At 39.8% G+C, this 60,948-nt stretch overlaps 1 protein-coding gene across 1 annotated transcript; it reads right to left on the reverse strand.

Annotated features, from left to right (window-relative positions):
• Window positions 1-9,858: 9,858 nt before the first annotated feature.
• On the reverse strand, window positions 9,859-56,224 carry LOC136872720 (protein LLP homolog). Its single transcript, XM_067146547.2, has 3 exons — window positions 56,080-56,224; window positions 46,547-46,717; window positions 9,859-10,277 (listed from the first exon to the last, which is right to left on the reverse strand). Exons 2-3 carry the CDS (start codon window positions 46,701-46,703, stop codon window positions 10,051-10,053), a joined length of 384 nt encoding a protein of 127 aa, XP_067002648.1. The 5' UTR covers window positions 46,704-46,717; window positions 56,080-56,224; the 3' UTR covers window positions 9,859-10,050.
• Window positions 56,225-60,948: the final 4,724 nt, after the last annotated feature.

The raw sequence follows: 60,948 nt of genomic DNA on the forward strand, positions 1-60,948 counted from the left end.
AATTCTCGCCGCTTATTCATTACAGACCGCTCCTCTGGCAGACGATTTCTGATCGATTCAGGAGCGGGTTTGTCCGTTTTTCCTCCCACAGCACAAGATAAAAAGCGTGCTTGCAAACGCCTGCTATATGTAGCTAACGGGACACCAATCAAAATTATGGCGAGCGCTTAATTCCACTTGACTTCGGTTTGAGATGATCACTTTTGTGGCCATTCACAATAGCTGATGTTCAGCAATCTCTCCTCGGTGCTGACTTTCTTAATAAATATGGGTTGTTAGTTGATATCAAACACAAACGTCTCATAGATGGCACAACTAATTTATCAACCCACGGACTACCAGTATCGTCCCCTGTCTCAGAAAATGTTCATTTACTTGACCCTTACAACAAATACTCTGTTCTACTCCAAGACTACCCAGGCCTACTTCGGAACAATCCAGCATTTACTGCAACCGACATACAGTTTTCCACACCATCTCTACAATCGGCCCACCAGTCGCTGCCAAAGCGAGAAGACTGCCTCCCGATAAACTTGCCCAAGCGAAGACGGAGTTCCAGAAAATGATCGACTTGGGTATCTGCAGACCTTCGAAGAGTCCTTGGTCCAGTCCTCTCCACATGGTACAGAAAGAATATGGTTCATGGCGACCCTGTGGGGACTACAGGGCCCTCAATGCCATCACAGTTCCAGACAGGTATCCTATACCTCATCTCCAAGACTTCAGTACCAAACTATCATGTAAAACAATTTTCTCAGAGATCGACCTAATCAGAGGTTTCCACCACATCCCAGTCACAGAAGATGATGTGGCCAAGACAGCTATTATAACCCCGTTTGGTTTATTTGAATTTGTCAAACTTCCATTTGGTCTCCGAAATTCTGCCCAATCTTTTCAAAGGTACATGACTCCATTTTGAGAGATTTGGACTTTGTGTTTTGCTATCTCGATGATATCCCGATTTCATCTCAAAATGAAGAAGAGCATGAGCATCACTAAAGAATCCTCCTTGAATGACTGCATAAATACAGTATCAATGTGAATCTTTCAAAATGCATTTTTGGTGCCTCAGAAATTTCCTTCCTAAGCTACAGTGTGTCATCTTCGGGCATTAAACCACTCTCCGACCGTGTTGATGCTATTCGCTCGTTCCCACAACCTCGTACTATTGCTGACTTGAGACGATTTCTTGGATTAGTAAATTTCTATCGCCGATCATTACCAGACACAGCTGCTACTCAACGCTTACTCTTCAGTCTTTGTAAAGAGACACGCAAGCGTGATCGCAGAGAGGTTAACTGGACACCTGAAGCAGTACAATCCTTCACACAACTTAAGGAACAAATAGCAAATGCTACCCTTCTGGCACATCCTTCAGGTGATTTACCGTTAGCATTGCTGGTTGACGCATCTGTCTTCGCAATGGGAGTTTCCTTACATCAAATCCGTGACACAAAGATGGAAGCACTAGGATTCTTCTCACGTATGACCTGAATTATTGGCAGCTTATGCAGCTGTAAAGTACTTTCGACAATTACTAGAAGGCAGAACTTTTACCATCTACACTGAACACAAAACTTTGACATTTGCTTTTCAACAACGCCTTGATAAAGGCGTTGCCCAGACAACTTCGACATCTAGACTCCATTGATCAGTTCACGACTGACTTACGGTACCTACGTGGGAAAGACAATATTCCAGCTGGCTTCTGTTCACGCATCTCATCCATTTTCATTCCATCACAACTATTATTTGATGAAATTGCCCAAGCACAGGCCTCTGATGATGAACTTCGCCAACTACAACAATCCAAAGAGACAACACTCAAGTTCAAGACCATTACTACCATCAGGAGCTGAATTAATTGCTGATGTTTCTACAGGAGAACTCCGACCATTTTTGCCAAGTCAGTTCCGTAAATTTGCATTTGATGCATTACACAATATGGCTCACCCAGGTATTAATGCATCTACCAAACTTGAACAACAACGATATGTATGGCCGTCAATGAGACAGGACATTAAATTGTGGACTAAATCCTGTGTAGCCTGCCTGCGTTCCAAGGTCGCGAGGCACACTACCAGCCCTATAGGCACCTATGAACCAGTGGACCGCCGTTTTTCTCATTTATGTAGACATCGTCGGCCCTCTTCCTCCATCGGAAGGAGACACCTACATACTTACTATAATTGATCGTTTTTCAAGCTGGCCGGAAGCTACGCCCCTGAAGGATATAACAGCTGAAACAGTTGAATTTGCCCTGCTGCACACATGGATAGCTCGATACGGCATACCATCTGTTATCACCACTCACCGAGGCAAACACTTCGACTGTTCTCTTTTCAGTAACCTGATACAACTCCTAGGCATTCACCACATCAAAACAACTGCGTATCACCCTGCTGCTAACGGGTAGATCGAACGTTGGCATCGTCAACTAAAAGCTGCACTGCGTACACAACTCTCCAGCAACTGGATGCCCCAACTTCCACTAGTTCTTCTTGGTCTCCGATCTATCATCATACCTCACTTAGGTTCTACTCCTGCTGTACTTGTCTATGGAAAACCAGTGAGGTTTCCAGCAGACTTCGTGGTGGAGACGCCACCAATGACAGATGTATCCTCCTTTGTCTTGAAACTCAAAGAGCACATCAAGTCCTTACGTCCAGTTCAACCAGTACACCACTCAGTGAGAAAGACATTCATTCCCTCTGACCTTCTAACTTGTTCCCATGTATTTCTTCGTCATGATGCAGTTCGGAAACCTTTACAGCCAATCTACGACGGGCCCTTCAAAGTACTTACTAGAAGAGAAAAACATTTTGTGATTCAATTACCTAACGGTGAACACACTGTATCAATAGACAGACCTGCTTTCCTTCTAGATGACAAAAAAATTCCTTCACAAAATGAAAAACAACAGCCCACCTACCAAGAACTACAGAACAATCCTCCATCTCCTGCAGCAGAAGAGAAGTGTACCCGTTCTGGACGAATTGTTCGGATTCCAGCTAAATAACTCTCCGTTATCACTGGAGAGGGAGTATGTGGTGGCTCCATCTACATTAAAACTATTCCAAATACTTAGTGACCAATATTTACATTCTCTCTTTGCCCCTTTTAAGTTTGTATAATCTTCTTGTGAAATGTATGTTTATGTGGGCTTGTTTATATCTGGTTGTTAATTGTGTGTGGTGCTGTGTTGAAAATAAATTATTGCTTTTTACAGTTTTCATTCTTGAATAGCAATTTAAGAGCATGAATCAAGTTAGCTTACTCTAACAAGATATTGCAATTTTGGGAGCAAGTGCTCTTGAATTAGGGGATTTCTGCCCTTGATTAAATTATTCCTCATTTTGTAAATTTTGTAAACTTAAGCTTGTAAATCAGAAATTATAAATCGAGGACTTGAAGCCCAAAATTGTTAAATGCCCTATTCTGAGATTCTCTATTTCAATCCATAAATTTCTTATTGTTCACTCAGTGAAGAAAATTGTTAAGTTGGGAATTCTAAAAGAAATATAACCTCTAGTTAAACTTTTAATTCGATTTTGATATTGTAGTTAAACCCATTCAAGCCCACACCTTCTTTCACCTCTCTGCGTTCCACAGATACCCCGGAACAAATCAATACTGATCTGTTTTTAGGACAGTCGCCCAGGTGGCAGATTCCCTATCTGTTGTTTTCCTAGCCTTTTCTTAAATGATTTCAAAGAAATTGGAAATTTATTAAACATCTCCCTTGGTAAGTTATTCCAATCCCTAACTCCTCTTCCCATAAATGAATATTTGCCCCAATTTGTCCTCTTGAATTCCAATCTTCATATTGTGATCTTTCTTACTTTTAAAGACGCCACTCAAACTTATTCGTCTACTGATGTCATTCCACGCCATCTCTCCGCTGACAGCTCGGAACATACCACTTAGTCGAGCAGCTCGTCTTCTTTCTCCTAGTTCTTCCCAGCCCAAACTTCGCAACATTTCTGTAACGCTACTCTTTTGTCGGAAAACGCCCAGACCAAATCGAGCTGCTTTTCTTTGGATTTTTTCCATTTCCTGAATCAAGTAATCCTGGTGAGGGTCCCAAACACTGGAACCATACTCTAGTTGGAGTCTTAGAGACCTATATGACCTCTCCTTTACCTCCTTACTACAACCCCTAAACACGCTCAGAATGATGTGCAGAGATTTGTACCCTTTATTTACAATCCCATTTATGTGATTACCCCAACGAAGATCTTTCCTAACATTATTTGTTCACTCCCCCAACCCGAGTGAATGAATTGAACTTTTAAATTGATTTAGACTTTAGGCAGCATGCATGTTTAATAGGACACAGTGTTTTATTACAAAGTGCTTTATGTCGCACCGACGCAGATAGAGCTTATGGCGACGATAGGATAGAAGAGGGCTAGGAGTGGGAAGGAAGGGACCGTGGCTTAATTAACGCACAGCCCCAGCTTTCTCCCGGTATGAAAATGAGAAATCACAGAAAACCGTATTCAGGGCTGCCGATAGCGGAGTTCGAACGCACTATATCCCGAATGCTAGCTGATAGCTACGTGACCGAAAACGCACAGCCAGCTGGTCGGTAGGACATCGTGTAATAATCTCAAAGGTACATAGGTAAAACGTTGCGAATTCTTTCTTTTTCTACCGCTTTTCCCACATCTGTGGGGTCGCGGGTGTAAACTGTGTCGCACATGTGGATTTGGCCTTGTTTTACAGCCAGACGCCCTTCTTGACGCTAACCCTATATGGAGGGATGTAATCACTATTACGAGTTTATGTGGTGGTTGACAGTGTAGTGTGTTATGTGAATATGAAGAGGAAAGTCCTGGGACAAACACAAACACCCAGTCCCCGGGCCAGAAGAATTAATCCGAGGCGATTAAAATCTACGACCCAGCCGGGAATCGAACCCGTGACCCGCTGAACCGAAGGCTCCAACGCTGACCATTCAGCCAATGAGTCGGACAGTAACCTGCTACCATTGTTGTTGATAAATACATAAATATAAATAACGAAGAGAGGTTTAAACATTTCTCGGATATTCATAGTTGATTTACAACGCAGTTCAGCAGTTCAACATAGTTCAGAAATATCAAAATTTAAAAATCACTTGATTCCACATCACTCGTTCATGACAAATATGTATTCCAAACTACCGGTAGTGAGAATGTGAGAAGAGGTTCAGACCTGGTTTAAAATGATCGCTGTACAAGAAAATTCAGCACTTCTTCAAAATAGTCAGTATTATTATTATTATTATTATTATTATTATTATTATTATTATTATTATTATTATTATCGTATGGCATTTACAAGCATAATTTCAAAATAGTCAGTAACTTAAATATTTAAATTTGATCAGTAATTATTTTACCTCTCAAGAAGTTAGAAAGAAAGAAAAATATTTTTCGAAACTTCTGTAAAACTGATATACAAGGTTTGTCACTTCAGCATAAGCAATAAATTTCAAAATGCATATCTCTCTTCACTCGCTCTGATGAAAAGTGCCATCCGAAGAAACCATTAAAACGAACACAGTTTAGGAATACTGTTGGAATGTATAGTTTCACAACAACGTTCACTACTTCAATATCTGCGATTATTTTCTTAAAAATCACTACTGCATAGCCCTTTTCTACTGCGCATTTTCTGTTACAACTTCTGCTGGACTGTAGAAAAGAAGACGTAAAACTGACAGAAACTTTCCAGTTAATATACCAGTGATTTAATATGTAGTAATGAACGAAAATTTCTACTGCCTGGATGATTTAAAAAAAAAGGCAATTTGCACTCTGTATCTTAATTCATAAATAGAATACAAAGCTCGTTTTAATGAAGGACACAAAAATACAAAATACTTTACAAATTGTCAGCAGAGTACCGGTATTCTGTTATCCACAGCGTAATACAAGTATTGTTATGCAAAGAATCCCCCTGTGGGTGGGGGCGGTGGAATAACACCCACGGTATCCCCTGCCTGTCGTAAGAGGCGACTAAAAGGGGCCCCAGGGGTTCTGAACTTTGGAGCGTGGGTTGGCGACAACGGGGCCCTCAGCTGAGTCCTGGCATTGCTTCCACTTACTTGTGCCAGCCTCCTCACTTTCATCTATCCTGTCTGACCTCTCTTGGTCAACTCTTGTTATTTTCCGACCCCGACGCTATTAGGTTTGCGAGGGCTAGGGAGTCTTTCATTTTCACGCCCATCGTGGCCCTTCTGTTTCTCTGTCCGTTATCTTCATTTTTCGAAGTGTCGGACCCCTTCCAATTTTCCCTCTGATTAGTGTTATATAGAGGATGGTTGCCTAGTTGTACTTCCTCTTAAAACAATAATCACCACCACCACCACCTTATGCAAGGAAATGGAGGAAGTAGGCTACATAAAGAGCCTAATATTCACTAATCTTGATTTAAAATGACAACACTTCCCTTGCTGAGTTCACAGAGGTCAGGACTTGTATTTTAAAACTGTTGTGTTCTTAAATTATTCAGTCAACGGACCGTAAAGGCTGCTTTAATTAACAACATTTATCCACACTCTTTAACCTGTCCCTCTAGTGCCAGTCTTCGTTTATAATCTTCGTGGTGGCGAATTCAATCATCCATTTTGCCTGTAACCTGGACGTTTCTTAAAGGTAATTCAATACAAGGTGCAGGAACACTTGTTTCTTAAATTAAAGAAGTGTTAGTTGTTACAAATACAAGTATTGTGAGAATAGGAACCGTAGATCTTCAGTGATTAGTTTCGGCTGCCAGACTCCTAGGCGCTCGAGCGTTATCGAACCACAAGTCTTTGCTCAGACGCCGTCCGCGTGACTTTCCTTCTGTCCTTGTGTCTATTCGTCCCCACTCCTGCACATCGTGTTCGAAAAGCACCGGGAATTTTCCAAAGAATACGCGAAACATTCTTGTGTCGATATACATTGTGCCGCCAAGTCGGAGGGACACATTTCGAACATCTGCTCTGAGGTAGTGTTCGTTTTTCATTGCGTGCAGCTAAAACGTAAATCAAAGGCAAACAATGTGTCAGTTTACAATGTAAACTTTACACTCGACCACCTGGGAGGTAGGTAGCCGAACTGAAATGTCTGAGCACGCGTAGCGCCGACTAATCAGCGCAGATCTGTCGTTCCTATGTTCAAAATACTCGTATTTGTACCAACTCATTTAGGAAAAACGTTTTTCAGCACTCTGTAGGCTCTAGATATAAGTTTGGCTCTTACACATAACTCTCTTAATACAAATGGAAAACAGCGGCAATACAAAGATCTAGACTAATAAGATTAGCGTGGTGTGTTAGATACCTTCTGATTGGATAAAACTAGTATAAGCAAGGAAACAGGAAGGATTGCATCAACTATCAAGGTATCTTATTGATCAGTATACCAGGCAAAGTCACTGGCATCTTGGAAGGGAGGGTGCCAAGAGTGGTTGAGAGGAAATTGGACCAAAACCAGTGTGGTTTCAGACCACAGAAGGACTGTCAAGATCAGATTTTCAGTATGCGGTAGATAATTGGAAATGCTATGATAAGAATAGTTACTGTATGTTCTGTCTTCGTAGATCTAAAGAAAGCATTTGACAGAATACCGAGGGAAAAGATGTTTGCCGTACTGAGGAACTATGGCATTAAGGGTAGATTATTAAAATCAATCAAAGGCATTTATGCTGACAATTGGGCTGCAGTGAGAATTGATGGTAGAATGAGTTTGTGGTTCAAGGTACCGTACTTACAGGGGTTAGACAATGCTGTAATCTTTCACCTTTGTGATTCATAATTTACAGGGATCATCTGCTAAAAGGTATTTAGTGACAGGGAGGGATTCAGTTAGGTGCAAATTTAGTAAGCTGGCTGGCCTATGCTGAGGACTTAGTCTAAATGGCAGATTGTGTCGAATGCCTGTAGTCTAATATCTTGGATCTTGAAAATATGTGCAATAGTATTGTTATTAAAATTAGCCCTTCGAAGACTAAACTGATGTCAGTAGGTAAGAAACCCAAGAGAACTGCATGTCAGATTGGGGATACAAACCTGGAACAGGCAGATAATTTCAAGTATTTAGGATGTTGTTCTCCCAGGATGGTAGTGTAGTAAGCGAGATTGAATCAAGATGCATTAAAGCTAATGCAGTTAGCTCGCAGTTGCGATCAGCAGTATTCTGTAAGAAGGAAGTCAGCTCCCGAATGAAACTATCTTTACATCCATCTGTTTTCAGACCAACAGACATGAAAGTAGTGAGAATGATCGCTGGTACAAACTGGTGGAAACAATGGTAGGAGGTACTCATATGAAGACATAACGGCTAAGTTAGGAATGAACTTGATGGATGAAGCTGTATGCATAAACCAGCTTCTGAGATGTGGTCATGTGAGGTGAATGAAGGAGGATAGGTAATCTGGTAAAATAATAGACTTTGTTATGGAGAAAATCCACTTGATGGTTGACATGTTTAATTTTGAGTTTTACTCAAACACCGCTTAAAACAAATAAATGAAATGTTATTCATATGAGCTGATTAGGAGGCTGATCACTGTTCTTCTACCAGACAAGAACAGCAAAACTGAGGAACCACGCTACAAAATGTAGTGTGTGGCTTCAACCTCCACTCCAAAGTCTGCAAGTGCCAATCTTATTGAGATGTATGGTATGCAGTTAATTTTTTTTAACACAGTTATGTTTTTGGGCTGGGGGTCTATCTGGAATTAGCATCATCAACATAGTGAAGCAATTTTGCATGGGCAGATAAACGACACTGTGGTAGCCAAACAACCAGTGTTCTGTCATTTATCTTCTTCCTCGGGTTATTGCAGAACTTTACCTTCTATATACGGTAGGTACAAATGGCACCACGTTATACACAAGTTTCCACTGTCTTTGACTGGTGTTTCGTCTAGGTCACAGCAATGTCAGCAAAAGCAGCAGAATTTTTCTCATAATATGTACCTTACGAATATTTATGGCCATAAAATTGTGTGCTAAATCAGCTACTATTTGGCTGGATGTAGATTTATATTAGAAAGTTGTTATGATTCAATTTGTAATGGGTTTCTGTTCTGCCAAGTCAGACAAAGCTGTGGTCAACATCGTTATGAGCGCTGCAATTACTGTTTTCATATTCCATACTTATAGATAACCTACACATACCCGTATCTTGTGAAATGGCATGGGAATGTGTGCTGGATCAGCTGCCATATTGTTGGACGTAGATTACGATGCTACATATTTCTTTCAATTTATCAGAACTCTTTATCTCCGTGGATGGAATGAAAGGATGAATTATCTGTACCTCCTGCACGTTGTAAGAGACCACTAAGAGGGGAACAACCAAAGAATCTGTACTCACTCTTGTCTTTGAAGTCCAAAACCACATTCATGATTCTATGCTTTTCCATGTAATGGAGTAATTTACATATATCTTTTCTATCATATTTTGCGAGATGTTCCTATTTCACATATTCAAAAAATTCTTTTGGAAAGTGGCAACTAAAATTTGGGTATAATAAATGACATTTTGAATGTGTTCAGGTTTAAAGCTTATTCCAAAATGTAAATTTATGCCAATAATGAATGAAACTTTTCTTGGAAAGGGCAATTTGAACTCTCCTACAGAATAAGAGATGCAGTAGTAATGTTAAGAAGGTAGAATGACAGACTTTTTTTTAACAAGTTGCTTAACATCATACTGACACAGATAGGTCATAGCGATAATGGGATGGGATGGGATGGGATGGGATAGGACAGGGTTTGGAGTGGGAAGGAAGTGGCCATTGGCTTAATTAAGGTAGTCTCTGCATTTGCCTGGAGTATGACCAACTTTACCAATATTGAATCTACAGTAAAAAATGAAATTTCAACATAAAATGTAGTTTTTATTACATAAAATATAACACTTAAGACATCCTACACTAGCTGTTATTCAAAGGCAACATAAATATGTACAAATAATCAAAAAGATCACTCTAAATCATGCTAACAATGCAACTCCACATCATAAATTTTACAATTTTCGAAACATCTTATGTGCAACAAATAAAGGAAAATTACTTCTTTCTCTTTTGTTTCTTTTTCATCTTTTTCTTTATATCTCTATTCTGTTTAGCTTTTCTCTTAATCTGCCTATGATTCATCCAAACTGGGTAACTCCCAAACTGATCCTTCAAGGTTTTCTTATTATACAACCTCTTCTGATCATGTTCCATCTCTTCTGCTTGACTGTCTGCACTGTCACCTTTCGAACATTCTTGCTGTACAGTTTTGACATCAGTAACTGAAAAAAAATAAAGGAATTTAAAAAATTGTGTAATGCAAGCACTGCAAAAACGAGAAAGAAGATACATTGGTGCAAGCCAGTATACTCTATAAATCTCAGTAATTTTCCACAGTTTGTACCAATGATATCTTAATAACACACAGTTAAAAGTTATCAGTATCAGCATTGAGATATGCACATTATGCTGGGCTAAATGGATATTTTCTTTTTTCTTCCCTTTTTTTTTTTTTTTTTTTTTTTGATAGTTGCTTTACGTCGCACCGACACAGATAGGTCTTATGGCGACGGATGGGACAAGGAAGGGCTAGGAGTGGGAAGGAAGCGCCCGTGGCCTTAATTAAGGTACAGCCCCAGCATTTGCCTGGTGTGAAAATGGGAAACCACAGAAAACCATTTTCAGGGCTGCCGACAGTGGGGTTCGAAATGGATATTTTCAAATGTACAGGATGTCCTGAAGAGCTTCAGTCTTCAGAACAACCTGTAATGAGGGAAGGTTTCTTTCATACAATCTACTTAGGTAAAATAATGAAGTCAACAACCCAATCTGTATAAAAATCCAGACATTTTTAAGACGAATGTTAGTGACTGATTAACACAGTCCAAGTTACAAGGTTTTTGCATAAATGTAAAATCTGTTATGATAAACAATGATAACTCATCAAGCTATACAGTCTACGAACACAATTCGGTGTAGCAAATTGTGAATGCTACCTCTATTAAATTTGAATTTTTGGAATTAAGTTGATGCCTCCATTATCTTGGTCCTTCATGCCATTCTCACTAGTCTGCATTAACTCCAATCCAGAATCTAATATTCATGCATAACCCTTTTATTTGCTGGTGGTTTTAAGTTTGTAGTAATATATACAGGTTTTAAGAAATGTTGGGAAAGGAAAAGGCTAGTTTAGGAAGGAAATGGCTTTATGTTTATACTGCACCATCTATTATTTTATATTGTTGTTCACCTCTCTGAAGAAAAAAAAGGCTTGCCCTACACGTCATAAAGCTGCTAAAAAAGCAGGCAACTCATTATAAAATCACAGGTAATAGGCACATATGAGGAATTTGCACCTGATTATGTTTTAGACAGGCCCGGCAATTGTTTTGGTGTTAAAATTGGAAATCACAGAAAACTATGTTGAGGGCAAGAAATGTGAGCTCACAGCTACACAACCTTTTATCAAATCCACCACCTCGCTGAAGATAGCTGGATGCCATAACTGCTTTAGGCCAACAAAAAATGTTGCATATTGCACCTCTCTTCTTTGTAGGAACATACAAACATAACTGAGTCCTTCGTCATTTCATCCCATTTACTCTGCCATTTTCCTAAGCTCTCATCTCTCAATTCCCTATTCAAAACACTTTTAGGAATTTTGCTGTAACACTCACTAATTTCACTGCTGTGCGCTGCTTCTTTGGCCAATGGTAACAGGTCATGGAAAATTAAGAGCTTATTTTCATCGATTTAAATTTTTAGACAGCCCCATATGTCCATGTAATGCCAGTGATCATTATTTCATTGTGAATTATTTGAGAGAGAAAGAAGCATTTTAATTAAAGATATTTTAGGCACAGAGTCATGGCCATTGAGCAAAAGAAGGTTAGTGAAAATTATTTTAAACATTTCTTACGTTTCACACACTAAATTGTATGTCAAAAAGGGATATAGTTTTGTTTACATTATTATTTTGTTTACTTATATGGACCTACTTCATAACAGCTATTGAATAAAGAATGTATCTCACATGTAATTAGAAAATTAAGTTACATTTGTAATATAACTACAGCATGTAGTATTACTGTCATACAACGGGGCATGCTGTGAATTAACAGTTCAAAAACCACACATACATAATGAACCATATTGTTTCATGGTGATGGAGCTATTATTTAACGTATCACAAACGCAGTACCGGGAGTCGAAACTGGAAAGGCGCGAAAGGAAGCTTGCAGCTCGAAGGAGGACAAAGCGAGCTAGACTGGGCATGGCAAGATGTGTGAAAGAGCGAAGAAGCCAGGGAAAAGGATAGAATGACTAGAATGCTGTCTGGGGATTCACAGATACACTTAGAAGAAGCAGGCCTGGCAAGGTATGATGATAATTACTCATGTGAACAAATTTCGGCAAAGTAAAAATAACAGGAAATTTTGAAGTAATTTACTGAGTGTCTCGAGCTGATCCATTGTACTAAGTGTAACCGCATTTCTTAGTATGATCTGAGCGGGATGAGTGTGGGAACAATGCTTTAGTTTGCACAAAGGAGAAGTAATTGTATCTTGGTTCTTCCCCTGTAAGTGGCGTCTCTTTTGAGAGCATACTTCATTGTGAGAAGCATGTGAACTATAACAGTTACACAGTGCTAAGAAGAATCTATATAAATAAAATCGTAATGACCGTGTGTCTGTACATTGATTATTTTGGCGAAATTTCCGTACAGTTACCCGTTTCAGGTGTAATAATGACCATCTGCATCATTTTTAGCTTTGGTGTCTGTTTGTCCGTTTGTTCTTCTATAACTTGAAAACTACTGGATATATTTCCACCAAACTTCATATTTAGAATGCACCTGTCCTTGGGTAGGTTTTAGTGCAAATATTGTTTCTAAATCCCTGAACTGAGCGGGGATTTTTACTAAACCGAAACCGTGATTTTGCACTCCCTCAAAGTAAACACAACCGAACTTGATGCAAATCTACCTGCCTTAATGAAAATTAATTTCTAAACATTTTTTCTCATGTGTATCATTTTGATAACATGATTTAATAAGGGAGATATCATTAACGGACCGTTTTTCGGTACAAATCCCAGCGGACTTAACGCAAGAGCGGGTGCGTGTAAAGCATATTTCTTACAACTTGAAAACTACTGAAGATATTTGAACCAAACTTTACATATAGCATCCATCTGTACAAGGGTAGGTTTCCTTGGTGTCAGTTAGTTAGTTAGTTTGTTTGTTTCTTTGTTTTTCTGTTGGTCTGTTTGTCTTTCTATAACTTGAAAACTACTGGTAATATTTCCACCAAACTTCATATTTAGAATCCACCTGTCCTTGGGTAGGTTTTAGGGTAAATATTGTTTCTAAATCCCTGAACTAATTGGGGGTTTATACGAAAGCGAATTCGTGATTTTGCACTCCCTCAAAATATACAAAACCAAACTTAATGGAAATCTACCTGCCTTAATGGAAATTAATTTCTAAACTTTTTTTCTCATGTGCATCATTTCGATACCAGGATAAATAACGGAGATATCATTAACGGACCGTTTTTCGGTACAAATCCCAGCGGAATTAACGCAAGAGCGGGTGCGCGTAAAGCGTATTTCTTATAACTTGAAAACTACTGAGATATTTGAACCAAACTTTATATTTAGCATCCACCCCCCACCCCCACCCCCAAGGGTAGGTTTTAAGGTTTATAACATTTCAAATTCCCGGAATGGACTGGGGTTTTATAGGGGACCGAAATGGTGATTTTTACTCTCCACAATACATAAAGTACAAAACCAACCTGACTGGAAATCGATCAAACTGTTTGGAAATCCAATTCTAATTTCTTTTTCTCATGTGCATTTTTCAACGGGAGGATTAATAAGGGAGATAACATGAAAGGTCGGTTTTCAGGCTAAGTCTAGCGGACATAGCCCAAAAGGTGTTATACGTGGAGCAGATTCCTTATCTATCTAGATAAATCATATCGTAACGACCGTGTGTCTGTGAATTGACTATTTTGGCCAAATTTTCGTACAGCTTTCCGTTTAAGGGGTAATAATGACCACCTGCATATTTTTTATCTATAGTTTCCTGGAAGTCCTAAATTTTAACCCCACCCCTCGCCCAAAATCAAGATTGCCTCACAATCTGCCACACGAGCTGAAAAATTGAAATTATACAAATTTATACGTCTTAGCCGCTAGCCTATGGAAAACTTCCAAGATCTTTAAATATTTCACTTTTTATGCCGAATAATATCGAAATATAGGCAATTTAATGACGGTGCAGACCTTCGTTTCGAAGTATTTCGCGGCTAAACGGTAAGTCCTATCACAAAACGGATGGCACGATCTCCGTTCAATTTCGAGTGATCTACAACTTTGGTTCTGTGATATTTTGTCCTATCTCTCTCTCTCTCTCTCCCTTATAGGGTAGATTTGGCTGTATATTTCGATGGTTCGTAAATTTTGTGCTTTTTACACGTGTATTAGTTTGACACACTTATAGGAAAGGTAGAGTCATCGAATTTGGCAAGCACATTGACAGGTCCAATGGCTATATGCGAACCCAATTTCATGATTCTAGCTTCCACATAAGTATGTGAAAAATTATGTAAAAATTATTATAATGTACCCAAATTACACCCCATTCAAATATCGTAACTCAATCGAACACATAAATATGTGAGATACGAGAAAATGTTTTAACACCAAACATGTAGAGCGATGAAAGGGACGTCTGAGGGTTTAAACCGTTTGTTAGAATGATGTACCGTTTAGGAGCAGTAAATCTCGAAATGAGGTTTGCACTTTCAAACGTGCCCATGCTTATCTGTCATCTATATAAATATAATCGCAATGAAATTTTGTCGGAATTTCCGTACAGTTATCCGTTTCAGTTGTATTAATGACCATCTGCATATTTCTTAACTTTGGTGTCTGTCGGTTTGATTGTATGAGTTTGTATAACTTGAAAACTACTGAATATATTTCTACCAAACTTGATATTTAGAATCTACCTGTCCTTGTTTAGGTTTTAGGGCCAATATTATTTCTGAATACCTAAATTTACTGGGGGTTTATCCGAAACCGGAACCATGATTTTGCACTTCCTCAAAATATGCACGTCCGAAATTAATCGAAATCTACAATCCTTAATGGAAATCCATTTCTAAAACTTTTGTTCTCATGTGAATTTTTCGACAGAAGGATTAATAAGAGAGATATCATGAACGGTTGGTTTTGCAGGTTAAGTCCAGCGGACGTAGCCAAAATGTGTTGTACGTGGAGCAGATTCCTTATCTATCTATATAAATAAAATCGTTACGACTGTGTGTGCCTGTACATTGACTATTTTGGTGACATTTTCGTACAGATACCCGTTTGAGGGGTAATAATGATCGTCTGCATATTTTTTGGTTTAATTTCCTGAAAGTCATAATTTTTACCCCCTCACCCAAAATCCAGATTGCAGCATAATCTGCCAGACAAGCAAGAAAATTGAAATTGGCAAAATTATACGTTTCAGCCTGTAACGAACGAAAAACTTCACAGATCTTTAATTTTTTAATTTTTTTTTCCCCGAAGAATATCGAAATATGGAAGCAATTTTAATGATGGTGCAGACCTTCGTTTCGAGGTATTTCGTGGGATAAACGGGAAGTCCTATCACATAAAGGATGGCACAATCTTCATTGAATTAGGAGTGATCTTCAACCTTGGTCTTTTAACTTTTCGTTGTATCTGTATCGATTTTGAGTAAATTTGGACTCTTTACCTATATAATTCATACTTTCAATCACTTACAGGAAAGATAGTATGATCAAACTCTACACGAACATTGGCCCACCCAGTACCCATATGTGAGCCAAATGCTATGTCACATACTTATCCGAAAAGTAACGCAATATAAGATAATCTTACACAAATTTCAACCTATTCAACGTTTCTGACTCAATCTGATCCATGAATAGATGAGATGCGAGAAAATATCATAGGACCAGCCATTTAGATCGCTAAATACTGCGCCTTACGGTACAATCCTTTGTCAATATGACGTACCGTTTAGCAGCAGTTAATCTGTAAATGAAGGTCCGAAATATTGTAAACATGCATATACTTTCGTATGTCCATCTATATATATTCATTGATGTCGATTTGTAGCGACCGAGAAAGGGTGTGTCTGCTATTGTAATCAGTACTCCCTACACTGACTTTGACTGCTGGCAGTAGGAATGGCGTCCATCTTCAACTCCTTTGTAAATGGCATTAGTAAGGAGGGCCTACCATTTTAATGAATAATTCACGTCTCGATTTGTCTTGCAGAAGGCAAGCGATTATGCAGTTTTGTTCGAAAGTCCCCTACCCTATTGTGTTTGGCTCTAGGCAAGGTGCCCGCTATTATAAACAAATGTTCCAATCTAAAATTTGACTACCATTAGGCATAGTGACCTGCTATTTTCACGGAAACTCTCTAATTCTGTGTGACTGGCAGTAAGCTGGCTGGCAGCAGTAAAATGGGCCTGTCATAATAATGATAACTGCACAACTCAATTTTGACTGGTGGTAGGGAAGTTGCCTGCTATTATAATAAAAACTCCTCAACTGTAATCTGTCTGAAAGTAGGAAATGGGTCTGCCAATGTAACTAAAACTCCCCAAATCGATTGTGACCGCGCAGTAGGCAATGGGGCCTGCAATTATAATGTAAACTTGCCAACTCGATTTTGAATGGCAGTAGGCAAGTGAGCCTGCCGTTATCATCACAACTCCGCAACCCTCACTTTTACATTGGAAACAATGTATAGGGACCTCCCCATGCTATTTCTCGGATATGGCTAAGAGACATGCAATTTTAAAACAATCTCATGTACTGCACGCACAGTATTTACGTCGATATCTGTATACAATGTAGAATACCGTAGCGAAGCACGGGTACATTTGCTAGTATTTAAATAAATGTTGATTGAGAAATTAAGTGCGCAGATTTGTGTAGTAGTTCGTAATAACTTCTTCATGTGATGGTAACGTACCAGTAATTAGGAGCTATATGGGACGGAATATAAGCCCGGATAGAGGAAATACTCAATATATTTCGGAGTCCTAACAAGCGAGATATTAAACTAAGAGCGACAGGGTGTACAAACAGTCATATTAATTTTGTGCGTAAATTGCAGCTGCCGGCGGTACACGAATCTAACGACAAGAGCTGATTTTATTCAAGAAAGAATTAGGCATATTAGGCAAGAGATCGTCCTACAATTACCAGTATGAGCAGGTGATCAGCTTTACAAACGAGACCTTCCTACAAGTACCAGTACAGGCAGGCGATGAAGTAGATGAAGTCACAATGGACCATGCCAGGAGCTGAACCGCGGACCAAGATACCGTTAGCGTAAGAATGGGTTAAGTCCATATAACCAGTCCGGATGGAGGAGCCATGAAGTCGCAGTGTCACAGATAATTGTGAATAGTAGTTTTTCTTAGCATGAGAGAGGAATAGGCAACTTCATTTTGTTTCATTGTATAAACATGTTTCACATGCCTACAGGGCGGTAATGTAAATATGTTAGGACCAATGCATGTGTTATGTTGTGTGAATTTATGGGTCACGACGATAAAATATTCAACTAGGGTTGTTTAATGTTATATTATACAGTGATAATCTTGTCTTAGTGTGATGTAGGGTAATTTTGAGATACTAAGGTCTTCCGAACATGAAGGGCCTTCTAGGATGTCGAACGGGGAGCTTTTATTATGAGACAGTGGCAACATAATGAATGTTTGCATGGAATGTTAGGATAAGGCATGTAAATTTCAGCTTCGCAGGGGGGTGATGATGATTCCACCAGACCTTGCATTTATAAGGTTTTCAAAATAATTCCGGCAAGCTAACAGACCTGAGCACGAGGCACGAATCCGGAACTATGGCATATTGAAATGAGAGGCAAAAATGATATTCATTGGGGATTATTTATTGAAAGTACGAGTCAGGGAATCATTAGACCAGGCGCAAGATATATAGTATAACGAGTGATTTTCCTTGCTGGCAAAGTGAGCCCATATAAGAAGTTATCTCTTCGAGCAAAGGGAAAGAGTTTTTTTGTAGGCTCAGCTGAGCGCTGCCATGTATTGTGTCAACCAGACAGGGTTCTGCATGAGAAGATAAACATGCCAGACTTGCAAAGCTTAGCCTTGCAATAGCGAAGGGTTTTGTTTTTGTTTTATATAAGCAATTAGAAGACGTCCTAGCCTTTCCTGCTGGCATATGGAGGTAATTGACGTTGGTGGAGCCAGCTGGTCGAGGGGTCGAAACAATCTCCCCTCAAGATCAGTGTTTATATGTGTTTATTGGGCGAACTGGCCGTGAGGTTAGGAGCGCGCAGCTGTGAGCTTGCATCCGGGAGATAGTGGTTTCAAACCCCACTGTCGGCAGCCCTGAAGATGTTTTTCCGTGGTTTCCCATTTTCACACCAGGCAAATGCTGAGGCTGTACCTTAATTAAGGCCACGGCTGCTTCCTTCCCATTCCTAGGCCTTTCCTATCGTATCGTCGCCATAAGACCTATCTGTGTTGGTGCGACGTAAAACAAATAGCAAAAAAATATGTGTTTATTTTCAGGTCCCATTGGATATTGTGTGAATATATTATTGATGTTGTTTTCAGTGTTTGTTTTTGTTTGTCATTGTCGACTGCACCCTAGCCCGGAAGCTTCTAGGGGAAGAGAGGTTTTATTCCTCATCTATGCTTATGGAACTGTTTCCACAGCAGAGCCAGTGAACTTCTGGGGGTAACAGGAAGGTTCTAAACAAGCCTGTAGTGTATATTTGTGTCCCTAATGATTTGGAGAATAATCTTAACGTTCCTTTTACTTAATGCAAAGTTGTTATATTTTAATCTCACACACATGAACTTTTAATTTAAATGCAAATTCAGGCCTATCTAAATATACAGTGTAGCGTTTATGTAACTGGCACAAGGATACCAAGATTGATGATTTAAGACTTGTTTAGACGGGCATGGTCCTGCTGCTACTTGATGGCAAACAACTGTAAGTGGTATCGGAAATCGGCCGTCATCTATCCCGGGGCCCCAATCAAGAAGGTATTGGAAAACACGGAACAGGCAGCAAGAAATCTCGGAAGTCGTGATGCAGTAGTGATCATCGGCGGGACAAACGACGTAGCTCACACCGACGCTAAGAATGTCATTTCTAAACTTAAATGTACACTAGGTAAGCTGACTCACACTAATATCTTTGTAGTGAACGTGCCCCACAAGCATGATTTGATTAGACTCGTGTGTGAACACTGAAGTGGACAAAGTTAATACAGATATGGTTAAAATTTGTAAATATTTTCATAATACACAGGTAATTGATAGCAGCAGTTTCGAGAGACACTGTTACACAAAGCATGGCCTTCATCTAAACAATTCAGGTAAACAAAAGATAGCAAATATTTTTTAAATTTTATTAATCTTAAGATATGTACTGTAAAACAGGCAACTCCCTTGAATTATAATACTGACCAGGAAAACTAGTAGAAAGAGTCAGCTGTACTTCAAGCTGGCTCAGTCAACTAGAAAATTAAACTCAGGAAAGTAAGGAATTTCAAGTTACCCAATTGCAACAGTCAAGTTTTAGGGAGGAAGGGGGTCTGAGATTGCTCTTGGTAAACTGTCAGAGTGTAGTAAATAAACAATTAAAATTTGGTACATTGATGGAATCTTATGAGACTGATGTGGTGATAGGAGTGGAATCGTGATTGAGAGAAGGGGTGGGTAATAGAGAGGTATTTCCAGAAGGGTTCACAGTCTATCGTAGAGACTGAGAAGATAAAAAGGGAGGGGGGCGGTGTGTGTTTATTCTGGTGAAGGAAACTTATTGTTCACATGAATGGTTTACCGATGAAAGGGATGAAATATTAGGGATAAAACTAGTTTGTGATAATATGAATGAGGTGGGAATTATAGGAACATACAGGCCTGGAAGAGAGGAAAGACACATGGAAATATTTGAGAAAATAATAGATTATACTCGTAAAAACAATAATAATGATATGGTAATAATTGGAGGAGATCTAAACTTGCCTGAAGTTGAATGGAATGGAGCTGCAAGTGAAGCCCATGAACAGAAACTGGCAAATAAGTTAAATTGGGAGGGAGGATTTACACAAGTGGTACAAGAACCGACTCGTCTCAATAACTTACTAGATGTATTCTTGGTTAAAACATGGGAAATTGTTGATAAAACTGAGGTAATTGAAGGAATAGGTGACCATAACGCTGAATGGATGTAGGACTGATACCAAAAAGGCTTAATAAGAGGGACACACAAGACAAGAAATTGTACAGAAAAACTAACGTTGATGAATTTGGGACTTACCTTAAATCACAATTCAGTTGTTGGATAAGTGAAGGGAGTAATGTGGATACACTTTGGGCTAAATTTAAAGGAATCATTTGGGAAGGAGAGAAGAGATTTGTACCTGTTAAGAAGGGTAAAATGACCTCAGACCCTGTTTATTATACAAGAGAAATAAGAAAATTAAAAAGAAAATGTAGAATAGTAAACAGGAAAATTAAAGAGGATAGGCAGAGTAGAGAAACTAGAAAACAGCTAATGAGGGAAATGAATAGAGTGAAAAAGGAAGCAAAAGAGAATTATATGAATGGCATACTTCAAGAGAGTAATGACCACAAAAGGAAATGGAAAAAGCTGTATTCATATATCAGGAATCAAAAAGGAAAAGGAATTCAAATTCCTACAATGGTGGGAGAACGGGGGTGAACACTATTTAACAGATACTGAGAAAGCAAACCTCTTTAGTAGGGAATTCAGAGATTCAGTAGATGATTGTCAGGAGTTGGAAACCGAAACAGAAGATACAGAGGGAGATACACAGAGGGAAACAAGAACCTTCTCCTTTACAAATGAAGATATTTTCAGAGAAATCCAACTGCTTCAGCACGGAAAAGCAGCAGGAAGTGATCAAATTACTGGGGAGGTGAGAAATCCAACTGCTTCAGCACGGAAAAACAGCAGGAAGTGATCAAATTACTGGGGAGGTGTTAAAGACAATGGGGTGGTACATAGTGCCTTATTTAATATTTCTCTTTGACTATGTCATAAATAATAGTGTAATACCAAAGGAATGGAAGGAATCTATAATAATACCAATTTATAAAGGAAAGGGTGATAAAAGGAAAACAGAGAACTACAGACCAATCAGCCTGACCAGTATAGTTTGTAAAATACTGGAGAGTTTAATATCAAAGTACATCAGAGGGATATGTGATGATAAAAACTGGTTCATGAGGAGCCAGTATGGATTTAGAAAGAAATTTTCTTGTGAGGCACAACTGGTGGGATTTCAGCAGGACATATCAGATCAATTGGATTCAGGAGGCCAGTTACATTGCATAGCCATAGATCTTTCCAAAGCCTTTGATAGAGTGGAACATGGAATATTATTAAAGAAATTGGAGGGAATAGGATTGGACGTAAGGGTTACACGTTGGATAAAAACATTTCTAAATTCAAGGGTTCAGAAAGTCAAAGTAGGAAATAATGTATCACAGGAAGAGAAAGTCTGGAAGGGAATTGCACAGGGTAGTATAATCGGTCCGTTACTTTTCTTAATATATGTAAATGATTTAGGGAACAATATAACATCAAAAATAAGATTGTATGCAGATGACATAATTGTTTATAGGAAAATAAATAATATTGAGGATTGTCCAGAATTACAAAGGGACCTTGAGAGTATCCAGCATTGGGTTGAAGAGAATAATATGAAGGTTAAAGGAGGCAAATCAACTGTTACAACATTTACAAACAGGAGTTTTAAAACTGAATTTGAGTATACTTTGGATGAGGTAGTTATCCCAAAAGATGGCAAGTTTTGAAAATAATTTGCACTGGAAGGGTCAAGTGGATGACATCGTTGGGAAAGCATACAGATCGTTACATGTCATAATGAGACTACTTAAAGGATGCAACAAAGAATTAAAAGAGAAAAGATACTTAAGTATGGCTCGTCCATTATTGGAATATGCAAACAGTGTTTGGGATCCTCACCAAGAATACCTAATAAAAGAAATAGATAGTGTGCAAAGGAAAGCAGCAAGATTTGTAACAGGGGATTTCAGGAGAAAGAGCAGTGTATCAGAAATGTTAAAGGAACTTGGGTGGGAAACTTTAAGTAAGAGAAGGAAGAAAACTAGACTTATAGGATTATATAGAGCCTATACAGGAAAAGCAGCATGGGGAGATATCCGTGAGAGGCTTCAGTTGGAAAATAATTATATCGGCAGGACTGACACCAAATATAAAATTAGAAGGAATTTTAGCAGAAGCGATTGGGGTAAATTTTCATTCATTGGGAAGGGTGTGAAGGAGTGGAACAGTTTACCAGGGGTAGTGTTTGATTCTTTTCCAAAATCTGTACAAATATTCAAGAAGAGAATAAACAGCAACAGAAAATAAATGAAATGTGAGAGGGCATTCAACCAGTGCAGGTTACTGTAAATAAAAAATGTGTAGCTGTGAAGGCCCTTCAGGAACTCTGAAAAGTGGTGGCATAAGGGGCTCTGGTTAAGACGCAGCAGGTCGTTATGCTACTTAGGTTCCAGAATGGGTAAAAAAATAAATAAGTAAATGAATGCAATGTAAATACCAGTTGTATAGTATCATTTGAAGTAATTCCACATACTGTATATCAGTTGACTATATTTGTAAGTAGTACAGGAGATATTATAAGAAGAATTCTGTAAACAATATAAATTTATTAAGGATGAGCTGTGTGTTTAATAGAAAAAATTGTTAGCATAAATTGTATAATATTGTATTTTGGGAAAATTTTCTTCTCTTGTTAATTTAATATCTAGTGCTTGACAATAATGTATTTTAGTGTACCATTTGCCACCGAGGCAGACACCTCATTTGAAAATAAACAGATTTTGATTTGATTTGAAATCATGTTGAATTATTTAAGGGAATTTATTTTCTTATCCAATTTTTATATTTTAGCGTATTAAACTATTTCAAACCAATTCATTTCATTTGAATTTTCATTCACTCATACAAATGCAATTTCTATCTCACTTTCATCTTTAAGAGAACTTATTTAGTGGTTCTCGGAGACCAAATTACAGATGTTCCATGGGCGATGCTGTGGAACTAGCCAGGACAAAGGAGAATAGGAAAAATTGTAAACTGAGTTGTGTAAGACTTTGCTGTTATTGATCTGTTTGTTTACCGACCCAATAAAGAACATAATTTGGCGCCCAATGTGGGGGATTTTTTATGGGACTCAGAAGCCCGAGTTCAATGCCATAATTTAGTACGCAACTTAGGGGACGGTGGAGATCATCTGTCTTTATGAGAATGGCGTTATGAAGGCTGGACTCGATATCCACGTTGGATGCTACATAGTTTGAGTGAGGTTAGAAGTGAATGAGTATTTTAAACAGATGGAACCAGTTGATATGGTAATAATCTGTTCAATTTTATTTGTTATTATATTGCCATGTCAATTATCCAGTGCATCCTATCGGCATGCCGGGAGCAGTGAGATGGTTTTCCACTTAAGAGGTGGTGAGGGTGATTATCCTTCAGAAATCATCACCACAGATATAGCCAGAGGTCGCTATTTGGAAACCAGATTTCAAGAGCCAACGGACAGGAGTTCCGTGCATAAACATTAATTATTGGGCGAAATGAGATAGCCTCAGTCTCAGTTAATAGGAAATGGCAAATATTACATTAATAATTGACGGTTTGTGGCTGTATGAACCATTGTTCAGACCATAGTAGCCTCGAGTAGAGAGTAGTGATAGTAATCCTTGGCATATACTGTGTACTATATAGTAAGATTCAAGCCCATTGTTAGGAAGAGACCTGGCGAGTTCATTAATTAAAATTTAAGGGATAATTAAGGCAAATTTTCAAAATTTACGGGTTTTTGTTTTACGAATTTTATTCTGTATAGTACTGAAACATAAAAGGAAGATCCTTAGCGCAGCTTCAAAACGGTCAATTTCTGGACTGAGTTTGATGCTTATGTGTAACGTGAGTAAAAAGAGGCTGCAGGGATTAGTGAACATGTTTTTGAGGATACGGAACCGTGAGTTACATAAACATGTAGACCAAGGCTCCTTACAGAAGGACGGGTATTTCCATAGATAATAAAGTTATGCCGTTAACGTTGGAGGATTAATAGGCGCATATGGAATAGACCACGAAAGACAATAAAGAACAGTTGTTATTGAAAAACGTACTAGTACACGATTAGACCAGTTAGTAGCAGATAACCGGGCTACACAGAGGTCACTAGTAGAATTGAATAATACGATTAAGAATGTGGGTATGTGCTGTATAGCGAGTGCAGATGACCTTAAAAGGCAATTAACCGAAGCCCAGGATAGAGCACGGGATCAGATAGGAGACACTCAGGGAATCAGTCGAAGAAGGTAACTGAAAACAATGTAAACACAGACAGGAAACTGGAATCAGTTACTAATGATCCCACAGGGGAAATAGAAGGAATAAACAAGAATAAATCTGAGAGAGTTGCTAGAAAGGGATATCGAAGTTAGGGAACATAACGTAGCTGATAAAATGGAGCAAATACAAGAGAAGACAAAAGCTAAAGTTGCAGATTTAGAATAAATGGAACAAATACAGGATAAGTTGGAGCTAATAGATTTATACAGCACCGGAGACATGAAGAAAGGCAAGCCAAATGTACAACAGAGTGACTTGGGGAAAATGCCCCGGCAAAAGGCACTTGAGATCAGCCAGATGAGCGAGCCAGTGCTAGTCAGCAAACTCTTGAGTATACTGCAACCAGAGGTCCGCACTTGGACGCCTGAAGTGCAAGGCGGGATATCCCAATATCTAACATAATGTGATCAACTGATAAGCCTAAGAAATTCATGGTGAATGGAGAAATTACACCTAGGTCATTCTTAAGAGAACTCAAAGAGTACATGGACAATTACCGTGTTCCAAAGGAGAGGTGATTACGAACAGTTGAGAAATTCCTTGGGGTACCGTCTCAGTGGATGACCGCATTCAAGTACACGTTTGAGACGTATGAGGAATTCAAGCAAGCGTTCTTGAAGTAATATTGGGATTTATCTGTGCAGCAAAATTTAAGAATGGAGTTATATTCTCGCCGTTATATGACATCATTACCTACTCGTTTCTTGGAATACATCACAGGGCAATTAATCAAAATGCGTGAATGAGGCCATCCGCCGCTATTGCGAAGCAACTACCAGTTGAAGTGCAGCGCACACTTATAGCCACAAAAGTAAAGACTGCAGTTGAAGTTGAAGCAAAATTGCTTGAATTAGATCAGACTACAGCCCAGAACCATCCACGAATCCGTCATGCAGAAGCTATACATACAGTAGATTTAATGCCGGATGATAGCTCGCAAATAAAGGGACATTGAAATAGTCAGAGTTCAGGGACACAAACGTCAGGGAGGACAGAAAACTGGGTCCACTACCAAAGAGAATCGAACTGGGCACCAAACCACTGGAGTGATAGACGAGAGTATGAGAACGGGAGAGAAAGAAGAGGAGGAAGATTGACGTATTATAATCGGGGATTGCCTGGCATGCCATTCTGTTATAGGTATGAAACCCGCAGTGAAGTACAAAGACCGTATTCCCGATGGAGAGGGGAGATCGAAATCAAAGGAAACAAAGGGACAACTTCCGTCTGCAGGAAGAGAACAGAAACTGAGAATCCCAAGAATATGTTCTAGAGTTAGAACAGTAAAGGAGGGAACAAGAAAATGGAAAGAGGCTATTCAAACGCAGGCCGAGCTAAGATGCCAGGGTGCTGAAAGTTTGGAGTACCAGGATCACGTTAATAAGAACCGAGGACGTGACTTGAACCCGTGGGCACTGGAATATCAGGCAGGTGGCACGGGCTGTAAAAAATAGCAAATGTAACCAAAGGAGATAGTGCGAATTCCAAGCGGAACAACGTGAAGGGAGATTGGACTGTGGTGTCAGTAGACAGTTGGATCATAAGGATTTACCGATAATATACATGCGGATAAATAATCTGAAAATACATAACCTTCTAGATAATGGCACGACCATAAGTGTAGTCTTGCGAGTACTTATTTCTAAATTACAGACCAGGGTTCGAATCTCCATGATACTAATTTCAAAGTTGAAAGTTCGAGGGATTGCCCCAGAAAAAGCAACTTGTAAAGAGCAAGTCCTCCTAGAGATTGAGGTCGGCAAACCATGTCACATTCATGTATGATACTCCCTAAAATGGAATACAACCTGATTCTTGGGGCAGATTTTCTCTGTGAACATCAACCAGTTATTGACATGAGGACTAACACTGCTAAGTTGCGGAATGGCGGTATATGCGAGGAGATGAAATTGAATAAAATTAGAGATTACAACCCTGAAGAAAGAATTTGGCTAACACCTGCTGACCAAGGGGAAAAGGAGTTGAATGGGATTTCATCAGATTGGGTGGAATATCGTGAAAGTATCTTCCAAGAATTTGAGATAATGGTAGCAAATTTAGATGAAGAAAACGCGGAGAAATTCAAGATTTTAATGACGGAAAAGGTAGCCGAAGCCAAGATTGGGGAAGAAGATAAGGAGAAGTTACGGGACTTGTTGGAGCGTCATGAGATGGTATTTGGATCGAAACCTGGCAAGATCCCTAACTTCCAGTACGAAATAAACGTGAATTATTGGGAACCATATAAGCAGAAAGCTTATCCGATCCTGGAAATACTTTTTCCACAAGTCAGAGAAATTACAGAAGAAATAGGGAAGAATGGTATTATTTCGAAGTCGGTTACACCTTTCTGAAACCTGTTATGTGCGGTACCGAAGGCCAGCGGTTCAGTTTAGGTATGCCTGTATGCGAGGGCTATAAATAGAAGAATGGTGTCTGAATACGACAAGCACCAGCAATTAAAGACCTCTTAAAGGAGTTTGGTGGTATGGAGTTTTTAGTACAGTAGACTTGACGTCATCTTTCCACTATATTGTATTGGACACAGGAACAATCATGCTAACGGGCTTTATGTTCGACAATCAGACGTACATTTTTAATCTGTTCCCAATCGGTGTAACGAACTTGAGTTCCATCCTTATACGTGCCCTGGAAAGAAACCTAAGCCAGGAGGTCAAGGATTTTACTATTTGCTATACAGATGATAATATAGTAAGTACAGAGACCTTAGAAGAACACCTGAGGAGAGTGGATTTATTATTAAAAGATTTTAATCAAAGTAACTTTCAAGAGAACTTGGAAAAGTCACATTTCTTCAACGAAGTATTCTGTTTCTGGGACATGTCATCGATGGAGGTGGGATAAGACCTAATCCCGTGAAGATCGCGGCGATCCAGCACTTCCCAACACCGTGCCAAGTAAAGCATATACGTCAGTTTCTCGGCCTATGTCAATTTATCGCAGACCACTGTCCCGCCTATACCGATACAGTCGCACCCCCCCAAGAACTTCTGAAAGTTGGCAACCGCTGGAATTGGGGCCATTACATGCTGAAGCATTTCAGAATACCAAGAAATTACTAGGGAACTCAATTAAGTTAGACTGCCCAGCTATCGACCGGAAATTTATCATCCAGACTGACGCCACAGAAGTCGGGTAGGGGCAGTCCTGTACCAGAAGACGCCCGAGAAAGAAAATAAAATTACTTAATTAACATTTATGAGCCGGAAATTGCAGTCTCATGAGTTACAGTACACGACGACATAACTCGAGATGTTGTTAATTATGGTGGCTTTGAGCTACTGGAAGAAATATGTATACAGGTTCCAAATCCTAATTAAGACCAACCATAAGGCTCTTACCTTCATACTTAAAACCAACATGGCAAATGGCTGCATGAGTCATTGGGCACTGTTTGTCCAACAATTCGATTTAGCCATGGAGCACTGACCCGGAAAATTGAATATTCTCGCAGATGCCTTAAGCAGAAACCCGAATCCCGAGGAGGAATCCATCGACTTGGTAACGTTAGGAGAGGGAGACCAGAAAATGTTGGAAAAACTACGGGGGATTGAAGATCAGCTGAATCATCCTGCAAGTCGTCTCATGATAGAATACTTTAAGAAAAAATTTCAAGCTGGTACACCACAATTCATAAAGGCAGAGAAAAGGGCAGTATCCTGTCACTATTTCAATAATATCTGCACAAATTTGTAGATGAAGAGCACACAAACCTTCAAATAGATTTAAGAAGGGTAGCTCATCATACGACCGGACATGCAGAGATCGATAAAGTCGCATCTGTGTTACAGGAAACTTTCGCGTAGCCGAGGTTAAGAACGATGGTACAACAGGTACTCAAAACATGCTACACTTGCCAGCACATAAAGCCGAACCCATACCTATTCAAACAAGCTCCGAGACACTTGCTACCTAGTAAACCTAGGGGACTATTTGCTATTTGCTGTAGATTTTTATGGGTGTTTACCAGCACCCAGTAGAGGTCTAAAATTCATTTGAGTTTCCATGGACCCATTTTCTAAGTTTGTGACTCTGTGCCCCGTTCAAAAGGTTAACACTAGGGCAGTAATAAACCAACTCAAAAACAAAATTATTCCAAGGATGGGGAAATCAGAGGGCATTCTAAGAGACCACGGGTCCCGGTTTACCTCTGTCGTTTTCAAAAGAGAAATGGAGCGAATGGAAATAAGGCACATACTTTCTAGTATTCGACACCCAGAGTGGAACCCAAGTGAGAGGATCATGAGAGAAATAACTAAGTATTGCCGAGTTTACTGCCCCAGGAAGCATTACAAGTGGTTGAGCACTATACCCATTATCACACGGGACAGATACCATCTACAGATAAACCATAACGAATATCCGAGGAGACCGTGGCACAGGGTTATACCTTGTCAAACGAACCGAGGCCATCACCGGAAATGTGCGTGCAAACTGAGGCAGAACACCTTAAAGCACAGGCCAAATGACGGCTGAGAAGGAAAAGAAAAACTTTTCACCGACCTTTAAGGGTAAGCGAACTTGTTCTCGCGAAGAGGCCTGCTCTCTCAAATCCACAGGCAAGGTTTAACCACAAGTTTGCTGAGCTTTACATTGGACTTATCGAATTATTCAGAATTATGATAACCTATACAAGGTGTGAAGTCTGGACGGTATATACTTAAAGGTATATTGCTCGCCGGGACAATTTCAAGCAGATGGAGACCAAGCAGATGAGAAGGAAGGAGATGAAGAAGGTGACGTCATAGATGAAGAGAATCCAAATGACCAGATGGAAATGGAAACTGAAGGAGGGGACAACAGAGGAGTAAACTTGTTACTTCAAATAGAGCATCGGCGGAGAACAAGGGGGATAAAGAAAGGCAAGCGAACGACTGTCATGCGTGCCAGGGACACCAAAGGAAATTTCTTGCCTTACTGGACATCTATTACCGCCTGAGGCTAGAGTGCGAGGAATTGTTGAGTGAGATCAAGGGACCCGAGGAAAGTTAAGGCAAGAGTAAAGACTGAGGCTGAAATCAATAAAATAATGTGACAAGTCTCAGGTACCATTAAAAGCACCCCAGTTTTGAGTTACATCCTTCCACCTTATTAGGGTTGGGCACTATGTTCCTGTTTCGGCACACTGTGCCGGTGCACAGTTATGTTCCGCTGTTCCAGAACACCGAGTGTCAATTGTTCCGAAACATTCACAAGAGAGACGGAGACACTGACTTGCTGTCCCGTCAGAAGCGCCACTATGCACTGCCCTTCGCCTACTAGCTGAACTGTGCAGTGGGCACACGGGACTGTAACTGCGCAGTGTAGAGGGAACTTCGAGAGGCAACATTACATGCTCCGTGCCAGTGGGAATGTGCCTGTACGGAACGTGCTGTGTGGTGTGTGCCTGTGTGTAGTTATGGCCACGTCCAGCATAAAGCTGCACAGAACGTGAACACACAGTCGGAACACTGAAATTCGCACCCAATAATCACTTTCAAAGGCTGCTTTTAGGTTATTATTATTATTATTAGTGTATGGTAACGTACACAAAACAATACAAAGATTAAATATACAGCACAAAATATTATATACATAATTACAAGATATACACATTGAAAACAATCATGCAAGCAAAAGGGTTCAAAGAGTTAGATCTAAGTTCTCTAGCCATTGTATGGCCTCAGAAGAAGCCACCACAAAGTCCTGGCTGGATCCAGCGAATGCCCTTCCAATGCATTCGGTGACAATATGATTGATAGTCTGCTTATCTGCACCACAGTCGCAGGCTGGAGATGATCTCATTCCCCATTTAAACAACACTGATCCACATCTCCCGTGGTTAGTACGTACTCTGTTGAGGGCTACCCATGTCTTGCGGGGTAAATCAAAGCCAGCTGGAAGATTCTTATAATTGAACAGTGTCTGCCATTGAATCGGAACTACACTGTACCACTCTTGTTGCCAATCAGTTTTTGGATTGAAATCCCTCCTAACAAGTTCCTGTGCTGTTCGAATAGGAGGAGATTTTGATTTTAGGCGGCTGAATCTGACGTTAACCTCTTCATGGATAGGGAGATCAGGATTGGTTAATATCTTGTTGTATTCTCTAACCAAGTTATTCAATCTTCTAATTCTAGGAGGTTCTATGTGGCTGAGCACTGGCAACCAGAAAAGAGGAGTAGATTTTACTGTGCCACTTATAACACGCATTGTTTCATTCAGGACCGTGTCCACCTTTTTAGCATGAGAGCTGTTGATCCAAACTGAAGAACAGTACTCAGCTGTGGAAAGCACCAGCGCCATAGCTGAAGTACGCAAAGCAGATGCAGAAGCTCCCCATGTGGAGCCAGCAAGTTTGTGGATGATGTTGCGTGACCCTCATTTGGCTGCTAGGTTGGTTAGATCTTTCCTGTATGATAGCGTTCGGTCGAGAGCAACTCCAAGATATTTGGGGTTGGCATTGTGAGGGAGACGACTTCCATTAAGTGACACTTTCAAGGTGATATTCGCTTGCCGGTTATTTAAATGGAAGAAGTAGGTTTCCGTTTTATTAGGGTTTGGTTTCAAGCACCACGTTTTGAAGTATGTGCACAGAACAGCCAGGTCTGCATTTAAAGTTCTCTCTATCACATTAGCATCCACATGCTGACTAATTATTGCCAGATCGTCGGCATAAGCAAACTGACGAGAGTCGTGACAGGTATGTCTGCAATATACAGGTTAAACAGTAATGGAGAGAGAACAGATCCTTGAGGTAGTCCGTTGTTAAGTACCTTTATTTTGCTGTGATTTGTATGCATATGACCACCTGAATAATTCTATTTGAGAGCATATTGTTAATCAGATGCGACATTTGACTACACTTTGTCAGTTTAAAGAACTTATACACAATACCTTCTCTCCACACTGTATCATATGCAGCTGTTAGATCAATAAACACTGCTCCACTCTTTAATTGCTTTTCAAAACCTGTCTCAATGTGTGTTGTCAGAGCAAGCACCTGATCTTCACAACTACGTTAAGGTCTAAAACCAGCTTGTTCGATTGGAATGATTCTAAAAATTAGAGGACTTATTCTATTGTAGATAAGCCGTACCAAGAGCTTAAAGCAGACACTCATTAAGGCAATTGGTCTATAGCTTTCGACAGAATCCATACGTTTACCAGGTTTTAAGATAGCTAGTATCTTAGTTCGTTTAAACTCTGAAGGGAGTTGACTTGTTCGGAGTATGTTTGAGAAAAACAGCACTAGCCAGTTCCTTATATTTTTTCCACAGTGCTTCAAAAATTCTGGGTGTATACCATCAAAACCCAGGGATTTTCCATTTTTCAATTCATTTAGGGCAAGTAAAAGCTCTTGCTCAGTAAAAGGAGCAGAAATGTTGGAAGTAGTAGTGTACTGCTTTCTCAAATGAGACAATTCGCTTTTAATAAAAATTTTGTGTAATTTGCCTGGCTTGGATTTAGACAAACTGGCAATGCGACTGGCAATATGATTAGGAGAAACTTCTGGTTTCAGCTGGGGACTGTGAGGTATTCTTCCTAGCTTCTTTAGAAGGCTCCAAGCTTTTCTACTTGAGTGTCTGAAGTCCAGTGTATCCATGGTTTCCTTCCATCTGCTTCGTCTAGCTACATCTAGTTTATGAAGGAGCTCGTCAGCTACATCTTTTTCACCACTCCTCTGGAAATCTTTATAAAGTACTTCACAAGCCTCATCCCACCCTGGAATAAAGTCCTTTCTCACTCCACGGGGAATATGTCTTTTAGCACATGTTAGAATAGCTTTCACAAACCTAGAGTAGTTACTAACCTCAGGAGGAATCCATCGTATGGTACTGTCCAGATCAGCTGAATAGCTATCCCAACTAGCTTTACTAAAGTTCCCACGAGGGAGTGGAGAAGATCTTATAATAGGAATCTGCATTCCAATTTCCAGAAGGACAGGTCGATGTTGACTATGTGGAAAGTTCATGAGAACTTTACGAAACACAAGTAAGCTGGATCCCTGATGATCACATGAAGCAAAGCACAAGTCAGGATTGGTTTCCGAGTCCCATCTTCCTGACTTGAATGTAGGTTTGTCTTTTGGATTGAAAATGAGTTGCATGTTACAAAGCTCTGCCCACTCTATAAGTTTTTCTCCACACTGATCACTATATCTATAACCCCACAGAGTATGATGTCTATTGAAATCACCCACATAGATGGATGGGTGAGAGATTGTTTGAAGAACACTGTTAGGCCACTGAATTCCTGGAGGTTTATAAATATTTATGATCGATACATCATTAACTTTTGTAGTGATGTTGAAAATGCCTGCATCAGAATTAGCATAGACTAAATATGAGCAGGTGATGGAATTTCGAACAAAGGTTGCAGTTCCATAAGACTGATGATAAATAGCTCCAAGTAACTTGTATCCAGGAATGTTTCCTCTTGAACAAAGCTGAGGTTGATCAGAGGCATGAGTTTCCTGAATGCATATTACATCAACATTATTTTCCAATGCCAGTTTGGAAAGGTAGTCACTTTTAGATCTACTGATTCCTTCGATGTTGATTTGAAGGACTCTAAGAACAGTTCCCAAGGGCTTTGCAGACTGGCTCTGAAAAGAGCTAGTATCCTTTGTTTCATGCACCATTAGCCAGGAGATCACAAGTGATAGTCTGGCAACCAAAAGCCGACGTTCAGTTCAGTACTGGCAACACAGTTACCTGTACCTATCCAGGGGCACCGCAGGGAGGAATCAGCATCAGCTTTTAGGTTAAGATTTTTCCGGTCAATATGAAATACACATAACACGGTTACAATGGCAGTGCAGGTGTTTACAAATGTCACAATGTTATTTTCACCAATTAAAAGTACACTCGCACAGTTGAAGAAACATTCGTCAGTGCTCTATTCACGTACACAATATACAAGCAGAACAAGAAAATAAAAACTGTGGGATATTTAAGTTTGAAATGTCTTGTCATTGTGCCGGTTGAAGGTCCCTTTGCAGACAAAATAGAACATAAATTGCATTTCACTCTGTCCGGTTTTCTTCTAGTAAAAAAGTCCCGAACACGACTTCGATACGACATTATGCAAAGTCTGCCGTCTTTCGTAGGGTTTCATTACTTCCGTGCTGTTATGCTCTTTGCACTTCGAATTCCTTCCCTCTCAACTTCCATTTACCTTTAATATCTCAAAAAGTTCCCTCAACACTTTCTCGGGGATTGACGTTAAAACTTAATTTGGACTTTAAGGAAACTTTTAAGCCCAAGAAAAATATAGGCCATCGCTTTGGAATTAGAAATATAACTGGATGAAAACATTGTTGTACTTTCGTGCTGTTATCCTCTCTGCACTTCGAATTCCTTCCCTCTCAACTTCCATTTACTTTCTTTAATATCTCGAAAATTTCCCTCAACACTTTCTCGGGGACTGACGTTAAAAATTAATTTGGACTTTAAGGAAACTTTTAAGCCCAAGAAAAATATAGGTCATCGCTTTGAAATTAAAAATATAATTGGATGAAAGCACTGTTGTACTTTCGTGCTCTCTGTACTTCGAATTCCTTCCCTATCAACTTTCATTTACTTTCTTTAATATTTCAAAATTTTCCCACAACACTTTCTCGGGGATTGACATTAAAAATTAATTTGGACTTTAAGGAAACTTTTAAGCCCAAGAAAAATATAATCATCGCTTTGGAATTAAGAATATAACTGGATGAAAACGTTGTACTTTCGTGCTGTTATGCTCTCTGCACTTCGAATTCCTTCCCTCTCAACTTCCATTTACTTTCTTTAATATCTCGAAAATTTCCCTCAACACTTTCCCGGGGATTGACGTTAAAAATTAATTTGGACTTTAAGGAAACTTTCAAGCCCAAGAAAAATATAGGTCATTGCTTTGGAATTAAAGATAAAACTGGATGAAAAAATGTTTAGACTCCAGCACAGGGCAGCACACAGCCGGTATCGACAGTCAGACACAGCCAAGGCCAACTAATCTACCTAGTGCGGCCTTCACACAGCATGTTTGGTACAGGCATATTCCAGCTGACGCGGACCATGTCATGTTGCCTCTCGAAGTTCTCTTTACGACGCAGTTACAGTCCTGTGTCCCGTGTCCCGACACTCTGTACCGAAACGCTGTGCCTCAAGCTCCTAATGTTGCGGAACAACTGAATGTTCCGGTCTGCCCAACCCTACACCTTATCTCTGCAGGTCTAATGTTCTGGTGAAAAAGTACTGCAAGATCCTCCCAAAGAAGCATCTTCCTATTAATGCTGACATATCTGATGCTTATCTCACCAACAGGGAGAACTTTGATAAAGTGTTATAGTGGTCCTAAGATTGGAAGTTTTTTGCTACCCAGGAGTTACAAGACATGCCATCAGTCATCTTCTGAAGTTCCTGGATTTGACCTGCCTTGCGGAGTATGATCAAAACTAAATCGGATCAGCACCAACTCTGGAGTTTGTGTTGACTCTCTGTTTAAATGGAACAAGTTACCTTCTTGGAAGTGCGATATTCAAGACTGCCCTATAAAAACATATGGAGGAGACATCAAGGATTTCACTTCTGTGACTACTGCATCAGTAGACTAAACTGTGGACTTAGATTTTAGATTGTGGTCAACTTTTTTTTTTTTCCTTTCTGTTTTCTATAAAACCCAAATGTGAACCATAGAATTAATTTTAATGTCAGAAAAACATACAAACTATGGAAAATTTGTAGTAGTTGGCTTCTGTGCACATCTATTATCATTAAAAACTGAGTCTAACCACTGTTGCCTTAGTCTTCCTTCAGTTACTTACTTACTCTTACCCTCCATGGCTGCGTCCATTATTCTTGCAGATAACCTATCCTTCTCCATTTGCCTCATATGACCCCACCACCAAAGCTGATTTATCCTTATAGGTCATCATCATCATCATAATAATCATCAAGAGCTGGCAGTAGGTCCTCAGCTTCTGAGTCATCGCACTGTTCCACTTTCTTTTTCTTGTTTGTCTTGCTTAAAACATTTTTTAGTGATCAGTATTCCATCCAGAATATGAGGTGCGGAAATTCTTTGTTTGAAATTTTCCTGTAATGGTGCTGCCAGCATTTAATTATTTTCTGCCTAACATGCAATCAATGATATTAGACACATATTATGTGATGATCAACGTTTAGTATGGCATGGTGTCTTCTTTTCGTACACTATGTGATCAAAAGTATCCGGACACCCCCAAAAACATACGTTTTTCATCTTAGGTGCATTGTGCTGCCACCTACTGCCAGGTACTCCATATCAGCGACCTCAGCAGTCATTGAACATCGTGAGAGAGCAGAATGGGGCGCTCCGCAGAACTCACAGACTTCGAATGGTGGTCAGGTGATTGGGTGTCACCTGTGTCAGAAGTCTGTACGCGAGACTTCCACACTCCTAAACATCCCTAGGTCCACTGTTTCTGACGTGATAGTGAAGTGGAAACGTGAACGGACACGTACAGCATGAAAGCGTACAGGCCGACCTCGTCTGTTGACTGACAGAGACCGCCGACAGTTGAAGAGGGTCGTCAAGTGTAATAGGCAGGCATCTATCCAGACCATCACAGAGGAATTCCAAACTGCATCAGGATCCACTCCAAGTACTATGATAGTTTGGCGGGAGGTGGTCGAGCGGCTGCCCATAAGCCACACATCACGCAGGTCAATGCCAAAGGACGCCTTGCTTGGTGTAAGGAGCGTAAACATTGGACGATTGAACAGTGGAAAAATGTTGTGTGGAGTGACGAATCACGGTACACAATGTGGCAATCTGATGGCAGGGTGTGGGTATGGCGAATGCCTGGTGAACGTTATCTGCCAGCGTGTGTAGTGCCAACAGTAAAATTCGGAGGTGGTGGTGTTATGGCGTGGTCGTGCTTTTCATGGAGGGGGCTTGCACCCTTTGATTTTTTGAGTGGCACTATCACATCACAGGCCTACATTGATGTTTTAAGCACATTCTTGCTTCCCACTGTTGAAGAGCATTTCGGGGATGGCGACTGCATCTTTCAACACGATCGAGCACCTGTTCATAATGCACGGCCTGTGGCGGAGTGGTTACAAGACAATAACATCCCTGTAATGGACTGGCCTGCACAGAGTCCCGACCTGAATCCTATAGAACACCTTTGGGATGTTTTGGAATGCCGACTTTGTGCCAGGCCTCTCCGACCGATATCGCTACCTCTCCTCAGTGCAGCGCTCTGTGAAGAATAGGCTGCCATTTCCCAAGCAACCTTCCAGCACCTGATTGAACGTAAGTTGCTACAATCTAGGCTATCAATAATTGTATTCACGCTGAGAAAAATGGTAGTTTAGGGGAAGGTCTAAAATTTAATTCTCAAATATTGTTATTGGTAGTCCTATCTTGATGAAAATCGGTACGCAAAGTCAGGAAATAAGTCGCTATAGTCTAGGCTGTAAATTATTTTATTCACGCTGAGTGAAATGGTAGTTTAGGGGAAGGCCTAAAATGTAATTCTCAAATATTTCTTATTAGAGGTGTAATCGGTGAATGCTACATAACTAAGTTTATAATATAGTATTAGATTTCCTATTATTCATGCCTTATACATTGTTACCGTACTGGCTATGATCACAAACTTATTCATGAATTTGGATTTTTGTTACCAAGTCCATATCAGCGCCGAGTAACGAGAAAATGGGTAAACAATATATTTAATGAAAATCGCTACGTAAGTCGTAGAATAAGAAACTACAGTTTACGGTATAAAATATTGTACAAATCACAGAGTCGAAAGAAAACTAAATGTGAAGGCCTACAATATAGAAAGCTCCTAACATTGATCAACAATAACATTTCATTGACCATTGTTTGTCGTGATGTGCTTTGTGTCTTCTGTAGATAGGACTACTGGTGCATACAGAGTATTTTTTATTTGATTTACGTCGCAACCGACATAGATAGGTTTTATGGCGACGATGGGATAGGAAAGGGCTAGGAGTGCCTTAGGCCTTAATTAAGGTACAGCCCCAGCATTTGATTGGTATGAAAGTGGGAAACCACGGAATACCATCTTCAGCGCTGCCGACAATGGGGTTCGAATCCACTATCTCTCGGATGCAAGCTCACAGCTGTGCACTGCTAACCACACGGTCAACTCGCCCAGTCGTACAGAGTGTAACAGCCTGCCTGAATATTGATGGGAAGTAGCTGGGGAGTTAGACAACTTTCTTCTTTGGCATCCCATTCCCCTGGTTTATAAATTTTCTGATACTACTGGTACGTAACACACTGGATCATCATAGCATTCGGGCTGTTCAATCCCTACTCTGAGGCACCGATTGGAATGAACAGTGTGCATATTTAGCGGAATAATGGCAGATGAGTGTTCATGGAAATCTGCGGCCTGGTCATCTCAGCTCTGGAACTTTGGACTATTAGACTGGCACCGCAATCTAACCGCGGCACTGTTCGTTAAAAGTGATAAAACATGCGGCTTTCCATTTGATCGAGTATTTTATATGATAGCATTGATTTTAATCGCTACATTCATAATACGTTTTTGTAATGACTTATGTTGATTTCAGTTAGGAAAACCACAAAGTCAGTCTTTCTGAGAATCCCGTAGCGAAGCACGGGTACATCAGCTAGTAGTGTATATGGTCTTCTGCATTATATCTGTTCATAGCAACATTTGATCATCAGTATAATGTTGGCCATACTTTGTGGTGCCCAAAGTACATTTTGTGGAAGTTTGGATGGAGTTCTGCAAAAAATGGTCCACATGTAGTGTTATCCAATAAGATACTGAGAAATAGGATATTTTGCAAGTGCTTTAACTTTGCACTGACTCAGTTATGTCTAGGGAAGGGCTAGGACTGGGAAGGAAGCAGCAGTGGTTCTACTTAAGGTATAGCTCCAGAATTTGCCTGGTGTGAAAATGATGTAATCACACAAAATCATTTTCTGGGCTGCCAACGGCAGGGTTCAAACTCACCATCTCCCAAATGCAAGCTCATGCCCATGTGATTGATCCACATTGTTAACGTCCACATTTAAAGAAATATGAAACTGTCCACGATTATTGTTTGTGATTGTGTAGATTCCACAATTTGATCCTTTCTGGACCAGTTGCATTACTTCTCTGTCTCTTGCATTTTAAAGTATTTGTATCAATGAATGACAAGTATTTTGTGCTGAATGTCAAGTACTCAGACAGTATGCATTGTTGATGAAGGTAATATCTAATCAATTCACTAAAATGAACTCGATCTAGCTTTTATGGTTAGGCCTACCACTGGTTTAAGCGACAATGTTGCTTTCTCATTTCTCGATGAATGTGTTGCTGATAGATGAAGCTGGCACCCATCTTTGTTACGTATACCATATTTGTTTTTCCATGCCATTATTAACTATTCTGAATTCTTCCAACATGGCCATTTAGGTCACCACAGAAAAACAAAAATTCTTTATGTGGTATCAGGGCAATGAGGTTCTGAATTAGATCCAAAACTGTTCCTTCTCATCCTTCTCATCACACCTAGTTTGTGGGCATAGGCTGAGAAAACTTGTACTTGGAGGTTCATCGTGTTGGTCTTAACAGATATAAGCTGATCTCAACGATGCTGTATGTCTGCAAAACTCTATACGAATAACAATGGCCATTTTTTTGCTGTATGTGATTCCTACGTAGATGAACTTGAAGCCATCAATTACTGCATTTACTTGCGTATTAGATTCCCTTTTTTTCACATTTACAGCCAAAAAAAGTAGGGAGGGTTACAATATGCGATAACCTCAAATTTTGTGCAATGAACACATGACTTCTAGGCTATAAAGATCTATAAACTGTACATGTTAACATTCAACACTATTCTTTAAGAAACTTATGAATGTATTCTGAGTTTTACTGGCTATTTTTGTTGGAAGGCAGTATTTCTAAATTTTAAAAGAATAAATGGTGAACACATTACTTTTAGACCTACATATAAAGTAAATATAGTCAGTTTTAGTTACTCTTATATTATGTCACTCGTTTCATCTCATTAACTCCTCCGATGAGACTGACGTCAGGAAGGGCATACTGTCGTAAAAATTCGCTACTAAGGTTCATCTCGCTTCATACTCGACCCTGTACAGAAAAGGGATAAGTGTATCATATTATGCAATATGAATACAAAAGAATGTAATGGCAGTCATTTGTGTCTGTCAGTTAAGCAGTAGGCCTACCACACAGTAAACCTGATCATTGCTTTCATATGAATTATTGTATTGTGCTGCCAACTTCACTGCTACTGGCGTGTCGTCATTCCAAATGACGCCATCTTCATGGCAATCGCGAGTATTCGAGATCCCGTCTTTTTGCAACTTGAAAAATAACTTTGTTCCAGACTATAGAGTCCAAACAGTGAGAATCTATTCGCAAATGGTTTCTGGAGATGGTCTATCTTATTCCCAGTTGGTGTATGTGTGGCAGAAGCCACCCCTTTTGAATAAAGCCTTACTGTAAAAAGCATGTCAATCCACCAGCCGATAACCAGCATACGTTACGAGTTGTACTTCCGAATGCAATACATAGTGAACGGAAGCAGTCTTTGGATAACTGCGGCTATTGAAAGCCAGAATCACATTAGGATTTACCTGAACAGCTGTAATTGAGATAAGAGAGACCACATTGTTTAGGTTAGGTATGCTACTACCGGGCGAGTTGGCCGTGCGCGTAGAGGCGCGCGGCTGTGAGCTTGCATCCGGGAGATAGTAGGTTCGAATCCCACTATCGGCAGCCCTGAAGATGGTTTTCCGTGGTTTCCCATTTTCACACCAGGCAAATGCTGGGGCTGTACCTTAATTAAGGCCACGGCCGCTTCCTTCCAACTCCTAGGCCTTTCCTATCCCATCGTCGCCATAAGACCTATCTGTGTCGGTGCGACGTAAAGCCCCTAGCAAAAAAAAGGTATGCTACTAAGTGCCCGGATAGTATCGAAGTTCCACGACGGAAAGAATAAAAATAACTAACAAGAAAGCTTGTGGCATTTATGGATATCTACAGGTGTAGCGGTAATGTGTTTTAATTATCATAATGTTTAATTTTGCACGTTCGTTGCCTCCATATTTTTTTTATTAACGCACAGTATGTTCTGTTTGACGTCTCCGAAAATCGTGAAAGTAGTTAGTGGGGACGTAAAATCAATACCATTGTATATATAAACACAGACATTCGTTTAGCCCCCTAAGGAGCATATGGAACCATAAAATAGCACTGGTATTCTTCTTCTTGTTCTTTCTTATCTTCCCAAAACTTCCTCATCCTTTCACTATGGGCCTGCCGTCTTTCTTGTATCCATGAGTTTGTGAGTTTCAAGCTTTTCTCAGATGGATTCTTGGGTGCAAATTTATGGGTGTTGATCTTTTGTCTGTATGTATTCCTTGTGGTTGCCATTGGATCAACGTCGACCTCTGCGAGGTCCTTTTGTGTATCCACTAACCAGCGAACTTTGGTTTGTTGGTTTCCATTGATAATAAGACATATTTTCTTAGTCAGCTGTGAGCCATCCATTTGTGCTAAATGTCCATAAAATTTCATACGCCATTTCCGTGCGACTGACGTGAATCGCTCGGTTAATGCATAGAGTTCTTCCGAGGTTCTTTTGGTCCATATACCCTCTTGAAACTTGGGCCCGAATATCTTCCTCAGTATCTGTCGTTCAATTTTCTCAATGTCTTTGATGTTAGTAGTGAGTAATGATGTCTCAGTTGCGTAGTGTGCCTCAGGGAGGACAACAGTGTGGTAGTGTTGGAGTTTGGCTTTTGTGGATATTGATTTCTTATTGTAGAAGTTCCAGGTGATTAGGGATATTTTATGTAGTTTTTCTGCGCACATTTCGTTGGCTGCTTTTACATTGCTTGAATTACCAATAATTTCACCCAAGTACTGGAATTGTTTGACTTGTAAAATGCTGCCATATTTGGTCACTAGTGATGTTAGGTGCATGCACTTGGAGTCTATGTATTGCGTTTTTCATAGGAGATGTGGAGACCAGTTTCGATTGCAATCTCAAGAAGCTTCTCGATGACGTGCCTGGCTTCTTTGGGAGTCCGGGTAATTATTGCTAGATCGCCAGCAAAGGCAAGGCATCCGTTTACTTTCCGTTCCCATGTTTATTCCAGGTACTTCTTTCTCCCATGTTTTAATGTCCTTATCCAGTACTAGGTTGAACAAAAGTGGGGACAATCCACCACCTTGTCTAATGCCTGTTTTTATTTCAAAGGGTGCAGAGATTTCACCCATGAACTTCAGCTTAGAGGTTGTATCTGTTAAGGTTTGTTGCATTGACGTGATTGTTTTGTTATCAACACCATATTCTCGAAGGACACTGAACAGGGTACCACTGTCTATCGAGTCGTACGTTTTTTAAAAATCTACGAAAGTGACCTCTGTACGGTTTGACTGGTGGTGTTGGAGTATCATCTTAAGGTTCCAGATCTGTTCTACGCACGATCGATGTGGATGGAAGCCCGCCTGGTATTCGCCGATCTTTATCTTCTGTCTGCTGTTCCAATCTGGTAAACAGAACACGTGAAAGAATTTTGTATGCTATTGGCAGAAGAGAATACCTTGGTAGTTGTTTGGATCCATCTTGTCACCTTTCTTATGCAGTGGATGGATCAGGGCAGTTTCCCAATCTACAGGTATGACTCCACTTTCCCACATGTTCGCAATTATGACTTGTAATTGGTCAATCATTTGATCCCCCCAATCTTCAGCATCTCGGTGATTACACCATCTTCTCGTGGTGCTTTATTGTTTTTGAGATGTAATATGACGCTCCTTATCTCCTCATGAGCCGGTGGAAGTGAATCTGGGTTTGGAGTGGGTATGTGGAATTGGAGCTTCTGAGTAGGTGGTTCACAGTTGTGTAACTTTTTGAAGTGTTGTTTCAGGATGTCACAGTTAGCCTTTGTGTTGGTCTTGAGAATTCCGTCAGGGTGCCAAAAACAAAGAGTGAGTGGCTTGTAGCTGGTCAACTCTTCGCGAAAGGTTTTATAGAAATTTCTTGTGTTATTCCGTTTGAAGTCATTATCGACCTCCTCTAATCTTTTGTTATGGTATGCACGTTTAATTCGTCTGAGTCTTTTGGACATTTGCTTCAGAGTTTCTGAAAAGATCTATCAATTCTCTGGTGTTTGATGACTCTGCCAATTCTTCCAGGCTCACATACGTGTTTCCAGTGCTCTGTCACAATCCGAAGTTCACCATGTTTCCGTCAAACTTCAGTTGGCCAAGTTTCCTAGATGATTCTTGGATAGTCTCAAGAAGTGCATCCTATGTTTTTGCATTTGCCCACAATGACTGTGCGAACTCATGTGCATGTTCTTGCAGATAATCTGGGTCAATGCGTGGGATTGTAGATTTTTGGTTTTTCCTTCGATTGGGTCTGAAACGGATTTTGATTTGTGAGAGGTGGTGATCTGACTCTACATAACCGTTGCATTCCCTGACGTTCATAGTTTCTGGAGAAAACTTTCCGGTAATTGCTACATGGTCAATCTGGTATTCACCTAGGTGATTGGCGATTTCCATGTGTCATTTTTCATGGAGGTTTCTTAAAGTGTGTGGACATCAGCTGGAGGTTTGCCATTCCACATACATTGATTAAACGGTGTCCATTTGCGTTAGTCTTCACGTATGCTGAGAAACATCCAGTGATATGCCTGTGTTCCCTTTCTCTGCCAATTTGGGCATTAAAATCTCCAAGGAGGATTTTTACATGATGCTGAGGGATTTTGGTAAGTGCCCGTTTGAGTTGTGACCAAATTTTCTCAACCTTGTTTTTGTCAGGTTCACTGTTGACTGGAGCATGTGCATTAATTAGTGTATAAGCCTTATTGGCGTACTTAACTGTGAGCAAGGAGAGGCGTTCTGAAAGTGATGTGAAGTCTACCGCACAGTTCTGGATACTGTTGTGTATTAGGAATCCAGTTCCCAACACATATAGGTTGCTATTTGGCACTTTTGTTGCTGGCTTCCCCTTGCAGAAGCGGTAACCACCGGAGTCAAAATGATCAGTCGCGAAATCGTGTTTCTTGTATTGCAAATATGAGGATACGAAATCTGTCACAAGTATCCGTGACTGTCTTGAGTTTCCCCATTTTGGTCAGCGTCTGTGCGTTTCGTGTACCAATGAATTTGTTTTCCTTCGGTTTTAAGAGTTTTGGGAAGCTCCGACTCTTCCCAGCATGATGTCCTGGTCCCCCAGAATCCGAATGATCAGGTTTACCTTTGCTGTTGTCAGCTCGGGCCTAAGATGTTGCTTTGTTGCTGTTGTTTCCATCATGCTACATTCACGGTTGATTTTAGCTGGGGGGCATGTGCCCAGGGCGAGTGAATCACTGATGTCTGATTCACTCTCACCGTAGGGGTTGTTAATCCGTACGGGTAGCTGGTGTTCTGCTGTAGCCGCTGAGGTCTTCACTCTTACCTTGTGCCTGGGTCTTCCATATTTATGACCCCTGGAGAGAGGGTAATAGAACCGAGGTTGTAAGCCCCGGAGCTGAATAATAGGCCGCTCCTCTGGAGTACAGACGCCTTTTGCAGCCGCTTCACGGAAGAACAGATGCTGCTCTCCTGAGATGGTTCCTCCGCGCAATCCACAGTTGGGACATTGATGTCCTTATCCGTTTTCATAACCGTTGACTATCTTCACCTCTCAACCGTCATGCCCTTTATTGCCTCAAGATGTTTTCTGGCTGTAATTTTACGGCTTTAAGCCAACCCTCCTCCTTTCTCCGGGTTTGGGGTCGGCAACAGCAACTACTGAGCTACTCAATCCACCCAGTAGGTACTGCAGGCGAAAAATCAATACTATTATTTAGGTAAGTTGGTGAGTAAAACAATCATTATGATTGGATTGTTTTTATCAAGTTTTAAACCTACTTCTCTCCAAAGATTATGTAGGCTATATTGGCCCGAGTTATGAGATATTAAACGATCACTTTGTTAATGATCTCGCCTGTTATATTAATAGCAACATCCATGAATCTTTCTTAACTGAAGTAAATTTGTTTCCTCATCCCATGTACCATTATTACAGCTTTCCTGCCATTCTTAAATCTCTGGCAATATGGTACCGGCAATCAAACTTAGGCCCCCGAGAATGGCACCTAACTATGCTAACCATTACACTGGCAGACATTCTAAACAACAACAAAAAAGACATATTGCATGATTGATGCATGCTTTAATTGCATAGGTCGGACACGAAACTATTCCCCTATTTGTATGACGTCATCAGAGCTGCATTAGGCCTATGTTACGGAGGCGACATTTCTGAACTACGAAACACAGATGTGCCGCATGACTTTGACGTGTGTTTTCATTGCATGGGTTGTATGGACGAAACTATTCACTAATTTGTGTAATGTCATCGGAGCTGCAGTAAAGCTTGTACCCGGTTCGAAGTAGAATCGTCGTTCTTCTCTGATGAATTACGTTGGGGGGTCTTGTATGCAAGATTTTTTCATTTTCTTTGTCCCAAAAAGCCAGGATTGTGCGGGGGGGGGGGTCTAATACATGAGTAAGTACGGCATATCTTGGAATTTTTGGCCCTTCCACCATGACTCCTGCATGTAATATCCATTTTGCACTGTTTGAGCATTTCAGCCAGTTTACAACTGCATCCAGTAAGTGTGCCAATACCCAATGTGGCAATACATAACGGTCTTGTTTTTGTTTCAGCTACCTTTGCTCTTGAATTGGCAACCCTAACCCATTTACCATGCCAGTTATGCAAGGATAATGTGTGTCGCCTCCAGGGTACACCCTAGCATTATCCAACAAAATAACACTGTGATCCACAGTTGCGACTAACATAAACAACTGACTTGTCACTCGAGTCTGATGTTGGGTATTTTATACCTACAGTACTACCAGGCTACTATTAGGCACCCTCCAACCTGGAGAAAGATATCATTTGCACCCGCCTTTAACCTAGGGACCATCATCCCACCTTAGAAGGGCTTCTCCAACTGAAGCTACTGACCCCGGCCCCCACATTAAAGAGTCAAGTTATTTAATGCCACCTGATGCTCTGTGTTGAGTTGTCGACATATGGTCTAATCCCTAACCATAGTAAGAGGTATACTACACCGCAAATCAAACTCAGATGTAATGTGTCATTATGTTCTTTCTAATGTATGTTCCTATGCTTCTGTAGATAATTTAATATGATAAACAGAAACTTTAAAGGGGATTTTTTCCTACACAATGCATTAGCGTTTAGAGTATTAAAAAATAGTGACTGTAAGGAAAATCTTTGGTAGAACTTCACTGCAGGGCCCTCAGAAAACACAGCATCAGCACACTATAGACTCCCATGACTCAACGCTCCTTTGTTGCTAGTGGGTTAGTTCCTTACTCATGATACCAACTGGAAGATAGGAAACTTAAAAGGGTCCACCTTTTCAATACAATAAATGTTATAGTTTATTTATTGTATTGAAAAGGTGGACCCTTTTAAGTTTGCTATCTTCCATTCTCAGTTCAATACGGACAAAAATGAAATTCTTAGATTTAAAGACATGATACCAACTATCGAGGATATGCTGTGTGTTTGTTGTTCTGCTTTTTTACAAGGAAGGTGTGTAGGTATATTAAGGTTTTAATTTATATTCCCTGCTTAGGATTGTTTGTTCTGCTGTAGTTCATAATAAGATGTCCTAAGGTAACATCTATTTGTGTTGAATTCTGGGAGTGATGATATATTTCATAAATTTCACCCAATGGCGGTGGCTGTTGATACTTAAGTATAATGCACAGTGTTATCACGTAGGCCCTAAATATATTTGCAATGAACAGATCTCCCTCCTGCAAATAAAACTAAGTAAGATTTAAGTTATATTTTACCTTCTGAAACAATGTACAGGTAATTTATGCTGAGGGCACAATAGCAAAGCTTTACCAGATCTTATCCAAATGAGTCACTGGCATGGGTCATTATAATCAAATTGCCATTATTGCATACATAGTTTATAAATAAATGTAATGTTAACTTACCTGTAGCTATTTCTGTGATACTTTTCATTTCAATATCTTTCTGTCCATCTTCAATTCCCAAAATAGTTTTGAGTCTTTCCAGTTCTTTCTTTCCATACCTTTCTCTTTTCACAGCTCTCATTTTCCGTCTCCATTTACTTCTTAAACTCTTTGCCATGATGAATGTTCAGCCTGAAAAAGAAAAGGACAAGTAATTTTTGGTCTTTCACGGACACTTTCTCTTTACAGCCTTTAAAAATAGTGCTGTTAGTGAAACTATAAAGGGTTAAATATGTATAGAATATTTTCTCTTTTTCTTTAATTATAATTTGCTTTACGCCGCACCTACACAGATGTCCTAAGGTGACGATGGGATAGGAAAGGGCTAGGAGTGAGAGAAAGTGGCCATAGCCTTAATTAAGGTACAGCCCCAGCACTTGCCCAGTGTGAAACTGGCAAAGCACAGTAAACCATCTTCAGGATTGCCGACAAGTGTGGTTCAAACCCACAAACTCTCTAATGCAAGCTAACAGCTGTAAGACTCTAACCACATGGCCAAATCACTCGGTGACAGAATGAAACTTATTAGTAAGAGAATTAAGGAGTATCATTTTAAAACAAGTTTTCTCCATTTTTTAAGAACTATTTTTGATACATTACATGCATGTAGACTTTAAATTGCAGTGCTGACATTACAAAACATGTTTTCTCCTATCCTATTATAACATGAGAAATGAGGTGATTGTTCAAATTATGAGTATTGGTATGCCATGAAGCTGGCCAGATCAAACTGTAATTATTGCAGAGCATGCTGCTGGGAACATGGGATTCTGTGGTTGTTCTGTGGTTGTTACACGAGTCAGGCAGTGCCAGATGTTGCACTGTTTGTTTGCTAATGAAAAGATGTTATTCTATACCAGGGCCTCTCAGGGTGCATGAGCCCGGTGCATGCACTGTGCACGGTGCAAAAGACGACTTTGCTTGGTTGATCAGAGTGCAGAACCCCACTCCTCAATTTGGAGCAATAGCACTGTCTATCTCTTTCCCCGCGCCTGCTGTCTCGCTCGCTTCCCCTGTCTCCCTCTTCCTCACTTGCTCCGTAGTGCTCCAAATCCGAGCCGAGCTGAGCCGAGTAACCCAGAGACGAAGTGCTGGTCCGAGCCGAGCAGGACCGATGCACTGTGCACAGGAACTCTGCGCCGCTGTCTGCACGCGTGAGATTTTGGGTGTTTGAGAGGCCCCGTTCTATACTGTGAAAGTAGGTTAACAAAAGAGCAAATGATAGATAGAAACTGGAAACGGGCAACTTAAGCCTGAGTTTTATTTACTGTTCTTACAATTGCTAATAGAGCAGTAAATATTAATAATTATGGTAATATACAGACATCCTCTACTTTTGGAGGGGAGTTTACTAGCACTTTTTCATACTGCAATGCATTTGATTATTACGTTAGTGTGCTACGCAGGAAACAGGGACAAACTTTAATTAACTCTTTCATTTTTTTCTCTTTTCAGGTATGCTGACAAAGATCCTAATTTAGTCGCATTTAAAATCCCATGCTCACATAAAGAAGGGTGCTTCCATTGTGGGTTCAAATCCCATTGTCGGCAGCCCTGGAGGTAGTTTTCTGTGGTTTCCCGTTTCCACACCAGACACATGCTGGGGCTGTACCTTAATTAAGGCTAGAGTTGCTTCCTTCGCCGCCCCCTCCCCCCCCCCCAACCCAAGCCCTTTCCTATCCCATCGTCGCCTCTTCTTCTTCTTCTTCTTCTTCTTCTTCTTTTCCTGCCGCTTTTTCCCACACATGTGGGGTCGCGGGTGCGAACTGCGTCGCACATGTGGATTTGGCCCTGTTTTTACGGACGGATGCCCTTCCTGACGCCAACCCTCTATGGAGGGATGTAAGCACTATTGCGTGTTTCTGTGGTGGTTGGTAGTGTAGTGTGTTGTCTGAATATGATGAGGAGAGTGTTGGGACGGACATATACACCCAGTCCCCGAGCCAGAAGAATTAATCATAAGCAATTAAAATCCCCGACCCGGCCGGGAATCGAACCCGGGACCCTCTGAACCGAAGGCCAGTACGCTGACCATTCAGCCAACGAGTCGGACTCCTATCCCATCGTCACCATAAGACCTATATGTGTCAGTGTGACGAAAGGCAAATTGTAAGAAGCAGCAGCTTCCATTGTGGCAGCATAACAACAAATCAAACTCTGCAGACTTAGGAACACGTTTCTAAGAGATCGTGAGAAGGAGCAAGACCAGGTTTTGGGAAGTTAGTACATATGATGATCTTCAGAACACCTAAAAGAAAGTATGAGAGAGAACCAAAGTGGCCAAACCAAAAACAAGTTACTCATCAGGTAATCAATAATAGTAACAATAACAATGATGATTATCATCATCATCATCATCGTTGCCCATCTCCAGTTACCCGGGTGTGTATGAGCCTCCTCCATCTTTGTCTGTCTATGAACCACTGTTCTCTCGTAATCTCCCAATCTTGTCCTCTTTCCTCGACATCTTTCTTCACCAGATCAGTCCATTTTCCTCTGGGTCTGCCCACTGGCGTTTTTCCTTTTACTTCTCTTTCCTCTTCTCTTCTTGCAGTCCTGCTTGCACTCATCTGTGATGATTATGATAATGCTTATTATTCTCTTTCTAGGTGCAAACAGAGAAAGGAGAAACTCCTGTCTGCAAAATTTATTTTTCCAAACTCTTTGGTGTAAGTTGATCTACACTTTCAACAATTGCTACTACTGTCCTGAAGGATCAGGTCTTTGAAGAACAAATAGGAGAGTGAAAAACTAGTTATTTTCACGAAAAAGGAAGGCTGTAAGGGAATTTATCTCTCGTCTCACTGCACGGGAGAGCCTTTATTCATGGAAAAATATCAAAGGTTGTACCTTCCATCAGATTTAAGTATCGGTAAATTATTAAAAATATATAATGCCTCAGTATTAGAGAAGTGTGTCCGTTGAAGCAATCGCAACATACCAATGGACAATTGGTTCACTGCTGTTCCCTTGGCAACTGACCTATTGAAACCACCATATAATTTGACAATAATAGGCACTATTCATAAGAATAAACGAGAAATTCCACGTGTGTAACTGAACTATATGGCAAGAAAAGTAGGCACATCTATATTTTGTTTTGACCAAGAGAAAACACTTCCGTCATACAAAACCAAGCCGAACAATGTGGTCTTAGTTTTCTTGACCACTCATGAAAGAGGAGAGATCAGTCCAACACCGAAGAGGCTGATTATGACTGAGGATTATAACGACACAAAAGGTAGTGTGAACATGTTAGATCAGATGAACAATTAAATGAATTGTAGTAGAAAGAAGATGGCTACTTTGTGTCTTCTTTGGTACGTTGAATATTATTCTAGTGAACTTTTATGTGATCTATGTTCACAATAAGTTCAACAATAAAGAAAGCCTTTGACTAGGATGCAATTTGCTAAAGAGCTGCAGTATGAAGCTATGGGTGACACATCGCTTTGGAACGCACAACCTGCTGCGCATGCTGCGCTCGTCTATGACATAAATACTTCATGTAAATATGCCTACAGCTGAAACAGAAGGTCCTGAATCAAGAAAACACAAGATATGTGCCTTTTGCCCAGGCAAGAAATGGAGGATGACAAAAGTCTATTGTTGTCATTGTTCCAGAGCTGTATGTGGAGAACATAAAGCAAGAAGCTATTTGGAATGCAACAATGGACAATGAATGTGGTCGGAATGTTTGTGTATGCTGACAAGACTCTATCAAAGATATGTACCATGTAAAATACATAAATATGTAGCAATAAGTCATTTTTATATAGCAATAAATTTGTTGGCAAAATGACTACGCATTAGCTTTAATGTTTCTTTTATACCACGTTAGCTTTCTAGAGTTAAAGGCTGGTAATTACTTCCACCAAATAAAGACTTCAGGTTTTACACTTCAGGTACTGTATGACGCTGAACGAAAATGAATCCGGCAACTGATCCAGGATATAGAAGACAATCAATATGATGTTAGTGACAACATTTAATACAAGCACAGGGGAATAAAAGCAATTAGACTAGTCATCAATACAGTGCATTGTAGGCTACAATCTCACAACAGTAGGAGTTGCTGTTGTAGACCTCCTGTCTCTGAAATACGTTTCCATAAACAATAGGCATGGGTAGACATGATACTGTATAGGCTTGGGCTTATGTTCTGTGAAACGTAAAGAATTTCACCTTATTTCCTTGACACGGCATAAGCCCAAAAGCCTACACAGTATCATGTCTATAAGTACGGGTCGTGAAAGCATCAATGGCAACAATAGGCACGGGTGTTGACAGCTTGTTCTTCAATGTAATAAATATATGTATAATTAATTTTTAGGTAATTAATGAAATTAATACCAAAGACAACATGGCATGGCAAAATCTCCAACCCAGCCATCTGTGGTGTAACGACCACAGTCAAAATATCCAGCATGTAGCCTCAAGGGAAACTAGAACATGTCTGTGGAGAATCATTGTACAGGTTTCCACTTCCACCAAAATGGGCTAAACAAGGTAGATGCCACCTGTTTCCACATTCTCAGAACAGAAATTTCAAGAACGAATGCAAAAAGTGCAAGGGAATAATTTGTTTGGGGTATATCATTCTGTTTTGTGCAAATTGAGCAACTGACAGCGAGTCCAACTTAAAAGATGTTGCTATCTGATCTCAGTGGCTATGTACTTTTATGACCTCAGTGTTATTTGTAACAGTCCTATGTGAGCTTCACTAATTTGTTATGTGTTTTAATTCTCTACAGAAAGAAATACAGAATCGTTATGTTTATTTGGAAGTTTTGAGAATGTTACAATTTATTATTTTCTACATTGCAACATAAAATAGGCCTACATAAAAAAAGTTTATCAACTATGCCAAATTCAACGTATTATATGCCTAAATATATGTAATGTGTAAACGAGTAACTACATATAGTGACACTATTTATATACAAATAGGCCTACACCCTCACCCGAACTGTGATGCAACATTTCTGAAACCCAAGTACTACTGAAGGGTTAACTGGCGATTATGTGCTCAATACGTTTAATCGCCTTAACTATCTGATGATCAGGTTTAGAAATCAAATCGATGAAATATTAAACAGATCAGTGGCGTATATTAAGGGCTACCAAGACTATCAGTGAAGCCCAAATCTCAACTGAGAATGATGGAAGTCTAAAGTACATTATAATGTAAGCACCTGAAACATTTACAAAACTTGAAAGCATTGAGAAAAAACGTCGCACATATTTCTGAGAGCAAGGCATCAGAGACTGATATGCAGCCCAGTCTCTCGCACCTCCCTCTTCGACTCGCCACACGCGGCTTGCTGCTGGATATCAAATAGGAGCAGGGACTGGCGGAGGATAGGTGTGCTAGGCTTCGGTCCATCAGATCGCCACTGCTAACTATCAACCATGCATTTCTCATCTATATATATAAAATAGCTTGTCCTGACTGACTGACTGACTGACTGACTGACTGACTGATTCATCATCGCCGAGCCAAAACTACTGGACATAAAGAAATGAAATTTTGGGGATATATTCATATTATGATGTAGGTGCTCGCTAAGAGAGGATTTTTGGATATTCCTTCGGTAAGGGGGTGAAAATGGGGGTGAAATTTTAAAATGAGTTTATCTATATCTCAAAACTTTAAAAGTTTACAGATGTAAAAATTGGTATCTAGAATCTTCTTTAAAAATAACGAAACACGTATTTTTTTGTTTTCAGAAAATCTCGATATGAGGGATGAAAAAGGGTGAAAATGGGGGAAAATGGGTTGAATGCCTTTAATCAGGATACCGGTACTTATATCTCAGAAACTGAAGATATTACAGACCTGAAAATTGGTACTTTTGACCTCTTTTAAAAATAAAGAAGCACGTATTTTTATGTTTTTGTAAAATCCAATTAATGGGAGGGTGAAAAGGGGGTGAATTTTTAAAATGAGTGAATCTATATCTCCAAACTTTTAAAGTTTGCAGATGTAAAAATTGGTATTTAGAATCTTCATTAAAAATAAAGAAACACGTATTTCTTTGTTTTCGGAAAATCGCAATAGGAGGAGTGAAAAGGGGTGAAAAATGGGTTGAATGCCTTTAATGAGGCTAATTATATCTCAGAAACTGAAGATATTATAGACCTGAAAATTGGTGTTTGGGATCTCCTTTAAAAATAAAGAATTACGTATTTTTCTTTTTGTGGAAAATCCAATTAATGGGGTGGGGGTGAAAAGGGGGTGATTTTTTAAAATGAGTGTATCTATATCTCAAAACTTTTAAAGTTTATAGATGTAAAAATTGGTATTTAGAATCTCCTTTAAAAATAAAGAAACACGTATTCTTTTGTTTTCGGAAAATCCCAATAGGAAGGGTGTAAAAGGGTGAATAATGGGTTGAATGCCTTTCATGAGGCTACTTATATTTCAGAACCTGAAGATATTACAGACCTGAAAATTGGTATTTTGGATCTACTTTAAAAGTAAAGAAACACGTATTTTTTCGTTTTTGGAAAATCCAAATATTGAGGGGTGAAAAGGGGGGGGTGAATTTTTTAAAATGAGTGTGTCTACATCTTAAAACTTTAAAATTTACAGATATAAAAATTGGTAGTTAGAATCTCTTCTAAAAATAAAGGAACACTTTTTTTTTTGTTTACTGTAAATCCTAATAGGAGGGGTGTAAAAGGGTGAAGAATGGGTTGAATGCCTTAATTGAGGATACACATATCTCAGAAACTAAAGATATTACAGAACTGATAATTTGCATATGGGATCTCCTTTAAAAATTAAGAAACACGCATTTTTTAGTTTTTGGAAAAGCCAATTAATGGCGGTTAAACAGGAGTGACAAATTGGGGTGAATTTTTTGTAAGACTATATCTACAGAATATCTTGGAAACGTAAAATGTTACAGACGTAAAGAGTGGGTGTAAATTTCCTGTAAATGTAAAGAAGTATAGGTGATTTGTTTTTGGAAACTCCAGTTAAGGGGAACTTAAAAGGGGTGAAATTTTAAAATGAGAATATTTACAGTATATCTAAAAAAGCTTAACATGTTACAGAAGTGAAAAATGGTATTTTTTTATCTCTATTAAACATAAAGAAACGTGTACTTTTAGTTTTCGAAAATACCACTTGGGTGGAGGGGGGGGGCGGGTAAAAGTGACTGAAAATGGTGATGAATTATTTTAATTAGGCTACTGATATCTCAAAAATGAAGATGTTACAGACGTGAAATTTGATATTTGCAATCTGCTTTAAAAGTAAAGAAACACGTATTCTCGGAAAATCCAATGAAGGGGGGGGGGGGGGTGAAAGAATTGAAAAATTAATTGACTGAATTGTATGAGAATACATACATCTAATAAAAACTAAAGTTGTTACAGACGTGAAAATTCTTATTTGGACCTCCTTTAAAAACAAAGAAGAACGCGTTTTGGTGGGGAAACCATCTTGGAGGGCGGGAGTGTAAAGGAGTTGAATTCCTTTCATGAGGACACATAAATCGAAAACTGAAGAAGTTAGAGTCGTGATAATTGGTATTTAGAAGATCCTTTACTATTAAAGAAACAAGTATTATTTTGCGGGAAAATTCACTTAAGGGGGGGGGGGATTATTGTGAAATGAAGTGAAAGAAAGTGAATTATTTTTATTGGGATACTTATATCTCAAAACTGAAGGTAATAGACGTGAACATTGGTGTTTGGAATCTCCCTTAAACATAAAGAAACAAGCATTCTTTTAATTTTTTATGGTGGGGGGGGGGGGTTGGCGGTAAATAAACTTAACTTCGGTGGGGTGTAGAAGGAGGTGAGACTAATTGATTTTACTGTTATTAATGTACTTATAAGGATCCTCCGTTGCTCAGGTGGCAGCGCGCTGGCCTCTCACAGCTGGGTTCCGTGGTTCAAATCCCGGTCACTCCATGTGGCATTCATGCTGGACAACACGGAGGCGGGACAGGTTTTTCTCCGGATACTCCGGTTTTCCCTGTCATCAGCCATTCCAGCAACACATAATAATAATAATAATAATAATAATAATAATAATAATAATAATAATAATAATAATAATAATATTCCGGACCGTCGTCAAATGTGCGGACCGCGCTGGAAACGGCTCCTGGACGGGTAATGACTAAGAATGCAGTCCGGCCGCGGGTTCAGTGCCGCCAAGGCACCCAATATGACACCACGCCAGATCTCCTGAAGGATTTTATCCATATTAAAAATATTATAGGAAGAGATGGCAAAGATTTACGGATGCAACTCACCGGCAGGAATACCTGAGCCTAGCCCGGGAAGTACGAAATCGATTGCTGGAGAGGAAGATTTAAAAGTGGGAGGAAACGTGCCGTAAAATCATAGAAAACCAGTCAGATCGGGAATTTTGGTGGATTCTCGCAGCAAACGAGTCAGATCGCGAATTTCGACGGATTATATATCTAATACAATAAACATTCAATTATACATTTCAGTATAATACCGTAGCGAAGCACGGGTATCTTGCTAGTAGTATATATTTCCTCACCTCATACTTCTGACTTAATGATATAGCCTAGAAGAGAGTGTGGGAATTCCTCACTCCCGTTTACTTCTACATCCATGTAGGAAGAGAATGCATGTTAGAAGAGCAATATAGTTTTATTTTCATTGGTAGATCTTCTAAAATGAAATGCCATCTTTCAGGTTTAGTGTTTTCTTTTGTTGGTTGGAATCGAACTCGTGATCATGGGTTGACACCACCACTGACCTCCCGAGGAAGCTAATTAACCAGTGAACGATGGGTACGACCGCTGTAAAATAATAATAATAATGATGAGAATGAGGTATGGCATCTATATAGGCTTGGTGTTGACCTAGTAGGGACAAAATGAATGGCGGAGACGTCACAAACACCCAGTCCCCAAGCCAGGGGAATTAACAGTGTTAGGGGGTTGATTCTTGAAACCGAACCGGGCCATCGGACCAAAAGCAAACGTTCTATCCATTTAGCCACAAAGCCGGACTTTCATTTTCTAACCTAACATCTCCATTGATCAGGGGTTGAGCATTGGCAGTAGCCTGTAAAGCAGCGTTCACAACACGGCAGGCTTCTCCGTTGGCAACTGGCTGCAGCTCAAAACGCTGAAGGCTTGACGTTCACTAAACCAACCATCGAAAATAGGTAACCTAAATCTAGTGGTAGCCCATGTCTTAATCCCAACATACAGATACAGTGAAACCTAACCCAACCACTTGTCGAGACCGACACTAATCTGTCGATGTCGATAATGGTTTACACCACAAAAAGTGCAAACATCTTCGTTCTGCAGCGAAAGCTTGCGATGGTTTCCCGATGAGCTATTAAAAAATAAATAAATATGCCTTTTATTATCAGCAGAAACCACATCTAACCTCAAAATACTTTTTAAAGCGTAAAAAAAAAACCCCAGCAGTAACAAATCAAAGCAAAATACAAGCATTTATGTAAAACAAGGATATGTGTCACTTACGAAGTGAACGTACGTCCAGTGTTCAAAATATCACAATAATTGAAAAACTCTCCCGTAAGCTTAATTAAATAATTTACAACAATCACCACGTGTTCCGATGCTTACACCTTTAAATTAGCAAAGAACATCATTAGTTACCACAGAACACCAATACAAAACAAAGACTTTCAAAGTCTTCTTCTTCTTCTCCTTGAAACTTACACTTTTTACTGTCGTTCAGCCACTATGCGTATAAAAAGTAGATCACACGCCAAATACAGTCCAAAAACATAGGATAAGTGCATTTTGCAAATATTATAGAGAGTTGGAAAAACTTATGTCTTTGAAAGCAGTCTAAGGGTTCACTGTTTACATACAACCGAAAATTTGCACTGGATTCAAAGATGGAGGCCAGAACAGAACGCAATGAAGATAGGTATAAACTTGTGGAGAGAGCAAAATATATGGAGCACCAGTAGATATGATCGAGCAGCGGAAATGTCATGTAAATTCTCGTATGGAACTCGTATGGAACTTAACAATGTAAAGCAGTTGAGAAGGGGGCAAATAAGGGTGTGACACAGAAAAAAGCACAGGGACACAAAGGTACTAATCTTTACGCCGAAGTGGCCTGTCTTGGCGACTTGTCTACTACTCAAACACAACAACGGGCCGACAATTGGGATAGACAAACAGGAAAAATGTAGTAGGGAGAAAGGAAAAAATTAATGCTAATAGGAGTATTAATTGAAGGAATATGGAGGAGTTGAGGTATAAACCAAAGAATTTAGTGCAGAAATGAGAGTACTAACTTAAAAACAGTAATGCACAATGCTCTGATTTAGTTGGTGAAAGACGAATGTACCGGAATTACGTATAATAATGTTTGGAGCTCGAGTAACGGGAGTAACAAAAGACTGTAGCTGTGGAAAGTAGCGAGACAAACAGTAGCGACTAAAGTGAAGTGTAACGGGAGCCAAAAAGAAAACTAAGATCAAATGAAAATGAGTGAATAAATGTGTATACCAGTATACCAGTAAAATAATTAATTAAATGACCATAAGCGTGGAATGATTATAGGATCAAATGAGCATCGTCTATAAATTGATTGAGAACTGCAATGATATCAGATGAGAGATCAACTAATAGACAAGTAAGACTTGTAGAAAAAGGAATTTTCATTCGTGTCAGGCTAGCGAGTAGCTAACGCCGGGGTGCAGAATAGACAGGACATTGAAAAAATAGATGGTTACTATCCCCTTCCAATTCACCACATACACAGTTAGGCTGATTAACTAAATGAAAACGAAACATGAATTGCGGCGTAAGGGAATGATTGAAACGTAATCGAATTATGTTAGTGATATGTCGACGTGTGTATGAACCTTTGGCAAACCAGGGTTTTGTGGTAATATGTGGTTGTAGTTGATAATAATACGTGCCTCTAGAACGCGCAGTTTGATTCCAGTCATCTTGCCAGGAGCTTAAGGCGATGTCCTTAAGACTGGGATAGAAATCAAGAGGGGGTATAGCTACTGTGAGAGGGGGCGTGGCGAGTCGACTAGCTTCTTTAGCAGCAGTGTCCGCTAGATCATTACCAATAATATTGGAATGTCCCGGTATCCATACGAGTGTAATATATATGCCATTTTGTTCAAGGTGATACAGTAGGGATTTAACAGTATAAATATATAAATTTAAGGATGGAGTAACAGAGGATAGTGCCTGTAATACACTTTTAGCGTCGGTATAAATAGTAGCTTTTGGCAAGGAATGTTGTTGTATGTAAATTAATGCTTGTTGAATGGCAAATAGCTCTGCAGAAAAGATGGAGAAAGTAGTCGGAAGATAAAAAGGTTCAATTCTGTTGGAATCTCCAATAACAAAAGCAGCACCAACTCCTTGGGGGTGTTTTGACCCACCTGTGTAAAAGTCTACACCGATATCAGAGGGAGATATGCGCATTCTTTTTGACATGGGGTAGGAGCGATCAGCGATAGCTGACGATCCTGTTAATAAAGATGCATGAGAGAAAATTATTGTGGGTGTGTAGTGTAAGCTTGCAAATGGAGTAGAATACATGGGTATGGAAGGAGTTCTAAGTATCGAAGTGCAGAATCTGTTGATAATGGTATATGCAGTATATATAGCTGGCACGCGTTCCGATCTAGGCGGACATTGTTGATAGTAGTCATGTAAGAGTTGTAGCTTTGGAATTAAAGGGGAAGATGAAAAGGCAAGCCTTTTAATCAGATATTTTTGTGAGAGCAGTAAACGGCTTATCACAAGTGGGACTTCACTCGCTTCCACTAATAATGTATTGGTTGGGGTAGTCTTAAGTGCTCCAAAACAAAGGCGTAAAGCTTGAAATTGAAGGGTATTGAGTGGAAAAAGCGAGGTAACTGAAGCGATGTCTATTATGTGAGCTGAATAATAAAAAATGGAGCATATAGATGCTTTGTATAAGGAAAGAGCAGTATTGGGGTCGGCGCCCCAGTTACGACGAACTACAGTTTTAAGAATTTTGACAAATCCATCTACTTTTTGACGTAGCATTGTGATATATCGTTGCCAGGTGAGTTTGTGATCAAAAATGATACCAAGGTATTTATGATGAGTAGTGAGAGGGATACTATATCCCTCAAAAGTAAAGGGAGAGTGATCATATGAACGCTTGTGAGTAAATATCATTGCCGCACATTTTTCGATGGATAGTTGTAGGCCATTATCTTGAAACCAGATATGCACGTGACTCATGACCTGGCTCATCAGCTGTCGGGCAACATCGATGTTGTCTTGCGATGTGTAAAGAACTATATCATCTGCATAAATAAGTACTCGGGCATATTGTGAAATGAGATGTTCCAATTCACTGATATAAAGGGCAAATAAAATTCCGCTTAATATATCACCATGAGGCAAACCATTACAAGCAGAGCGGCTGGGTACGTGATGATACGATGATTTAATATTTAATGAGCGATATGTATATAATTTTTGGAGGATAACAATAAAGGCGGGAGGTATGCCTTTCGCCGCTAATTTTTCCCAAAGACAGTGGAGTACAACCGAGTCATATGCACCTTTGATATCTAAAAATATAGAAAGAGTACTTTGCTTTCGATGTTTGGCTAGGAGCAGGTCAATATTAAAAATATTAATAGGATCGTGGGTGCTTTTTCCTTTAAGGAAAGCATATTGATATTTAGGTATTAACTGATAATACTCAATAGTCCATAATAGTCTTTGTAATAATACTTTTAAGAATGTCTTACGAATACAAGATCCAAGTACAATACCACGATAACTGTTTGGATCTGTTGGGGATTTTTGTGGTTTGAGGATCGGTATCAGAAAAAATTCAGTCCAATGTGGTGGAATATGCATATTCAGTAAAATATCATTATAAGAATTTAGAAGTGCATTTTGTGCTCGCAAGGGTAAGAGCCGGAGCATAGTGTATGAAATATAGTCCGGGCCTGGGATAGATTTAGAGGCGGAATGGAGGACAGCTGATATTTCACTTAATTGAATGGGTTGAATTAGAGTGGAGTACTGTGTGTGAACATTATACGAGGGAAGTTCAAAATGAGGTATTACATAGTCGGGGGTCAGAGAATGCAGAAACTTATTGATGATATCACGTGGGATGATTCGATGTACTTGATGTTGAGAGGCACGCGACAACATACGAATAGCGTTCCATAAATGCAGAGCTGACATATGAGATTTGAGAGAGGATATGAACGACTTCCACGCAACACGTCTTTTCTGATTAAAGATAAGTTTAGTTTTGGCAATATGATTCTTTAAGCGTAAATAATTATCTCGCGTTAGAGAACGACGATATGTGCGGAATAAAGCCTTGCGTGTTAATATTAATTGGTGACATTTCCTATCCCACCAACGGATATATTGGAACGGTGGAGGAGTAGAAGAGGCGAATGGTTTGGGAGGATGATAGATATCAAGATAATGATGAAGAAGTGACACAAGGGAAGAGTACGTGTTGATGCGCTCAGAGCTATGACGAAGATGATATTGCATATAAGATATATATGTTTGGTCATCAAATGATCGTATAGAACGTACATTGCTGGATGACATTGAAGTGGGCTGTCTTGTATGGGTCTACCAACCCCATACGTAATCCATATAGGATAATGGTCGCTAGTGTATCTGAGAGTCTTGACCACGTAATAATAGGGGTCAAGATTGATCGACAGAATGTTAAATCAACCGTACTAGGTGGAGATCCAGGTACGGTGAGGCGAGTGGGTGATCCATCATTAAGAAGAGTTAGGTTATGCTGCTGAGACGCTGTGAGGAGATATGAGCCTCGTGGGGTATCACTAATGCCACCCCATGCTGTATGGTGCAGATTGAAGTCCCCGAAGATGATAATATGTGACAAATGATGAAATTGTTGGAAAAAGCGAAACCAACTCGAACTCGAAATATAAATATCACGGGGACAATAAATGTTAATAAGGTGTAGTTGCCGATAAGAAATGGCGACAAGAAAAGTATGTGGAATGTAATACTGTATAGGTAATGATTGATATGAGATCGTAGAATGAATAAGAAATGCCGCCCCTCCATAAGAGATTAAAGATGTAGTCCTGTTGAAATAGAGCGCCGGAATGGGCGCGTAGTAATTCATTCTTAGCTTAGGAAACCGACTACAGGTCTGAGTAATCGAGTGTAAATAATTAAGGGAATATAATACTTTAGCTTTGCATGGGATAGAGATTCATTCAATTATTTCTTTCTTGGGAGATTCTGTTTGTTTATTTGCGTCAGAAGACCAGTAATAATTAGTTTATGGGAGTGCAGTGAGAGTAGTTAATAGAGTATTCATTAATTTGATAAGTGTATGGTATGTAAAAC

This window comes from Anabrus simplex, chromosome 4 (genome assembly GCF_040414725.1).
Source record: "Anabrus simplex isolate iqAnaSimp1 chromosome 4, ASM4041472v1, whole genome shotgun sequence".
Taxonomy (NCBI): domain Eukaryota; kingdom Metazoa; phylum Arthropoda; class Insecta; order Orthoptera; family Tettigoniidae; genus Anabrus; species Anabrus simplex.

Bases quoted from the DNA above. Each gene is read 5' to 3' on its own strand.
- LOC136872720 (XM_067146547.2), bottom strand. From the start codon at position 46,703: ATGGCAAAGAGTTTAAGAAGTAAATGGAGACGGAAAATGAGAGCTGTG. The intron at 10,278-46,546 runs GTAAGTTAACAT...ATTTTTTTTCAG, and splicing joins TATCACAGAAATAGCTACAG to TTACTGATGTCAAAACTGTA.